Below are 72,089 nucleotides of genomic sequence, written 5' to 3'. Positions count from 1 at the left end.
TTTCCTGCCACATTTTGAATCTCTTTTCCTAGTAAAAAATCACTAGGTCCCATCACCTTATGTCGGCTCACTGTGTCTACATATCACCACAGCTACTTTCAAAATAGCTGCCTGATTATCTGTGGTTCATAAAGCCTTTAAATATGGCTTGAGCCAAATCAAAACCTTCAGATTCCCAGCATTTTCAAAGGAATCATGGTATGATAATAAAGGCTGAGATGGGTATGTGTGGGTGTGTGAGTGGGTAGTATGCCAGTGTGTCTATGATAATGGTATAGTTGAAAACTTTATTACACATAATATATAGATTATATAATTGTCTACTGTGTTTTCTTATGAGCTCAGCCCTTAACTGATTTGGATTTTAAAAAATTAGTTTTTCATCTCTACATATTCTTGAGTTAGCCTTGATAACTACTAGGCATTAGGCTCTGAGGCTTGCAGAGATACTCCTCTCTTTCTCTGGGGTTCTATAAACCATCTGGCATCATTGAACTAGAAAGCCAGGATCTCACAACTACTTTTAAGGGCACTTTGGGGTAGACGATGCAGTTGAGCTACTTGTAAGCCATGAAATGATCCCATCCTTCTTGACTTGGGACAGGTTTTATGAGCCTATTCCCATTTAGATTGTTGGTTGATAATGCCATTAAAGAACATGGGAAATTGGGGATTGAAGAAGTCTGGAAAACAACTTGCATATTTTTTACAATTTTCATAACCTAGTGATTGTTAATTCTGGCTTAGTAAGAAAGACTGACTAGCCATTTAACACTTAACGTTTTGAATATACAATACTTTTGCCACACACACAAAACAAAACAATAACAACACAAAAGTTATTTAAAAAGAACTCAGTACTTCTCACGCATTATTTCTGATTGTTTCTCACTTTTTGTCTCCTCTTACATATTATATATTTCTCTTGAAGGTCCCTGAATTTCTAGGTTACCCACTTCCTTCTGATAAATTCCATACCCTAGATTCTCCTTTTTCCCCCTCCCTGCTTGCTTTCTATCAGAAGGATTATTTTTCTCCATTCTTTAGTGCCAGTTTTGTTAAAGTCTAATAAAGTAATTTTCCTAATTTTATTAATTTCTTCATTTACGTAGTACATATTGAACTCCACTTTGGGTAGTGTATTTTTCTCAGTGATGGGAATACTCAGAGAATTGGGGCATTGTAAGAGTAACTGTGAGGAGAGGTCTACTTTACACAAAGTGGTCAGGAAAGGCCTTTTCTCTGGAATGATATTTGAGATGAGGAGACCTGACTGTTGAGAAGGATTCAGCCAAGTGGACATCTTGGGGCGAGAACTCCAGGGAGAGAAAATAGGTCAAAGCTGCTGAGGCAGGAACAAGTTTCTTTTATAAAAGAATAGCCATAAAGCCTGTGAGGTGCTAGGGAATAGTAAGTAGGTAGAGATAAGGGAGTAAAAGAGTTAAGGTTCAGGCTGCAGGTCAAGGTAAGTAATTTGGATGTTATTCTAAGTACTTGGGAGAACTGCAGAGGCTTTTCAGCTGGTGGCATGATTTGATTTAAAGGATCACTCTGTTTACTGGTGGAGGAAGATGGCAAAGGGGTAATTGAGGGAAAATGTGAGACCAGTTAGGAGCATAATGCAAAAATACAGGGAAGACACAGTGATGGCTTGGCTAGTTTGATGGCAGTGGAAATGAAAGGGGCCGGATTCAACACATATTTTGGTGACAGGTTTTCTAGGCCCTGCTGATGGGTTAGATGCACTACAACAAAACAAGTGAGTTATATCCCAGTGGAATTAGCCATTTAAAGGAAGGCTCTTTAAACCTGGATTGCCTTAACTCAGATGAATGCGTTGCTAATGCTGCAACTCTATTTAGAGGGGCATATGAGGGCAGGTGTCTTTTATAATCCCTCAAATAACACTCATAGGTGAATCAAGTGCACTATTTAATGCTCAGTAACTCACTTAACTAAATTCAGCCTTTCCTCATCTGCATGACAAAGGCTAATTATGCTTGCTAAATGACTGCAATTTACTGAGAAATAAATAACAAAACAAAAGCCAAGTTACAAAAAAAAGAAAGAAAAGAGAGAAAGAAAAGAAAGAAAAGAAAGAAAAGAAAGAAAGAAAGAAAGAAAGAAAGAAAGAAAGAAAGAAAGAAAGAAAAGATAGGAAAAAAGAAAGAAGAAAATAAAAGAACACCAGGTTGACACATCCTGATTTAGGCCTTATAGGTTTCAATTTCCTTGATCACCATGGTCTGCCCACCGCCTGTAGTCTGGAGGCAGCTTGCCCATGAAAGAAGCAAGCCCTGTTAACTTCGGTTGACCTTCCTATCACTTTGGAAACAACCACAGTAACAGCAGTTGCAGTAGCAGCAGCCATAAAATCCCCTGGCCTGACTCTCCCTCTCTTTTATTTTCCTCCCCTCCAATGGCAGTGAACACAAAGGACAAATCTGTCATTAACTATTTGCAAATGATCAGTTACCCACTGCAGCTGTTTGCTCACCAGATAGCCATGCCAAGCACAGCTGCTCAGATGTGCCAGCCCAGTTTGGCTGGGCCACTCACCACCCACCCCCAACTGTCCCCCAAACTGCCTCAAGGAACAATGGGGCAGGCTGAACCCTAAACTGGCAGAATGAACTGTGGTTTTCCACTCTCAGAGAATCCCAATGTTTCCACTTCCCTGGGCCTTCATGGACCACTTAGTGAAACTGGCTGAGAGGCGCTTGACTCTCACCTCCCATGGATGCTGCTGGTCTGAAGACTGAGAAGTGATAAAGTGGTAACTCTTTACTGACCACTTCTTAAGAATGGTAGCCTAACTGCTGCCTGGGTCCTTTTTTTTTTTTTTAAGAAGCAGCTTTGTGCTTTCACTTATTAATTTTCACCAGCTTCTAAAGGTCAACGACCTGGCAAGCAGAGATGCACAAATAACAGGTGCAGAGACTCTGCCGCCTGCCTCCATGGGACATCGTTCTGTCACTTTTATTTACTGAATCAATCCACCAGTGTCCAGCAGGAGAACAACAGCTAAATGGCCATTAATTGTGGGCTGATGTGCAGATGAAACAAATCTCCAAAGGGACTGTAAACCTTTGTTCCTTCACCTCCTCCTGCTCTTGCTATGGGATTAGCAGTAAATCATTCAGCAGCCTCATCTCCTTATTATAAATTTACCATTAGGGGCATCCCAGGTGAGCTAGTGCTAACCTCTCTCTATCTTCTTCCCCATCCTTAGCTCCCTCCCTCCTTCCTCCTCCTTCCTTCCCCCTTTTTCTTTCTTTGTCTTAATCTTTTTTATTTCTCCTTTTTCAGTCTTTCTGTCTCTATTTTTCTTTCTCTCACACACATATGCTCATCCGCAAACATAATGGCCTTTATTAAAGTTATTTCATTGCCCCAGGAAGCACCATTTTCTGCTCATGCCAACATCCATCTTTGCCCTCTTCCCACGTGTGTATAGGTAGGCACAGAGTATGAATACAGCTGGGATTCCTATATAATAATAATAATAATAATAATAATAATAATAAAAAGGCAGAAAAAGTTCTCTTCAAAGGGAGTTTTTCCTTTTCTCCTTGCTTCTGTCATTATTTCTTAGCAAAGCTCTTTAACTCCTCAGAGTCCAAAAGGAGCTTAATTAAAGTGTAAAAGAGAATCTGAAAGTAGGCAATAGACAAAGAATGAATGCAATGGATTTGAGCTCTGTTTAAGAGTCTGGGGAATGCACTGCAAGATTTTTTATTATCTCTAGGTCATGCATAGCACTGATGTGGCCTCTGGTGGTCAACCGTTGGTGCAGTTTGATTTGAGAGGCATTAGGGAGGCATCCTCAAACTCCAAAATGAATCCCTAAACTGGTCTCCATAATCACAAATCCATAGTTTATTTTAGTCCATTTTACATCTTTGTATTAAGCATGGTCTTTTTAATGTGTTCTTTGAAAATGTTTGTTTTATGTTAATCAGTCATCTACACCTTAACATGAATATTTCTTTCTACAGTCATCGTGGGGTTTAGAGAGCAGCAAAGTGCTTATGGAATGGATGGGAGTGGAGTGGTGTAGGGCCCAGAAAAGACCTGTCCTCAACAGAATAATAGTGTAGAAAAGCAGGGAGGGTAAGGAGGGCAAAAAGGGTAAAGTTTCCATACTTGATACTAGGGCTAAGTAAGAACTCTGGGAGTAAATTCCAAGAAAGCTAGTCTTCAGACTTGGAGTAGGGGATATAAATCACACTTGCTTAGTGATTGCTGCTACTAATAAAGTCCAGTTATTGATGGACAGAAGTGCATATCTGGTGAGTTATTCATGACACACATTTTTGTAAATGAATAGCATAGTACCTTGCCTGGGACACAGGAGAAAACAAAACTAAATTACATGAGTACATACTGAGGGCTGAAGATAATCACAGATGGATTCTCTGGTTATCCAAAATTCCAAAGTAACTGAAGAATAACCAGATTTTAAAAATTTACATTGAAACTATATATTTTATTGTTTCTCTCATAATATTTTAAAAATTTGGAGTAGAAGCAGCTTAGTTTTGAGGATATTGTCTCCAAATCTAGACATCCCAGATTCATATCGCACATTTTCTATATATTCATTGTAGGACCCTGGGTATTTTGACCTTTCATTAATTAATCAAGATATACTAAGAATATAGGGTTTCTAGAGCCAAAAGAGTGAATAGAAGTTGACAGTGGCTTTGCCTCCATGACACTAATAGCCTAAATGTAAAATCCTGATTCTATGAAGTACTGAGAGGTATGAGAATTCATGAGACAGTATAATTTGTCTTTGACCTAGTAGAAAGGAGTGAATGGTTAGCAGTGTTTCTCATTTCTGGGCTCTGGGCTGTGGGGAATAAATACGTTACAGATGTGACCAGAAATTTCATCCCTTTGCCTTCAGGGTGACCAGATAGGACTCGGGCTGAGTGAAAACCTAGAGAAAATTAGTCCTACTATGAGCAATCTCCTCATTTTGCTTTAATGTTTTTTAATGTTTGTTTGTTCTTATCATTTTTCTAGTTATACTATGGTGTGAAAGTGTTTGGAAACAATAGAGATCTAAGTAGTGACTAAGTATTGACTATATGAGGTGAGGCACTGAGGGTAGGTTCTAAGCAGAGCATGTTGCTGGTCTGGGAGTCAAGTGATTAGGGCTTCTCCAAGGACAATGGAAAGCCAGCATGACAGGAATGCAAAGTAAAGGGTAGCAAGGAGTGGAAGGAAGGTGCAAGAGGTGGAGGCTTAGAGATGCAATGTCTTGTGGAGGCCAAAATGGAGAAATTGGCCTCAGTGCCAAGGTAAGCATTTCATACAAGGGCATCTGGTAAAGACTCACTGAACTTTCCATAGCCTCATAACCACCGGACATTGTGGGACATTATCTGAGTTCCAGTGCCAGCTAAGCTAGAAGTAACTTTGTACACTTTGGTCAATTTGATAGTATCTCTGTTCCTCAGTTTTCACATCTCAAAAATCCAAAATTTTAAATCCCCTTCCTGTAAAACTAGGTCTACAATTCTTATTATCAAGGTTACTGATAGGGATTCTAAAGGTGCAGAAGATTTGTCTGATAGATAATCCCTGAATATATCACAAAATTTGCTTTTTAATTTTTTTTCATTTTTGTTTTCTACATACAATAAATGATTGTGTTACTTGACTTAATAAAACCAACAGTGAAGTAGAATCTTTCTGTAGCCATAAAATGTAATTATTGATGAGAATACACAAACGTCTGATTTTCAGTAGAGACTTTATCCCTAGATAAGCAAATCCTTACAATTTATCAAACTTCTTAAAATACAGAAATAAAGGGAGAAATTCCATATGGAGCATCCCTTTTAAAGTGTTTAAAAAAAAAAACACAAAAACTCAATGAAAGCAATCACAGAATTGTAATCAGACAAAGAAGCTGGGGCCACTCAAGGTCCTAGAAGGAGCATTCCAGCCTGGGTTTCATGAATACCAGCCAGCTGCTTGAGTTTTGTATGTCTGGAGTAGAGCTGGGTTCTGATCAGTGATGATTTATGTCTGATCCCCAGTTGGGTATGTATGAGTTGAAGATATTTCCAATGTTCAGAATTACAGGAAACTCTTGGCTAGATAAAACGATTGGGGATTTAAAAAATATTGTTTAATGTTTATTATTGAGAGAGTGAGAGAGAGACAGAGTGGGAGCAGGGAAGGGGCAGAGAGAGAAGGAGGTACAGAATCTGAAGCAGGCTTCAGGCTCCGAGCTGTCAGCCCAGAGCCTGACGTGGGGCTGAAACTCATGAACCGTGAGATCATGACCTGAGCTGAAGTTGAATGCTTACCTGACAATGCCAACCAGGCACTCCACCATTAGGAATTTTTAAAAATCAGATATGGGGAAGAGAGAACACACTTAAAACTTTCTGTAAATCATGTGGTCATTCTGCAATGAAGACGTCTCAGTTACTATGTAGCTTTTGTCCAAAGGCCCCCTTAATACTTTTGGTGGTAGTGCAATTTTATTTTCATGTTACAGAAAGAACAAAAAATAATGCTAGTGATTCTATTAGAAAAGAAAATTTGTTTGTTTCCCTCTTACTCCATGCTGGAAATAGCTATTGTTAACTGGAAAACCTACCTACATCATTAACTTGTTTAATACTTTATTTGTCAAACAAATTTGAGTGCTTCTCATATGCCATGTGTTTGATGCTGACAAAGTAGAAAGAGTTTCTCCCTCATGAAGTTTACAATCTGTCTGAGTACTTGGCTTGGATACTAGTACATGTCAGAGCACATAAAAGGGAATCCTACCTGCTCTCAGAAGCCAGGAAAAAACTCTGAGAAACAATATTTGACAGTAGATCTTAGTAAAAGTCCATGAACGATGCCTGAGAACTTAGAAAAAGTTTCAACTTCCTGGCAATTGTGGGAAGCCAATATCCATCTTGAACTTTCTTCTTCATTTCAAGAACATCATCCAATACGCAAGCTTTACCAAGCTTTGACAGTGAGAACTTTACTTGCAGCACTTTTTAAAAATCTCCTGGGTATCTCCACACATATTTCAGCCTCAGCACCATTAAGAGATTGGACATGAATATTCTTTAAACCTTTGATCATTTCAAGAGGGTAGAACAGGATAGGAGGAGTCTTTCATGCTGGAAATTCTTATGTCATTGTCCAATGTAATACATAACACACCTGTCATCTTCACAAGAAAAAGCTTGGTTGCCTTTTAAAAATTCAGCCCTAAGGGTCTATCCTGTGATATGTGACCTAGAAGACAGATAACTAGGAGGATTCTTTGAGTGAAGGAATCCTAGGTTTTATTGCTTTCGGATGTAACCACCTCCAGAGCTGTGGAAGAAGTTGCTATTTAATTAGAGAGATTAAACCAAGAATGTACTTTTCTCCTAAGAAAAGAAAAAGACAAGGGGCTCAGGGGACTTCTGGGTGTCTATACCTTGCCCAGAAGGCAGGATTTGCCTCTTTAAAATGACTTATCTATCTCTCTGGATCTGGGCTTTCTATATTCACCTTGTTTTATTCATACTTATGAATAACTGTCCAGTGTCCAGGAAACAGTGGGCACATTTACTTATCTGTCCTCAATGATGTGGTTCTGCTTATAACAGAAGGCCTTGAGATGGCTTAGATGGCTTAACAGAACAACCATGACAGAAGTACCTATTTATATAAACCAGGGTAGGAAAAAAAAAGACTATATTTGTGGGATTTGGGGAGTTTACAGAAGGATTTATATTTGAGAGATATATTTTCCCTTGATACCTGGTTTTTTTTTCATCATTGGAGAAAGAAGCAGTGTACAGATTTAAGATACATAGGGGGCCATTGGCGAGTATGAGACATAAAAGGTTTATTTAGGAGTAGCCATGTCAGGGGGTTTGTGATGTACTCAGAAGACCATAGAGGCCCCTTCACGGTTTTGAACAAGAGATTGCTGTATTCCAGCTTTTGTTTTCATAAAATAACAATGACAGGATTTGAGGCAAAATCCAATACAATGTATCTGAGCATACTTCCATATTGTTAGTATATAAATGAGATCCTTATGCTGATTGGAATTTCAGTGTAGCCCAGATGGCCTGGAGAGAACTCAAATGACAGCAAATATAGCTATAATGGCCACCATCTTGCTACATTAGACAGATTTAACCCCTGTTCACTGTGACCGCTGCAGCTCCAAATCATGTGCAAACAATTCTACACTGCATTTCAACTAAAAATCTAATTTGAACGTTATTCAAGCCCTCTCACCAGGTAACCTTGTCTTATTCCTTTAACCTCAGTTATGGTCCATGCCCTTACTGTATCGATGGTCCAGTTCTAATGAAATTTTTGCTGTCTTTTTAATTCACATCTACTTTCAAACTCCCATGCCTTTTCAAACAGTGTTCCTTTTCTCAGAATTCCTTTTTTTCCCCTTCTATTATCAAACTCCAACTTACCTTTAGGATTCAGTTCAAACGCTGCTTCCATTTTAAAGAATACCTCTGGCTCTTAATTAGGCTTACTACTGCTTCCACAAAACCATGTTTGTGCCTAATGTTAGCATTTCATTCACTTAACAAATATTTTTTGAGCAACCATTACATGTCAGGTACACTATTACCACCACTTGGGATACCTGGTGAGCGTATAATACTTAAGTGAATTTTTTTCATGTATTGCTTCCTGACTAGACTATGGATATCTTGATGATGGACCCTATTCAAATCATCTCTATGTCCCAAGGACATAGCATGTTACTGTTATTTAAAGTCCCCAGTAGTTACCTGATTTACGAATTGATTGAATAAGTACAGTAAAGCCTTGTATTGTGAGTAATTTCTGTGAGTGTTCCACAGGATGAACAAGCATTTCGAATAAATTTTAACTTGATAAACAAGCAAAGTCTTGCAGTACAAGTAGTATGTGATGCCAAATGTCATATGATTGCAAGTGAGCCAATGGTTCTCTCTCTCTCTCTCTGTCTGTCTGCAGGATTATAGGTGATCATCTCCCATGCTCAGATGCTCAGTGTCAGGCCTCGGTGTTTGGTAGAAATCAGTGATTTTTCAGAATGTTGGAAGGTGCCCACAAGTGACACTAGTTTATGTTTTGTCACTTCAAAGCACCTATGGGTGGTCCTTTTGCTTTTCCATACAAAAGTAAGCTTAGGAATGCTTTGCTTCATTGTAGGTCAGCTGCCTGCAGATATAGACTCTTTCCTCTGCTACCTTATTGCCAGTTATATTAAACAGAGTATATGACAGGAGTTTATTAATGCTGTACTGTAGTCAACATCCATGCAAGCATATACAATGGTCCCCATGCAGAAAAAGGTTGAAAAGAAAGGCAGTAAGAGTAAGGAGATGATTATGGTGGAAGAAGGAAATCATCAAGGGGCGCCTGGGTGGCTTAGTTGGTTAAGCATCTGACTTTGGCTTAAGTTATGATCTCGCTGTTCCCAGGTTTGAGCCCCACATCAAGCCCTGTGCTGACAGCTCTGAGCCTGGAGCCTGTTTCAGATTCTACCTCTCTCTCTGCTCCTCCCCTGCTTGCTCTCTCTCTCTCTCTCTCTCTCTCTCTCTCAAAAATAAATAAATATTTAAAAATATTTAAAAAAAAGAAGAAAGGCATAGAGAAGTACCAACAAGGTATGTGAGTGGCCAAAATTGCAAGATATTATAAGAAGTCTGTGTCAACCATTTGCACAATATTAAAGAAGAAGGAGGAAATAAGGGGGCTAGGTGCAACAAAAGGAGTCACAAGAATATCAAATCAATGGCCACATGTTCTAGAAGATGTAGTAGGTTGCTTCTGGTTTGGATAAATGAGAAGCAAACAGCAGCTGATACTGTGACCGAGAACTTTATCTGTGAGTTGCCTTGTACACCGACCTCTTAAGTAAACTGCCAGGTATGTCAACAGAAAGTGAAGAAGGCTTCAAGGCAAGAAGGGGATGGTTTGATAACTTTAAGAGGAGAAGTGTCAACCATAGTGTGGTGAGGCACAGAAAGGCTGTGGGTTCAGATGCTAAGGCAGCTGAGGTGTTCACTACCAAGTTCCAGAAGCTCATGGTTTCTGAGTGTTACCTGACAGAGCAAGTTTTTAACTGTGATTAAATAGGGCTTTTTGGAAAAAGATGCCAAAGAGGACCCACATTACAGAAGAAGAGAATGCAATACCCAGGCATAAGCCCTTGAAAGATTGTCTCACCCTCTTTTTTCATGCTAATGCAAGCAGGGATTTCAAAGTCAAGCCCCTGCTCCCGTATCATTCTGAGAATCCATGAGCCTTCCAGAAATGCAAGGTGTAGAACAGCCAGTTAAACATTGTGTGGAGGTCCAACAGCAAGGCTTGGGTCACTCGTATATTGTTCATTGAGTTGATCAACAAGGTCTTTCGTCCTGCAGTGATGAAATACCTTTTAGAAAAGAATCTGCCACTCAAAGCCTTGCTGGTTATGGATAATGCTCCTGTTCATCCTCCAGGTGTTGAGGCTGACTTACTGGAGAAGTTCAAGTTCATTAAGGTCAAGTTCCTTCCTCCCAACACCACTCCAATCCTCCAGCCCATGGATCACCAGGTCATTTCAAACTTTAAAAAGCTTTGCATCAAAGCACTATTTCATTGATGCTTCGAGGTGACTGAAGGAGAAACCTTATCCTCTGAGAATTTTGGAAAAATCATTTCCACATTGTGACCTGCCTCAGGATCATCAATAAAGCCTGGGATGGAGTCACCAAGACAACCCTCAATTCTGCTTGGAGAAAACTATAGCCTGATTGCATTCTTGGACATGCAGGAACATGGCCAGGAGCTAACCATCGACGAACTGATGGATCTGCATTGAGAGCAACAGCAAGAGGTTATGGAGGAGATCTGGGCTTCAGAAGAGGAGGAGAAAAAGGCAGAGGAATCCCTCACTTCAAATGAGATTAGAGAGATGTGTAAAATGTAGGAGACAGTGCAACATTTTGTAGAAAAGCACTGCCTGAGTAAGGCTGTAGCAGTGCAAGCAATGAATCTGTTTAACAACAACACAATGTCACATTTCCACAAAATCCTCAAAAAGAAGCAAAAACAAGTGTCATTGGATGGGTTCTTTGTTGAAGTTGCATGAAAAGAAAAATATTCCATGGAACCAATAGAGAGCAGTGATTCCGTTAGTGATAGTGAAAGTCATCCTACACAATAAGCCACCTCTCTCTTATCTTCCTCACACCAGCCACGAAGGCTTTCAAAGGCAAGTGAGGTTAATTTGTTTATTTTTCTTTATATTTCATATTTTCTTTATTATTTTTTGTTATATTCCAGTATTATAATCATTTTATATGAGCATTTTGGGGTTGTGGAATGAATCATCTGGGTTTGTGTTATTTCTTACGGGGAAATTCGCTTTGTATTACAAGTGCTTTGGATTACAAGCATGTTTCCACAACGGATTATGCTCACAAACCAAGGTTCTAGTGTGTATTTTTAGGGACTCCTGATTCTTAACACATTAATATCACCTGCATCTCTTGGTATCAAACTACTGTCCTCGTATTTACTTTATGTTTGTAAAATCATTTGTTCATTAAACAAGTTTTGAGTTCATAATCCAGATATTTCCATTTGTCTCTTATTTCTTCATAAAACCTTGCTTGTTCCTTGTTTTCTAGGCCATTTTATTAAGAGTAAGGAAATTAAGTAGAAATAAGAGGTGAAAGAACTTTTGAAGGTTACATATTTCCATTGTACTGGCTACAAGGAGTGGTGAATCATATCATAGGACATTCATATCTCAGGTTGGACTAGCTGGGGTTATAGAATTGGGGGATTTCATTTTGAAGAGATTTTGCAGGTTACTTAACTCCACATTATACCAGAGACTTCTATTCATCCCTAATAAGGCTTTCATGGTCTATTTGAATGCTTCCAATGAGGGAGATGTCTTAAGATACTTTAAGGCATTTTAATGTTTTTAAAGTTGTTTTTGTTGTTGTTATTGATTATAACTTCCTGGTGCTGGAAGTCATTAGAATAAGTAATAATTAATATGTAACAAGTTGCAGAATCTTATAGGAAAATCTGATCTCTCACATTAGAAAGAGATTATTGAGATAAACTTCAAAGTCAGTGTGTCAGTGTCCAAGCTGAGCACCTACCTTATTTTTGCTTCCATGTGACCCAAATTAAGGGGCAAAGGCTAACAGTCCTTAAAGCAATCAGGGACTCCCTTTGCAAGTTTCTGCTCTGTTGAACCACTGGAGGCTCTAGCTCACCCTCCTAGTAATTAACTTGCCTGTTTTATCTTGGTCATTGACAGATTTTACTTTCCTAGTTTGTGTGAGTTCATCAACACTTACAGAATGCCTGCTGTGACAGAACTGTGTTCTAGGCTCAATGGAAATAATAGCCAACAATGGCCATGGAGGTCACAGCTGTTTTTTTTTCCAGGGGCTTGCATTAAAGAGAAAGAAAGGAAGAATATAGAATACAACATTCAATTCTCATTCTTAGTCTTCTTTCAGTCTTTGTGTGGCATCCTATCGAGGTCAACAACATATTGTATCTTGAAATCTGTGGACCTTAGGTTATAGATAATTTATTTAAATATTCTTTAAGATACAATCATACTGTTATTTCCCATATACATGCGTATATGACTGAATGTTCTAACCCTAGAGAAAAAGCCAAGCATCTGACTATGTTGACCTCAGACCCTGAATTTGTCACTTAGCAGGGATCATATCTGGCTATATCAGAATCCTTAAGCCAGTGGCCATAGATCCATATTATACTCCAGTTGGTTTTGTGCTTTAGCCCTCCCCACAATTATAAGCAAATTAATGTGAATGCTAAAATTTTGAGAGTGAGGATGTTTATGGCTTTCATCAGAAAGTAAAAGCTTAAAGTAATAATTGCTGCACAGAGCTATGACAATGGAAGGGGAATATGAACAGCACCTTCTCTATTTCCAATAACTGCTTACTCAAGAAAGTCATTTTCTCCTTATTGTGGCTTTATCTTTTTGTTCTGTACCTAAAATGCAGAACAGCAAAATAAAACAAAATGAGTACATATCCTAACAACAACAGGAACAACAACAAACTTTTAGTAGAGTTATCTATTGAGATATCTATTGAGAATGTTGGGGGAAAAACAGAATTGTTAAAACAGGATTTATAAAACATAAACCAATATTCACATTTTTTAAATATAAATAAATATTCAGTTGAAGTTAAGTTCAGGATCACTTATATTCATTATTGATCAGATGGTGTCCTATCATTATTAATCAGATGAATATAAACATAGATCTTTAAATGAAACAAACATAGAAAAGAAAAATAATGTGAAGTTGTTGTTAAAGACAGTGACCAAATAGGTCAACTATCAAAGCTTTCTTGATAGATTATTTTTCCATGTTTCATTATTTCTGGGGCCTGTCAGTTGCTCTGGGGAGAGAAACAGTGTGTTGTTATGAGTTTTCCCGAGGAGAGGGAAAAAAAAGGCAGTTAAAAGGCTTTTGAGTTCAACAAATGTGTCCTGAGAGCCAAATGGAACAGGGGTGAAATCCTAGCTAAAACCCATGGGGAATAATTTGTTGTTAGCAGCATCTGGAAAGGAAGTGTGGCAGCGGGTGCAGAGTTTTGTTTAGAGAACAAATGGAAGAAAAGGGGCTTTAAAAAGGTAGATTTGATGACAGGAGGGGGGAGGGAGAAAGTGATGGAGGCCTCGAATGAGTTTGGGGATTTCGGAAGGAGATTTAATAGACTGAATAGCAGGTTACCACTAAAGAAGTGAAAACCTAAGCAAGAGATATCAGTAAGAACACACTGTGTTAGTGCACAGGCTTCGAACCTAAAAGCAAACTCAAATTAAATAGTTTATTATTCCTCTGGCTGCTCCTACCACTAGTAATGTGTTTTCCCTCAAGAACGGAGTATTTTGAAAATCTATATTAATCATGGAGACCAGTGTTTGTACTTCTCCGTGGGCAGCCTATTATCAAAGCCACCTCAATACTCCCTGCTTCTCTGGAGCAAACCGGAGACCGTGGCCAAGGCGCTGGACTCTGCAGCAGGGAGCCTGTGGACCTCCACCCTGCAGGGTCGCCTGGGCTCATGCTGGGATAAAGCCCGCTATTCTCTCCTACACTGCACATTCAGTTGGCAGAGCACCCTGCCCTGGACTCTTCATTGTAGGAACAATATTTCAGTTATAGGAATAGGGGAACATAAAAGCAACAAATACTTCAGCAGAGAATGTTCTATTCCAAATGGTCTGTGACCACCATCCTACTCTAGCCTTTTCTTCCCAAATCCCTCCACTTCTCTTCCACAAACTTTTAGAGTCTGGACAAGTGGAGAAGGCAAGAATCTGTGTCTATAGTGTGCTTCCACTGTCCCTAGGACCACATCTCAGGGGTGTAGTCAAGGCCAAGGCCTTCCTAGGCTGCTTGGGCCCTGATGCATGGCTTCTTAGTCCAGTTCTATAAGAAGAATAATTTTTTCCCAGTCTGAAAGGCTCTCACTTACTTCCCAACCTGTGGAGTAAGTAGTGGTAAAGAGTGAGGGAAATTAGAATAGAGTCAAAGTTAACTGTTGGGTTCTTATTACCGCCCCCCCCCCCCCATTTCATCTCTCCCTGACTCTGGAGCATTTGGGCAGCCCTCTACTTCAGGTCCATCTAATACTTACTGATAAGGGACTCTCTAGAATGCTTTACCCGAGGAACTAGGCTGGTGCTTGCCCTCCTGTGAATATTTGAATATTGCAGAAGATTCAGCCCAGTGACCACTATCATTTATTGGGAGAATAGTGTTCACTACCTGCATGGATTCTGGGGTCTAAGGACCTGGCTTTGAATGTGGATCCCCCACTTGCTGGCTGTGAAACTCAAGGCAAATCACTAAACCTCCCAGTACCTGAGTTCTTCTATCTGTAAAATGGGTTGTTGTGGAGGATAAATGAGCTAATATATGTACAGTGTTAAGAATAGAGTCAGAGTCATAAATCTCACTATGTGTGTTAAATATTACTGTTATTTATCACAGCATTGTTATTATTATATCGCTGATGTTGTACAAAGTGTTTACATATGCTGCTTATTTTATCTGAACAATGTTGTGTGGCATGTATTTCAATTATCATCCATTTTATACATTAGTAAGAGAGAGAGCCAGTATTTGAACTTGCGTCTGTTCCCATATACTGTGCTTCCCTCACTATGCAAGTATTTCAAAGTATTCAAATGTTAAATTATAATATTAAAATTTCTATTATGGCAGATGACAGAAGAGATTTTAGATATCTAATAAGATTGTAGATAACTAATAATATCTTTTACTTTTTATTTATTTCTTTTAATTATTTACTTTGGTGCCAAATGTTATACAAAACTATCAGTATTTCATTTTACTGTAAAAAAATCCTGTAGGGGCACCTGGGTGGCTCAGTCGGTTAAACATCCGACTTCGGTTCATGTCATGATCTTAACGGCTCATGAGTTTGAGCCCCACATTGAACTCTGTAAGGCATCTTTGATTATTAGTGTCTAAGATTTAATGAGGTGGTTTTTTTTAACTTACATATAGTTACATAGCCAAGTAAGTGATAAATGTAGAATTTACGGCCCTACTCAGAGCCCACATTCTTACCGAAGTGTGTCTGCTGTAGAAAATGACAACTTCTGCATGTTCAAAAGACAATGATCAAACAGGATGAAATATTTAAAAAAAATTAATGTTTATTCATTTTATAGAGAGAGAGAGATGCACAGAGCACCAACAGGGGAGTGGCAGAGACAGAGGGAGACACAGAATCTGAAGCAGGCTCCAGGCTCTGAGCTGTCAGCACAGAGCCCAACACAGGGCTCAAACCCAAAAACCACCATTAGATCATGACCTGAGCTAAAGTCGGACGCTAAACTGGCTGAACCACCCAGGCGCCCCAAACAGGATGAAATACTAAATGGTAGTTGAGTTTGCTTATAACTAAAGAAACCAGAAGTTCTTGGGCAATGGCATTCAATAAAACCATTTGAAGGAATTTTAGTGCTGAATAAAAATGTAGCATTAGAGGTTCAGATCCATGCTTTTTTCCTAATCTTCTGGAGCACCATTGTTATCATTACAGTCATAGTCATCTTAACAATAACCTAATGAGCATTGCTTCTTTATATTTTTAAAAAGCTTCGTGTATAATATCTAATTTCTCCTTCATTACATATCTTTGAAATTAGCATTATTCTCATTTGAGACTTCAGAAAACTGAGAAACAAAGTGCAAAGGACTTGTCAAAGCTAATGAAGATATGACCCAAATCTCTTGATATGTCACTCTAGCCTCTTAACATTTATGCTGGTCCACTTCTAAGAAATATACCAGAAAAAAAATAAGAGAAGAAAATGGACATTTTTCTACCTTACTCTTCCACTGGTAACTCCCAGTTAGTGGCTTAGATTAACAGTGTATGTATATGGGTGCAACAGACAAACCATGTGGCAGAAAAATAAAGTAATACAAGTCTCTTTTAATTATTCACATTTTTAATTTTTATGCTTTCATTTAGCAAATATAGTTTGGGCAGTTGCTCTGTACTAGCCAGAGTTTGGTTACAGAAATGAATAAATGTGATGGTCAAGGCCTCTGACCTCAAGGATTTGAAAGTCCATTAGTAAAATAAATACAAGTACAATAGATGCAGTGACATAATATCACAATAGAGGTGTCAAGCAAGACTATGAAACCACTAGGGATGAACAGTGGAATCTAGGGAGCCTTTAGAGAGGAGAGTGTTAGATCTAGGAATGGGCAATTTCTTATAATTCTTCAGGCAGAAAGGGAGGTAAGGAAATGTAGGTGTCATTAATAGCATGTGCAAAAAAGGCCCAGGTGCATGACCATTACCCAGATCATCTCTCCTGATCAGAAAGAGTTTGGTGATATTAGTATTTGGAATCATATGACCACAGCCAATCCTATCTGGTTACTCTAAATTTAATAAAATGACTTGAGAATAGTATGGTCCTGCATGTCAAGGTAATATCCAGTTCTGTATTCCTGACTTGCCAATAGGGCTGTGTGGCCTTAAGGTAGTCACATTATATCTTAAACCCTCTGTTTCCTCATCTGCAAAACAAGAGAGTCGGTTTATGTTCTGTAAATTCTTTTAACATCAGGATAAAATCCTCCAAATGATGAGAGAAGCATTTGTTCCCCCACCAGATTCTGTGGATGACTTATATGATCATTGGACCCAGGTGTTTTTATGATTATGATAAATTGAACAAATACTGACTGCTCAGTGGCCTTCAAAATTCAGCTTATCATCTGTGTGGTAGGCTGCCCTTCTAATAGTGGTGGAAGAAACCACCTACCCACTGACCCACTTCTGCCTTGGATATTTCAAACCCAGAATTTTGTGAAATTTTAATAAGCCAATAATTTTTCCAGAATAGAGAGAAAAAATACACACACACACATATATACATGCATACACATGTACATATATACACACATATATATGTATATATATATATATATCATATATAGAGACATATAAAGACAATTTATTGAGTTACACATCTTGATGTCCTATGGAGGAATGAGTTACTCTAGGGTAAAGAGGATCATGGCACAAAACTAACTTATGATTTGCAAAGTCCCTAAGGTAAGAGAGCCTACCATGCCAAGTAAAGAAGGGAAAGAGCCTCTGATGGTCAGGACAAATGAGAAACCAAGAAAAAGTGTATTAGAAGAATTGATAGTTGGAAATCAAGATACATTGACATCTTCCCAAAAGGAGACCACATCTAAAACAATAGATGTTTGGGGGGTAATTAGCTGAGTAAGTTAATGGTAATGCAGTGTCATTTTCCAGGTTCTATTTGCTTTTGTCCTAACCACAGTGAAAAATAAATGGGGAAGCTTGTTCATTTATTTGGCAATTAGTTATTGAAGATTTAATCTACACTGGTCATGTCTTTTCCCATTACCACATGCTTGCACTTGACGTTATCAAGAAATAACAACAGAACCTCTAGATAAATGCTGGGGATATTAGTTACTTTAGGATGATACTAAATTGCCGAAGGCCAAGAAGAGAAAAGAAGTTTACCTCGAACTGAATAACCTGACATCTCACTCCTATTCTTTTCTCTTCCCCTCCATACCATTGCCACCACTACTGTTATCACTGTCTTGCCAAGGACACTGGAAAAGATACATCCACAGAGAGAACAAGTATAACCAAACAAATATGCATTGCTCTCTGGGGATTTGGCCTCCACGTGTATTCAAGAGAACACCCTCTTTTTGGTTAAGCTAGGTATATCTAAATTTCAAAACCTAGCTCTAAATAAGGCTAAAAGTCTATACTTAATAATTCCAACCAAAACCGAGATCTGCATTTGAATTATACAACTGCAACTGATGTGAGGTACATGCAGTCCATGCTTTTGGGAGAAAAAAAATCCAGAAAAAAAAAGAAAAAAGACAAAGGACATTTACTACTGTGTTATTTACATTAGACTAGCCAAAGCTACCTAGAAGGTTTTTTAGAAGAAGAAGTACCCAGCTACTATTTCCCAATGAGTAGATATGGTAGACTTTCAGAGAGGGTGGCTCTTGAACAGGACCTTGAAGAATGAATAAGAATTGAGAAGTAGAGAGAAGAGGATAGAAAAATCTAAGAAGGTAAAACACCAAGAGAAAGGCACAGAATGGCCACAACCCTGGACCTAAAAAAGAGTTTAGTTTGGCTAGAGCAAAGGATATGTGGAGGGCAAGGTAAGCACAAAGATAATAGAAGCCCATAGGATTTTTGAGACAGAGGGAACAACACAGTTAAAGTTCCCTGTTGAGGAAGATTAATATGGGACAAAAAAATAAGATGAATACAACTGGACAGTGATTGGATGGACGTAGGTTTACCAGTCAGGAAACCACTAAAAGGACACAAGTAAAAAAGAGATAATGAATGTTACTTAGGCAGTTAGAATGGAAAACAAAATGAACGGGAGATGTTTTAGGATAGTTGAACATATTGAATTGGAAACAAAGTCCATGCTGTAGATAAGGAGAAAGAAAACATCAAAGTTATACAAAGATGAGAGTTTAAATCTGAGATCCTGGAAGGGGTATTGGGGCATTATATAGAAAGGGAATGTGCAAGCAAGAAAGAGTTTGCAGTTAAAATTATATATTCACTCTTAAAAGTATTGAATTGAAAAAGTCTGCAAAGTATCCTAGATAAAGAGTTCTTATGGAATATTAGAAATGTAGAAATGTAGTTCAAGAGATAACTTACAGTTGTAACATTTCTCAAGGAGGTGATTTCAAATTTATAAGAATGGGTTATATTTTTCGTATAGTCAGTGCAGAAGGACAAAAAATGCAACAGGGACAGATCTTTAGGAAATGTGTATATTAAAGCATAGGAAGAAACAGAGAAGGAAAGGGGGGATAGGAACAAGAAATAAATTTATCAGAGAAAGAAATTAAAAAAATATATAAAATGATAGGTGTTTAATGGCACAGGAAAATTGAAAATGATGGCTAATTGGAGAAAAGAGAAAAATAGATTTTATACCTAAGGGTATTGTAAGCTTCAAACAACAACAACAACAACAACAACAACAACAACAACAACAGTGTGTGTCTTGAATAGTGGGGGAGAAGGGAGCCAGACTGTAAGAGATTAAGAAATCTGTGGTCAGTAAGCAGCGTAATGCATGATTTGATGAGTCCTGTGTCTGCAGAGGGGCTAACAGTCTGGATGTGAGGAATCTCCCAGCATCAGTAATCTGTGTGTTTCTTCACTTTGTACAATTGATTTGAATTGAGTTCAGGTCCATACTCTTCTAAAGTGATGAAAAATAGCATTATAGAACTGATTCCTAAAATACTTCAAAAACTTACCAAAAATGGTATGGATTATAGAATAAAATATACCACAGGCTGTATCTGTAGGTTACCAACATAGAGGTCAATTACCCCCATTAGTCAAAACTCTGGGTCCTAAGTGTATAAAACAATGAATTTAGTAAGTATTATTGAGATAAAACAAGTTGATTTATTTAAGACTGTTTCTGTTTTAAAGAAAAATATTGCTCTTTTTCTTGCATACCTTATTGATTATTTCAACAGCTGGATTCAAACAAATTCCAGCATCAGTAGGACATTGATTGCAGAGCAAGGGTGATGAGGACACTGATGGTGATGGTGATAATTGCTACAATTTTAGGGGCACCTACCATGTTTCAGGTGGTTGATGACATTATTTATGCATGTTATTCTCATTTCCTACTTGGGGAGGAAGAAGGAGGCTATGCTTTTTCCAGAAAGCTTGTATTTGGTGGGACCATCTCCCTCTGAGCTCATTAGTCTTCAGCAAGCATGACATAGTAATACTATTTAGCACTTCCCATCTTCAAAGTACTTGGCAAATATTAGCTAATTAGTTCTTCAAACACTCATGAGAGTTTTCTAAGTATGTATTATTGTGCTTATTACTTTGTCACAAATGGAGGCCAGCCATCTACATGGCTTTTCCAAGGAAGTAGAAGGTGTCATTGGTAAAGCCAAGAATCTAACTTAGAAATATTTATTCTGACGCTTCCTTCTGACCCCAGGACTATGTGTCTCACTTTCTATGGAAAACATTTACTAATATTATGTAACTAGTCCTGTGAATTAAAAAAATATATATATCTGAAATATAAAAAAGTTTTAATTTATTTCGTAGCCATTTACAAGGCTCCCCTCTCTCTCTGTCCTCTGCATCTAACAAAGTGGAAATTATGTTATTTGATGTCTTTAGTTTCTAACTTTTGCTGATGGTTTAGGCATTACTAGGTTTTCCTACAGAAAAATAATCACATCTGAGACCATGAAGGCTCTCTTCTTACTTTCATCTCCTTACTGACTAGGTCTTCTCTCCAGCACTCTACTTCAGTTTTGATTCAGTGAAGGATTCGATGAAGGAAAAGTTTATACTGAAGGATACTGTGTCTCCCAATCAGGCTTACTAAGCCTGATTCACTTTTGACTGTAAGAGAACATATATATGTTTTATATAACTTTCAAGCTGCTTCTTTCACATATCTGATCAAAATTAACTTTCTTCATACTTTTTTTCTAAATTTTCTTTGAAATTTACATTCCCATTGTAATTTCTTAAGCTTCATTCCCAATTTATTTTTGTATCTCTCAGTTTGCTATCAACTTAAAATAGAATTGCCTATAGTCTTAACATGTTAGCTCTTCTCAGTTTTACTCTATCCATGTTGCTGGCTTTCTCCAAGTTGCTCAGGCCCAAGCCTTGAATTTACTACCTCTTGTATGTTTCTGTAAACACCCACAAAAAGAAAAACAATATCAAATATTCTCATTATACCATTGGGTATGTACTATGGCTACCCACCCAATACAAACCTATCATAATAGGTTCCTAGTTTGCAATCACAGTGTTTTACCATAGTTAAGTGATCAAATCTTATATGTAGCCTAACTGGAATAATATTGTGTTATTCTACCAGATACCAATAGAGGTAAATCAGAATAGTATAGGAACTGATTGACTTCCTTTGAAAGCTAAGAAAACCTTCATGGATTGTATCAACTGGCATCTGAAAGCTCCTCAGCTTCCAACATCAATTCCATGTTGGGAGTTCTAGCCTTTAACATTCTGGGGGTAGAATCCAGCCACACAGAATTCTGACAGCCAGGTATAAAATAAAAATTAAAAACGAGAACAACAAGCAACAGCAAACAAAACATAAACCAGACCATCTACCACTACCACCATCACCAACAAAATTATGGAGTCAGAAACACAGAAGGTTCTGTTCCAGAAAATTCCTTAGGGTATATTAGCAGGACCCAGCTCCCGAGAAAGAGAATTCTTCAGAGTTAGGGAGGGATCACAGGGAAGCATCCAGTTCTTGTATATATGAGTGAGTATCTGTTTCCACCCTATTTATTATTTTCAGTGTTTTTACTTGCTGGCTGCCCTTGTTTTATATATATATATATATATATATATATATATATATATATATATATATGTATTTTTTTTTTTATTTGTTTAGGGCTTGTGTTCTTTGTTTAAACTACTTCAACTATTGTTTTGTATATTTTTCCCTAAAGAATCTGACTTCATTGTGAGGCCTTGGTTGACCAGTCTGCCTAATGTAACTGAATCCTAGTTGACTAAAGACCCCTTTGAGATTGAGGATTAGTATTTGTAACATCCAGTTCACATCTCTGCAGAAATAGAGAAAGTGTCCAAGATTGGGCAATCTGTGTGCTCGCAGTAGAACATTATTTCCCTTTTCTTTTATTTCTGTATTTCTTTTCTTTTGTCAGCTTCTTTTTTATTGACATTTTGTGGAGAAACAATACCAAGCAGAAAGCGGCAGTTATCTGGGCAATCTGATTATATTGGTTGCTTTCTTGTTAATCAGGTGGTTGTGTGTGTTTTCATAAGCCTTCAGTCTATTGCCTGCTCTCTTATATAGTTCTTTTCTACTTTATTAGTCTGGTGTCAGCCATTGGAGTATATGTTCTTCAAGGAATGAGAAGCTAGTGCAGAATTTAACATAACATTCACGCTAAATGGACCCAGACAACATTATGGATTAGCAATAAATTCTTGTGAAATGAATATGTGATATTGTAGAGAAATATATTATGTAAGCCTCAATTTTCGTCTTCTCTTATCTCTAGGAATCATAATAAAGATAATTTATAGAACACGTTCTTGTGTTTAGGGAATGTTTTGGAAAAAGAGAATGCATATATAAACTAGAATATACTAATTAAACCTAGAAAATATATCAATTGTGTACAGTGGAATATATATCTAATCAGTTAATAATTTAAAGTTTAGGAAAGGTCAGTGTGAGTGTTTTAAAGAAAAAAGATATGAGAGGATGAAAATAAAACATATGATCTGGGAAATTTAAATAAAAATCTATTATTTCTTACTGCTTCCTGATTATTTCATTTCTCATAATATCCTGTATTAACTCATATTGATCAGTTCAATATTTTTACAGATATCCTATTGTATTGCTGTTGTATGTAGATATGTGTGTTTCTAAATAGGTTGTAAATTATATTCATTCCTTTAGTACTAACCTAGAAGCAAAAAAGGCTGCTGTTATTGTAGGTTATTATTCCTGCCCAAGAGATGACAGGAGAGGCAGAAACTATTTGGAGCTCCGTCTGAATTGCAGTTTTAAGCACATCTGATGTAGTACATGTCTGGAGGTGGCATTTCTAACCTTTTTATCAACTGGGTTCCATGGATCAGAATAAATGATAACAATAGCTCACCGCCTTCTGCTGGACAGATTTGCTACTTGAAAAACGATCTGGGCCCTATTAAGAGAAGCCACACCACCCTAATGGGGAGCAGATCACAGGCCAGGTCTCTCTGCAGCTGTATCTCTCTGTGTGAGAGGACATGACCTTGCCTGTCTTTTTCCCTGGAATCAGTTGAATGATAGACTTCTTTTCTTTCTCCGAATTGTTATAGCAAGAGGAGAGGAAGGATTGCAGATTTTTTTTCCTTTTTCTTCAGAAAAGAGACATGGCCCATTTTAACATCCCCATTATCTATGTGTCTGTCCACCAAAGCTCTATTTGAAAAGGCCCTATGGTTTCACAATGATGACAAGCCCTTTCTAATGCCACTCTCACTGTCCACAGTGTACCTGGGGCTCCATTTTCATACTTGGAATGGCAATACATTTAGTAACTGCCCCCGAACTTTCTTTACACTGACCCACCCCTCAGATTTTGCTCTGGTCTTCCCTTTCATGAATCATATCCTGTTCCTCCTTTTATGTCCACATATTGCAGTTCTCCTTCCAGACATAATTCAAATTCTGCATTCTCTCTCAAGCAATCCTTACCCATTCTGACTCACAACACTATCTCTTTCTTTCTTATTATTCTCAAGACCCAATAGAGATACTGAAACTTACTATACTATGTTCATTTATTTATGGTGTATGAATGCTAGAACATGATCTTGTTATATTTTGATTTTTTTTCATGTTTCTTCTATACCCTTTTTCATCTCCTCCATAATTACCCAAATTTTTCATTTCATCTATAATCAAAAAAATGTACACATCCATTAAATTTTTAGGGTGTTATTTGGGTTTTTTATAAAACATATCTATAAATGGTATTGTGCAATATTTCTTATATTATTTCTTACCTATTGATCTACATTAAATCAGGAATATAAAATAGTTAAAGATAGATGGGTGTGTATGGATAGGTAGATAAATAGATCAATATCAAGAGACAGCATGGGAGAGAAGAGAGATAAATAGATGGATGGATAGCAGACAGTCACAGACTCATTACAAAGCTCCAGTGAAACCAAGGTGGAAACAAAAAGCAATCAGAACCAAACTGTCATTAACTATCTAGTCCCCATTGTAAATTTCAAACAAACAAGCAAATGGAGAATCCTCGGCCAGGAAAGGCCAAGTGTTTCCAAGAAGGTTACATGATTCAAAAAAGAATGAATGAATTATGCTTTTGGTTTAACTTTTAGAGACAAGAACCATCAGACCATCTCAGGGAGAATTCTTACCTATGTTTCTGAAGAAGCTGGTGTGTGTTTCTGCCCTTGCTCCAGGTGTGAATGTAGAATTTTCACATCTGACTCTTCTCCATCCCAGGCTGAAAGAAATGTGCAATTCTGAGAGGTTCAGAAGTAAGAGTGCTCCAAATATGTAAATTATTTTCAAATAGAGTGAGGAGAGGTTTACCCTTTTATGTGCCCTAAGTACTTCTGCCTTTGTGGGCCTCTTCCTCCACTTTATAAAAAAAAAAACAAAAACAAAAATAAAAACAGTCAACCAACAATATACATTATATTTATTGACTCTGTTGGTGTAATATTAATATACTAATCTAGGATGGATTCATTTATTATTTAGTATTGTTATAATTACTTTTCTTCTGATTTAAAATAAATAGCAATTATACATTTTCCTGGCTCCTAAAAGTGTCATCTACCTTAGGCACTATGCCTACTATATCCAATGGATAAACCAGCCCTGAGTGAGGGGAGGGAGAGTATTAGCTATCACTCCAACAACGTCAACAATTCACAGTATCATTTTATAGTTTGTAAAATATTTAGTCATTATCTATTTGGTACTTCTGAAACTCTATGTAGTTGGTATTAATGGCATCAGTTTTAGAAATACTGACATTGAAGTTCTGCCTGTTGTAGTGCTGTCACAACTAGAAATCAGCAGCTTGATGGTACAAAAACTCATACCTGTCTTAGTTCTTAAGGGGCCAGCGCATTCTTTTTTATCGAAGGATCAATGTTAGATGAAGAGTTGCTTCTGTTTTATGCTTGACCATCTCATCCTGTTATATTATGGACAAATCAGTTCTCCTTTTTGATGTGAAACAAAGGCTTTTTCTCCTGTCTCATATATGCTTGATCAGACGTACAAAATGCATGTTTATTGAATATATGAAGATAAACAAAAAGAGTACTCTTAATGAGCCTAAGCTTTCATTTTTAACAACTGGCAACCACCTCTCCCCCTCCAAAAAAATGGGAGCAAAAATTGTAACTTTCCTTAAGGGAATTTTTTTTTTAATTGGATATACCTCAAAGCTTCAAATAGTTTTAGGATTGGCCTATTAATGTTAAAATACTTGTATTTTATGAATACAAAAAATATTTATATAATATCTGAACTCTGTGAGCTTTGTTCCTAAGAGAAATATTGGTAACACAAGTTTGAGTATTTTTAAGAGGGTGTAAAAGTGAAGCTCTCCCTTCTGTCTGGGGGTAGTTCCCTTATTTTTGCAGAGGGAACTACATGTAGTAGAGTCTCTCGCCTTCTGTAATGCACAACACCATTCATCTGTCAAGCTCTTTCATTTGAAAATAATGAGTAGCCAAGAGTTTGAAAAACTAAATCTATTAAGAATATTTATGCAGGAAAACTATCACTAAACACCTCCATTCACTCATGTAATGAGATTGGCATCACGATAAAATTCTTGTCTTGTAAGATAATGGTCTTATGGCTTTTTCTGGCTCTTAAACCAAAGATAATTGGGTTAATCTCTGCGGGAAGTCCATCTGTTTCCAGTAAACCATTTTAATTGTGGATGACTTTATTTCAGAAATGTGGAAAAGGTCTTGCCACCCGCTTCCTGATCTTGGGAAATACAAGAATGGATATCAAAATTCAAAATGTGGATGTATAAAATAGAACTGCCACAGTGGATTTGCCAGCCCGCAAATAGTGTGATACTGGCAATATCTTATATTTGTTGAGTGCATTTCATTACGGATTTAAAAATTAAGTTTTGGCATGAGTACTTGTGCAGCTTTACTGAGATAAGGACAGAGAAATGTATCCATGTTGCAGAGGTAACATGGTATTATACACAGGCAAAGTTTTAAAATTAAGAGTATACGTTGTGTTTGCAAACCTTCTATATATGGTGCCTTGCATGCAGCATTTGGTCATACATTACAGTATATTGTGGCATGTTCTAATTGTTTCATATGTGAGAATCCAATTTATCCAACTCTATTTTATAAGCTCACTGAAGTTAGAGACTACGTATATGCCTTTTTCCAATCCCACGGTTGCTAGGCACATATTAAATGCTTAATACATTTTTAAATATTTATTTCTGAACAATGGATTAATTCATAATTGAGTTAGATAAGTGATAATTCTTTTTTAAAATGCAATGGAATTACATGGTGAGTTAGAAAACATTCTCAAAACACATTTGCCTTATTTTATGTATTCTTTTCATATATGCCAAAACATTGTTGAATGGAAAGAGATATATAGATAAATGTTTTTCCCCCTCCAGACTTAGATCTAAGCTAGTGGATTTAAATCTCAACTCTGCTAATTACTAGTGGCAATAACGTGACAACATTGTCATGACGACTAAAAGAGTTCCTTGTAAGAAGTAAACAATATGTGTGTGTTATGCTTTGCTGTAGCCATTGTTAACACTTTACGATTATGGCTGTTGAGAGCACTGTGCCTTGTAAACAAACTTTTGGTTGTGGACAAGTTGCTGGGAATGCCCTTTCTTCTTTTCATAGCTTTTGCCTATGAGATCAAGAAGCACTCTGCCCCCAATAAAACAGTTCTATATCTCACTTTTTAGAGTTAGAAGAAAATTTTTGTTCTATATTCCTTCTTTTACATTTTGAAAAGTAAGATCCAGTAAAAGTGACCTGCTTGCTGTCATACCAACAAGAGCTAGATCTTCCACAGAGAGAAAAGGGAGCACATGATAAAATTTTTGGTTTCACTCATTTAGTATATATTTCATGACTTTCTACCGTATGACAGACACTACACTGTAAGCAATATCAGAGATGTTTCTGCCATTCTTTGACACTTGCAATCTAGGGGACAAACCAGTCAGTACCCATTGGTACTGGTACTGGTAACACACCAGTGAAAATACAATTACAGCTGTGACCAGGACTACAAAGGGAAATGACATGGTGCTCGAAGAGCACCCATCTAGGTACTCAGGAAAGACTTCTTTGAGGTAGTACTAATGGAACTGGGATTTGTGCTGGCTGTCATAGAGCCAGTGGTGTTCAAAGCAGAGCTGTTTGAAATGTTAAAGAAACAGGGAGAATTATGTGGGAAGCTTCTTTGATGGAAAGGAACAAGGCATATTTGACAGACCAGAAGCAATCCATAGAGTGTTTAGTATAAAGATGGAGGGTGACTGTAGAGATACGTAGAGCTCAGTCCATCCAGGGTTTGAGGCTAGAGCAAGGCTATGATCTTTATCCTAAAAGTTTTGTAAGACCTCTGAGGTTTTTGTTATTGTGGTCATTGTTAATGAATAAATTAATTAATAAACTTACATTGTTATAAAGTATATATAACATAAAAATTTCCATTTTAATTACTTTTAAGTGTGTATTCCAGTAGCATTAAGTGCATTCACAATGTTGTGCAATCAACACTATCCATTTCCAGAACTTTGTTCATCATGCCAAAAAGAAACTCTGTATCCATTAAATAGTAACTCTCCATTCCCTCTTTCCCTCATCCCTGATAGCCTCCATTCTACTTCTGTCTTTATGAAATTTCCTACCTTAAATTCCTCATATAAGTAGATGATACAATGTTTGCCCTTTTATGTCTGATTTATTTCACTCAGCATGTATTCAAGGTTCATTCATGTTTTCCATCAAGTGTTTTAAACAGAGAGGGAATAGACTCAAATTTGTTTCTGAATTTTCCTCAAGAGATAAGATGGAGAGAATATGGGAGACAGATAAAGGCAGACCTTCTGGCGTTATGGTTCTGGTAGGGTGTTATGATTCTCATAATGAGAGATGATGTAGTCTAGATGAAGGTAGAGCAGTGGAGGGAGAGAAAAACCAGTAAGATTGAGGAGACATTTAAGAAGGAACTATTGCCTTCAATGAGCTTATTATTTAGTTGGGGGGCATGAAATAAATATAAAGCATAATAATGCTAGTTTAGTATAACTATAGGGCTATGTACCAATGCACAAAAACAGATACTGATTTGATAGAATTGTGACTGACGATTGGCTAAGCAAAAAATAGTTCAGGTGGAAAACCGGGCATAAAGTATATGGCAGAAAACAAGGCAGCATGATCAAATGTTAAATCCTGGGATTCAGAGAAGCCTCATAATAACTATAGAAGTTGTGATAAAGTAAAAATGAGTGAAAGATGGAGTAGGCAGGGAAAGCTTCATGAAGGAGGTAGGACTGAGCTGATCTCATTTGACAGGTAGGATTTGGTTATAGGAAGGAAAAAGAAGAACTTACCCAGGAAAGACAAAGTCAGTACTAAGAAAATGCCAAATTAGTCCAACGCCATAACAAATCTTAAGAAATGGATGAGAATTTTTTTCAAAGAAAGAAAGGCAGTGTTTTCACACGTTAGCAAATAGTAAATAATGCAAAAGCAGAGTATCAATCTAGCAAAAGATAATCCTTCTTTTGACCTCTTCCCACTATGTCCTAAAATGTTTGAGTTAGATACGCTTTCATCTTGAAATGACTGCATGGGGATCAGCAGAACTCTTTTCATTTAGAGCAGCATCCCCACCTCAATATGAAGATAAGTTCCTATTTCCTAAGTTTAATAATGTATTTGAAATTCTAGAACAAATAGCCAGAAAAGAAGTGTTTTCTATAACATGCTGGAAAACTCAAATCTGACTGTCAAGGAGCTGAATATACTTTACACTGCCAGGAAAATTGCATTAAGTATCTGGAGCAACTAATATCAGTAGGTGAAGGAGATAAGTAATGAGGCAGAAAAAGAACAAGAAGAAGACTGGGTGTACAAAGCAATCTGTGGTGAGGCAAGATACTGATTTGAAATTACAGTTGATTACACTGGTAGGGGGCAAAGAAAGCAGTATTTTCTCAGATGTGAACAAGTGACATTTCAAAGCACTTTTTGTGTGTTTGAACTCAGACCTCTCATTGGGCCCAGTGTGGGGAGAGAGAGAGGAGACGTCATTGCATGAGGTCGGTTCCCTGTGTTTAGAAAAATGCGTTTCCTAGATAGATTCTCCATTTGGGGGTTGAATAATATCAGATATAAATTATCATACAGCCATAACATTTTCCTTTAGCTTTAACTAGAAGTTTCCCCAGAACTTCATTTGGCTTCACTTTTATAGTCTTTGCCAAATAATCAGTTAGAAATTATTTCCTCAGTATGTGTTAGTGTAAGCAAAACAGTGGATCAGGCAAATCACTAGGACCAAGTCCAGAAAACTGAACACAGAATACAGTATTATAAGCCATATAAATGGTAAGAAAACAAGTGTTATGGGACTTAAAAAGTCACTGTGGACAAATGGGTTCAGAGGTGTTATGGAGCAGGTGAACCATGACTAGAGCCTCGAAGGGTTAATAACACTCCTATCAGGCAGGCACAAGGGAAAGAATGTGCTTCAGGGGGCAAGCATGTGAACAAGGAAAGTGAACCTCAGTGTTTCCAATGGACAGTAGGAGTGAGGGTGTATTGGAACCACACAGTTCTTTCAGGAAAGTCTTGGTTGGAAGAACAGAATGAATCTCCATAAAAGGAGGATCAACTCTTAGGCTACAAAGAGAGTGTGACTTTAGCATATATACTTAAACAGGCCCTCAGTGATTTTTGAGAAAGCTGGAGATATAATAAAAGGCAGTATTTTAATAAGTTTGGCTAATGGAAAAGATGTAGGTTGGAAGAGAAGTCGAAGTAAAAGGGACAAGGTTAGAGATATTACTACTCGTTTAGGAGCAGAGGAGTGATGACCTCATTTATGGTAGGCCAAGAAAAGTTAGAGGAAGGAGCAGAGACAGGCCAGCCTTCCCTCCCCTGGTGGACTCAGATAAGATGGGCTCAGTAGCCTGTGGGACACCTGCTAAAGAGCTTAGAATTTCTAGGTAAAAGCTCGAAAGGACTAGTATAGGTTAAAAAAACCAACAAACAAGCAAACCAAAAATGCCCCCTGCCTGAGCAGAACTTCTAGCACTACATAATTTAATGGTCCTCCTGGATTTGTGCAAAGAAGAAGGCCTGGAGACAAAGGTAATAGAAAGTTGGAAGGCCAGGGGTGAAGTTAACAGGCCTAGGATCATTCAGTGGTGGCAGAAGACAGTAGAGTTGTGTTTAGTCAAGGACAACAGTCACAGTAGTTCCCCAGGGTTTAATTTGTGATAGTGAAGGCTGGTTTCTCGAGGCTACTTTCTCAAGGGGCCCCTGACACCTCACCAGCCCCTTTCCATGAAGTTGTCTTTCATTATTTAAGCACCTACCCAATTAAGTGTGTTAATTCCACAGAGACAGATGTTGCTGGGTTTTAGGCAACAAAATTCTTTCCAGAAAGATAGTGCTGGCTGTCAGTAGGCATGGACATTTAGGGAAACTATTCTCAACCTTCACTGCCTTTTAGAACCACCTTAGGTGCTTTTAAGAAGATGATAGGAGGGTGCTCCATGAGCTGATTAATTTGGAATCTTTGGGGTGGATAGTAGCATTATTATGATTTTTTTTTTAAATTGCCCAGGTGATTAGAGGGAATTATAAAGAGTCTAGATTGATGTTTGTTTTAGCGTGAATTACTCACATCAGACTCACCTTGGGCAGATTCTTTGTGGTCTCCTGCGATGGTGTCAGTCGTCTGCATTTCTATAAAGCACTGCAATTGTGAGAGCTAGTAGCTTAGATGGATGCCCTTAAACATCCCCAATTGATAGATTCTAAACAAGGTCTGGGGAGACGGGGGGCGGGGGCTTAAAATGAGATGTGTCTCTGAGTATTTACTTCAGAATTCTGAAACAGCAAAGACAGCTTTAAAATCCTTCTCTGAAAATGTATAATGATATCACTAGGTCCTGGAGTTACATCCTGAGTAGAGGCTGGTCACTTTAACTGCAGAAGAGCTTTCCCTAAATCTGCCACATCTTTTAAATAAATGATGAATGGAATCCTTACAGTCCTGAATATATCAGTAAATTTAATCCTAAAGTTGTACCTGACAGCATTGTCACCTGTAGACATTTACTGGACATCTCCATGTAGGCCCTGACAGTTCATGTGTATGAAACACAATCATGTGCTAAGGGATATTGGAGTCACGTTAGGTAGGACAGTGAAATGCAGAAAATGTAAAACTGAAATTTTTCTAGCTTTGTATTTCAGCATTTCAGATTTGGAAACTAAGAGCAAAGATTTGGTTTATTCAGTTACTCTTTTCCATTTTATATCAGTCACATTTTCCATATCACTTCATCTAATAACCTCTGCAAATGTTGCAGGATTTTTTACCACAACACCCAAGATCTGTTGTCTCACCATTTTGAAGAATCAAGAGGTGGACACAAAATGAGCAGCAGGCAAAAGTTTATTAGAGTATAAGATTAGAAAGGAAGAATAGTAAGAAAACTCTCTTTACGGAGAGGGGACATTCAATAGTTAATGCCCAAGGACTATGGGCAAAGGTCCTTGTTTTATAAGCTTCTGGTCAGCCCTCCCCCTTCCCTTCCTTTTTGTTCCTTCCCAAGTTCTACCCTTATTGGCTGGATAACTCTAGGTGCTAGGTTGTCCATTCCTGATTGGCTCACATGAGGGGTGGTCTATGGCCATACTTAGGTCTTTTATCAAATTCCTGAGGGGAAACCTGAGGGGGAGTAGCTGGGATCTGTTACATTCTTAAGAGGAACCTCACTCCTTAGGGGCTTTGCTATGGTCAGATACTCTCAGCATTGTTACAAAATAGGTGTTTTTCCCCACCCAGGGACCTCAGGCCCTAATCTTTCCCTGTCCGCCTACTGAATCATATCTTCTCCTATCATGCAAATATAACCTTGCCATAAGTAGGACAACATAACACATGACCTATCTGAATAATCATAGTTGTTTTTTTTTGATGTTTACTTATTTTTGAGAGAGAGAGTATGAGCAAGGGAGAGGCAGAGAGAGAGAGAGAGAGAGAGAGAGAGAGAGAGATACAGAATCCAAAGCAGTTTCCAGGCTCTGAGCTGTCAGCACAGAGCTGGACACGGGGCTCGAACTCATGAATGGCAAGATCATGACCTGAGCTGAAGTCAGATGCTTAACTAACTGAGGCACCCAGGTGCCCCTGAATAATCATAGTTTTAAAAATGTATAGTTTTCATTCTAAATAAAGAGACTATCATCTAGTGATTATGGCTGGTAGTTAGCAGTCTCTGGGTATTCCTGCCTTTATTATAGTCAAAACATTGACCCAAGAAGAGTTCTGTAATTTACTCCTTGCATTACTTTGAAATGTGTTGGCTTTATCATATTTAACATCATATATGTAATTTTCTTGCCAAGGAATCAAGGTTTTTATTCTTTCTTTCTGTTTTTTTATCCACTGTTTACATTCCAGGAATAAAAACGCACCGCTTTAGTGTTTTCTGTTGCCATTTTCTTTGCATATACTTTTTGGCACTGTTCAATCACCTTTGTCCTCCACAGAGTTAATAAACAGTCTCCTACACTCATGAAGCCACTTAACAATCAAAAATTTTATATTTACTGCCCACTGAAATCTAAGTCATTATCATTATCATTAACCAACTGCTCCTCCAAAGCATGAACCAGTCCAGTGCATACATTGAGCAGGGAAAATAGTTTCTAGCCATGGGCAGTAGATGGTGGCCAAAAGAGTTCAGTGTAAAGGAGGACAAGACAGTTGGATACCAGACTAAGCCAAGAAAGAGTTGGTATCTACCTTTTGATTTGTGCCCCCAAAGAGGTGATATAAATCTAAGGATAATGTTTATCCAGAACTTGGTTTACCTGATTACCAGAAAACACTGCAATCATTTCAAGTTGATTTGTATAATCTGGGATGATTGTACAGCCCTGTCAGCAAATTTACCAATCAGGTAAACTTCCTATCATGGGAATTAATGGGATGTAACTCCCTTTGCTCATTGTGAAATTTATTTATATTAAGTTATTAAGTGACCCAGATCAAAAAGACATGTGTGTTTTGTTGTTTGTTATTTTTTGTTTCTGTGTTTGATTTAGTATTACTTCAGTCACTAATATTAATCTCTTTCACATAGATAACTGACAGGAAGACATTTACATAAGTATTAGGCAAGACAAAAAAGTCCTACAAACTTTCCCATTCTTCTCCATTCCCTCTACTCTCCTTCTCCATCTCCCTCTCTTTCTCGCTCTCTTCTGTGTGTGCCCCTCTCTCTCTCTTCCTCTCCCTCTCCTCATCTTCTCTCCCTTTAATTCCATAGCTTCCTGAAGAAGCAAAACACACACACACTTTTTGTTTTTTACAGGAAGGAACTTACCTCTAATATAAATCTTTGTATAGGGCTTTGTTTTTGTTTTTGCAGAAGACATCCTCATCCAGTTCAACAAGGGCCTATGGAGACTCATGCTAAGCACTTAGCCAAGTGACGAGAGTACTCATATCAACAGGAACTGAATGCCATAGAAAAAATAAGTAGCTTTATGACTTACCTTTAACATAAAACTTACATATCCGACACCTCATGCACATCTGTTACCATACTTTTCATATTGGCATTGGTTCTGAGAAAATAGTGCTGTGTAATGGAAAGATTATTGCTTAGGAATCAAAGACCGGAAAATTACCAATTTGGTTTAGGGCAAGTCATGATTTCTGTGGTTCTCAGCAGCCATGTATGTCAAGTTCAGCTGACTTGTCTATCTCATGGGGTTGTGAGTGAAGACCCAAAAACAAAAAGTAATAGAGACACTTCAAATTATTTTCAAAATAGATAAGTTATAAATAAGTAAACACACAAATGTATTTTTAAATAATAAAAGGTATAAAGGATGACTATTAATAAAGATACATTTTTGCAGTGAACAGATGAACAATCTCAATCTGACTCTGGCAGTGCTGACTGAAAGAGTCAGATACCAAGTGTAAGCTTATGTGGAAGGTGTCCTATGAGGTGGGTGAGGGGCATCAAGAAGTGTTGACCATGTGCCTGGTCCAAGGCACAAGCAATGCAATTAGTATCACAATGAGAAGCCCACATTTTGAATATTTGCCCTAGTTTTTCTTTTCTTTTCCATTATATAATCCCTTTCAAAGAGAATACCAAAAGGCTATTTTGATGATCTGGTTAGCAGTTGGGTAACCTGAGGAATGGGCTGAATAGCTGGCTAATACCCCCTAATCACAACCCAGGTTCCAGCTTGCTAAAGAGAAGTGAAGGGGACGCAAGTCACGCAGCTGGGCACTAAACGTGTAAGTATTGAACTCTCTCTGTATGCATAGTCTTCAGACTGGATGCAAGGGAAGGTATCGTAACCACTCTACATAGGGAGGATAAATTCAACCCATATATATTCCAGATATCTTCAGACACACACTACAAGAGTAGGAAAATGTTTATAACTTACAAAATGAGGCTCCCTGAGTAGAGAAGAACAGACTGCCCAAGCTGGTATGAAATAGCTTGAGTGGGCAAGGAAGTGACACTGGCTTGGGGTTTGTATGAGGATGAAGTGGTGGGGTCCAAGTGATAGGTCCTGGGTATGAACAGGACTTTAATAATTTGAGTTTTTCTGCTGGCACAAAAGGAGGGATCACCTGGCTTTTCTTAGCAGTGTGTTCTGATGTGGGGTAGAATAAGGACAAAATAAGAGTGAGGTTTAAAAGCTGCCAGGAATCAAAGATAAATAAATTCAGTCAAACTTTATGACAGAAGTTTAAATCATGACCAAAAAGCTTTAAAATGTAATTGTCACTGTTAGCCACAGTCAAAAATTTTAAATAACAAAGGTAAAAAGTGCAGTTAATATGGGGCGCCTAGGTGGCTCAGTCAGTTAGGTTAGGTGTCGGGCTTCGGGTCATGTCATGATCTTATGGTTTGTGGGTTCGAGCCTCGCGTGGGGCTCTGTGCTGACAGCTCAGAGCCTGGAGCCTGCTTCAGATTCTGTGTTGCCCTCTCTCTCTTCCCCTCCCCCACTCATCCTCTCTCTCTCTCTCTCTCTCTCTCTCTCTCTCTCTCAAAAACAAATAAACATTTTAAAAAAATGTTTAATAATAAAAAGTGCAGTTACCATTAACTGGTCATAACTTGATTAATTATCAAAATACGTTTCGGATAATAGGCAATATAGGGACTTTAAAGATGGCCAAGGTATGAACTAGAGCAGTCAGGATATGTTCTAGAAAGTAAGCAAATTAGACTGGGTTTGAAACACAGTTAGAATTTGAGTTGGCTAAGAGGATAGGGGAAGATTGTTAAAGTAAAAACCTTCTCTGTCTCTACTAGAACATCCATTTTGTACCATATGTTTTGTTTTTTTTTAATCTAAGTGTATACACAGAAAAATAATCATCTTTGGACAAAATTTATGACAGAATATATGGCCTACTATGCATGGAATGCTCAGACAGAGACAAAGAAAAATATATTTTAACTTTTGAATTCAGTCATTATTATTTATATGATTGCTTCCCTTTCTTCTTCATTTATTTTCCCTTTGCACGTTTGTTTGGTGATTCTTGCAGATAGGTGGGAAGGTGGGTAGGCATAGATGTCCAAACCATAAAGCAGCTTTCCCTGGGGTCAAAGCAAATCACTGCATAAATCAACATACATGAGAATTTCACAGTCTCTGAGCCTCAGGAGGATTTTTGAAAACTGACATGCTGTAGCTTTTCAAGTCGCCTTTGTATAATTTGCAGGGTATTCTCAGCATTACTCCCTCACTACTTCCTACAGAAATGTTAGAAAACTTCAGACAGCAGCTTTTGCCTTTGAAACTTTTGGATATTTTTCCACCCACAGCTTTGTTTTTTGAACCTTGACTGGCACAAGCAGCCTTATAAACTGGATTGCCAGAGCCCAGGGATAGTGCACCCCCAGTCGGACAAATATGAAGGAGATTCTGCTGAAGAAATCTCCTGGTAGGCTCCCCCTACCCTAAAATGAGGATTTGGAAAGACTCAAAAGTCTTCTCTCTTCTCTCAAAAACTGGGCCCACAGGGCCTTGAACAATTTGTAAAACACAACAAAAGGAATCAAGATAAAAAAAATCTATATACCCTCCGGCAGGGTTTTATGCATTCATACACGATTTCAGTGGGCATTCTAGAACTCCATGGAGGGAGTTGAGCTGTGAGGAGATGCTTTCCTTGTTGTTTTGTTTTGTTTTTGAGAGAGAAGCAGTTTCATTATTTAGGTGTTAAGTTGAAAAATAAAAGTGTATTTTAAAAAATCCTAGTTTAGTTTTATTTTACATTAGATCATCAGCGGGACAGTGAGGCAAAAGTGGTAATGGTATTCAGAGAGCTAATAGGATTCAATGAGATAATTAGCTTAGTACTCTATTGATGGCAAAGTGCTTCATTTCCCAAGTGAGAGTTTTTTACTCTCGGACATCAACAGCACATCCACTTTTCTTCCCCTTACCTGGAAGATTGGCTCCAAGCCTATTAAAGGTCATTCAACACATATTATTGGCACTTACTATTTGCTATTGTATTTTCTAAGAATATAAATTGAATTTTAAAAAGAATTTTTGTTTGTTTGTTTGTTTTTGTCTTCAGGAAGCTCCCAATCTGGAGTGGAAAATGGCTATAGGAGCAAATAATTGTAAATAGTTTGATGAATACAATAAGAAATCTGGGTTGGTGTGCATGTGGGAAAATGAAAGGGAGTCTACTAAGGAAGAAAATTTACAAAAACAATATGTCGTGCACATAGGCCAGGCGGAGAGATTATTGCTGAAGAACTCACAAGCAATGGATGCTATTGCTCCATATGCTTTTTTGTCAAGGGCCAAATACACATACACACACACAACTTTAAAGGAATGGACAAATAATTATGAAAGTAATCATGTTAGAAAATAATATACTTCTACAGCATTTTTACTATTTTAAATTCTCTCTCAAAAACCTAATGTGACATTGTAGTTATTGATATTTTTGATTCATAAGGAAATAACTTAATTGGACACAATCACAACTTATGTTAAGAATAGAGCATTCTGATTTCTAGCTTTCTAACTTTTAGTAGATATTGTTTGTAACAACTTTTGCTTCAGTGGGGAAAAGATTTTGTTAGAGTAGAGACAATATAATGGCCAAGATAGAAAGCAAGGGTCTGCTTAAAGAGGTGTAAGTTTGGGTAATTTGATTAATTGGGGAGTTTAGAACAAACAATGGCCTAATCTTGGCATCCTAGTGATAAGAACATCAAATAGTTTCTGATCACATGACAAAATATACAAAGCATAATTAAACAATGAAATAATAGAACATAAAATAATAATATGCTGTAAATAAAGCAAATTACAGAATCATAAGTCTAAGGCATACTTAAGGAGATCCAGTAGAGATGGAGAGACTTAAAATGAATCAGAAATGGGGAAGATTTTATTTTTTTTATTTTTATTTAAAAAAATTTTTTTAATGTTTATTTATTTTTGAGAGAGACAGAGACAGAATGTGAGTGGATTAGAAGCAGAGAGGGATCCGAAGCAGAATCCAAAGCAGGCTCCAGGCTCTGAGCCGCCAGCACAGAGCCCAACGTGGGGCTTGAACTCACAAGCTGTGAGATCATGACCTGAGCCAAAGTCAGATGCTTAACTGACTGAGCCACCCAGGCGCCCCAGAAATGGGGAAAATTTTAAAGGAAGAAGAAATGAGCGAAGGGATTAATTGTATGAAGTAGGAATACTATTTTTTTTTTTTTTTTTCAGAAGTAGCAGGAATGGAAAGGGGCAATATATGCTGAGATTTCTAAGTGGACAAGATAGAGATAAAGGAAGCTCATTTTTGGTGGTATAAATAGCCTTAGCAAGTTTAGAAGTTCAGACATGTTTTAAAAGTAAATGTGTAAAAGATGAGGTTTAAACCTGAGAAGATTGGAGAAGGTTTGGAATATGTAATATGAGGAATGGGACAAAAAGAGATGAATAAAATGATTGAGGAGTGGATGAAGATCTAACTCAGATTAGATGGCAAGGATGAATAATGGAACCGGTTAGTGTACTGAATATCTACAATTATACCAAACCAGGGGCAGAATATATGAGAACAGGAGATAAATGTCCTGGTTTGGAACATCGTTTCAGACGAATGTGAAAAATATTGGGTGGTGGTGAAAAGGATGATAGTGAAATGAATGGACTTCTGAGACAGCAAATCTCAGCTTTAACATGAAATAAATTAAGTAGTTATGATGGGGATAAAATTAAGAGATTTTTTTTCAAGAGTAAAGACACTAGAAGTTTAGGGGCACCTGGGTGGCTCAGTCAGTTCAGCATCAGATTCTTGATTTTGGCTCAGGTCATGATCTCACAGTTTTGTAAGTTCAAGCCCCGTCTCAGATTCTGTGCTAACAGTGCAGAGCCTGCTTGGGATTCTCTCTTTCTCCCTCTCTCTGCCCCTCCTGCACTCTTACTCTCTCTCAAAATAAATAAAGTTAAAAAAAAATGAATTTAAAAAAGACAATAGAAATTTAGGGATGGAAGTAATGAATGTATATTATAATAATCTCAATATTTACAAAAAAGACAGTAAATAATATAGCCTACACAAAATGTCAGCAAAAAATAGAGGGAAAAGTACTTATAAATGTGAGAAAAATTAATAGAATCATAATCATAGTGAAAAGTTTAATTTGTAATAACAGTTTAAAAGACCAAAGAGACAACGTAAGTATAGAAATATAGAATTTTAATTGCATATGCACTCATTTATTAGATGTTACCACTTGGTAGTCAACAAATAAATAGAAATGCATTATTCTGTCCATATGAAAGGTTTAAAATCATGTACGTGGTCAAATTGGGAATTTCAATATGTTCTTGAAAGTGGAGAACTGACAGTCTAAATTCTCCGATTATGATGTTGCCCAGATAGAAATGAACAAGATAGTAATCACCAAATGACTTTAACCACTTCTTTCTTCAAAACAACCTGGCGATTTTAAATCAAAACAAGGAAATGTATAAACTTTTAATAAAAAAAAAATTAGAAAATCAAGATATGTAGCATTCAACATAAGCTGTTATAATAGAATAACAATATTAACCAAAATAAAAGAATATTAATGACAATATTGAAAATTAATTGATCAAAAAAATAAAAAGTATATTTGGTTAATAAAACTATTTTGTCAAAAATAAGCAGATATCTGAATATGTAGTGTGTATGTGTATCCATCTACCTATCTTAACCACAACTTCATTTGAATTGCAAAATATTACATGTGAATTTATATTAATAAATTTGAAATGTAGGTTATTTTTCTATAAAAAGTAGAAATCAACTGCCTCAAGAAGAGGTAAAAATCCTAAATGGATTTTTAAGAATATAAAAAGTTTTATTAAATAATTGGCATTTTAATGATATCTAACCCAGAAAGATTTAGAAGCAGTTCTAATTTTCTAACATATTTTATAAAACATTCAAATTATTCCAGGGCACAGAAAAAATTACAAAGATCTCATCAATTCATTTCAGATAGCTTAAAGTTAATTAATATATGTTTATATAAATATTAATATATAATCTATTATCACATAATTATGCATCTTATTACATATATCATTATATAATTATATAACATACATAATATATATAATGTTTTTAATATACACTTAATACCTTGGAAATATTGTGGATTTAGATCCGGCCACAAGAAAAGCAAATATTACAGTAAAGTGAGTCAAATGAATTTTTGGTTTGCCAGTCCATAGAAAAGTTATGTTTGTACTGTATTGTAGTCTATGAAGTTTGTAATAACATTATGTCTAAAAAAAATGTACATACCTTAACTTTAAAAATACTTCATTGCTGGGGCTCCTGGGTTGCTCAATTGGTTAAGTATCTCACTCTTGATTTCAGCTCAGATCATGACCTGGTAATCATGACCATGTTGGGCTCTGTGCTGACAGCACGGGGAATGCTTGGGATTCTCTCTTTCCCTCTCTCTCAGCCCCTCCCCTGCTCATTCTCCCTCTCTCTCTCTCTCTCTCGAAAAATAAATAAACAAAAAAATACTTTATTGCTAGAAAATGCTAACCATCATCAGAGCTTTCACCACGTTGTAATCCTTTTGCTGGTGAAGGGTTTTGCCTCAGTGTTGATGGCTGCTGACTGATCAGGTGATTGCTAAAGGTTGGGTGGTTGTAGTAATTTCTTAAAATAAGGCAACAATGAAGTTTCCTGCATCAATTCACTCTTTCTTTCGCAAATGATTTCTCTGTAGCATTTGATGCTGTTTGATAACCACAGTACAACTTCCTTCAGAATTGGAGCCAGTCCTCTCAAACTCTGCTGCTGCTTTATCAGCTGAGTTTATGTAATATTCTAAATCCTTTGTACTCATTTCAACAATCTTTAAGGCATCTTCATCAGGAATAGTTTCCATCTCAAGAAATCACTTTCATTGTTCATCCATAAGAAGCAATTCCTTATCCATTCAAATTTTTCCATGAGGTTGCAGCAATTCAGTCACATCCTCAGGCTCTACTTCTAATTCTAGCTCTCTTGCTATTCCCACTCTACCTGCAGTTACTTCCTCCACTGAAGTCTTGAACCCCTCAAAGTTATTTATGGGGACTGGAATCAACTTCTTCCAAACTCCTATTCATGTTTATAGTTTTACCTCTTCCTATGAATCATGAATATTTTTAATGCCATCTAGAAAGGTTTTTAATTTACTTTATTTTTCCTAGGTCCATCAGAGGAATCACTGTCTATGTCAGCTGTAACCTTATGAAATATATTTCTTAAATAGTAAGACTTGAAAGTCAAAATTACCCTTTGATCCATGGGCTGAAGAATGGATGCTGTGTTAGCAGGCATGAAAACATTAGTTTTGTTGTACATCTCCATCAGGACTCTTGTGTGACCAGATGCATTGTAAAGAAAAGTAGGACTTTGAAGGGAATCTTTTTTTCTGAGCAGTAGGTCTCAATAGTGGGCTTAAAACATTCCCATTATAACATGGTTTCATGTTATAAACAGATGTGTTGTCATCCAGGCTTTGTTGTTCCATTTGTAGATTGTAGAATGAGTATATATATATTTTAATGTTTATTTATTTTTGCAAGAGAGAGAGAGAGAGAGAGAGAGCAAGCAAGGGAGGGGCAGAGAGAGAGGGAGACACAGAATCCGAAGCAGGCTCCAGGCTCTGAGCTGTCAGCACAGAGCCTTATGAGGGGCTCAAACCCATGAATGAGTATATTTAGAATAATTCTTAAGGGCCCAAGGTTTTTTAAAATGATAAATGAACATTGGCTTCAACTTAAAACTCACCACTGCATTAGCCTGTAACAAAAGAGTCATCCTGTCCTTTGAAGTTTGGAAGCCAGGCATTGACTTCTACTGTTTTCACCTTTGAAAATCCTAGATGGCATCTTCTTCCAGTATAAAGCTGTTTAATTTACATTAAAAATCTATTGCTTAGTATAGCCACTTTCATCAATTGTCATTTTTCTAAACTTTTTGAGTGTGGTTGAAAACAATGGTACATTATTTCATTAATTACTTTAACTAGATCTTTTATTTAACTTGCTGTGACTTCTACATCAGCACTTCCTGCTTCACCCTACACCTTTTTGTTATGGAGGTTTCTTTTCTTAAACCTAAGGAACCAACATTTGCTAGCTTCAAACTTTTCTTCTGCATCTTCTTCACCTCTCTTAGCCTTCATAGAATTGGAGAGAGTTATGGTCTTGCTTTGGATTAGGCTTTGGCTTAAGGGAATGTTGTGGTTGGTCTGATCTTCTGTCCAAACCACTAAAACTTTCTCCATGTAAACAATAAGGATATTTTACACTCTTATCAACTGTGTGCTCAGTGAAATAACGCTTTATTTTTTTCTTAACTTAAATCCAAGTTAGTTAACATATAGTGTGATAATGATTTCAGGATTAGAATTTAGTGATTCATCACTTACATATAACACCCAGTGCTCATTCCAACAAGCGCCCTTCTTAATGCCCATTACTCAGTAGCCCCTCCCCTCACCTAACACCCTTCTAGCAACCATCAGTTTTTTTCTCTGTATTGAAGAGTCTCTTACAGTTTGCTTCCCTCTCTGTATCTTATTTTTCCTTCCCTTCCCCTATGTTCATCTGTTTCTTAAATTCCACATGAGTGAAATCATATGATATTTATCTTTCTCTGACTGAGTTATTTCGCTTAGCTTAATATACTCTATTTCCTTCCACGTTGTTGCAAATGGCAAGATTTCATGCTTTTTGAATGCCACATGCGAGTAATATTCATATATGTAACAGTCATACACACACACACACACACACACACACACACACATCTTCTTTATCCACTTAGCAGTTGATGGACATTTGGGCTCTTTCCATAATTTGGCTACTGTTGATAGTGCTGCTATAAACATTGGAGTGCATGTGCCCCTTCAAATCATCATTTTTGTATCCTTTGGATAAATGCCTAGTAGTGTGATCACTGGGTTGTAGGGTAGTTCTATTTTTAACTTTTTGAGGAACCTCCATACTGTTTTCCAGAGTGGCTGTACCAATCTGCATTCCCACCAGTAGTACAAAAGTGTTCCCCTTTCTCCACATCCTCGCCAATGTTTATTTTTTCCTGAACTGTTAATTTTAGCCCTTCTGACAGGTGTGAGGTGGTATCACATTGTGATTTTGATTTGTATTTCCCTGATGATGAGTGAGGTTGAGCATTTTTTTCATGTGTCTGTTAGCCATCTGGATGTCTTCTTTGGAAAAATGTCTATTTATGTCTTTTGCACATTTCTTCATTGGGTTATTTGTTTTTTGGGTGTTGAGTTTGATAAGTTCTTTATAGATTTTGGATACCAACCCTTTATCTGATATGTCATTTGCAATTATCTTCTCCCATTCTGTCGGTTGCCTTTTAGTTTTGCTGATTGCTTCCTTCAATGTGCAGAAGCATTTTATTTTAATGAGGTCCCAATAGTTCATTTTTTCTTGTTTCCCTTGCCTCCAGAGACATATCAAGTAAGAAGCTGCTGTGGCCGAGGTCAGAGGTTGTTGCCTGTTTTCTCCTTTAGGATTTTGATTATTTTCTGTCTTACATTTAGGTTTTTCATCCATATTGAGTTTATTTTTATGTATGGTGTCAGAAACTGGTCCATGTTCATTCTTCTGCATGTAGGTGTCCAGTTTTCCCAATACCATTTGATGAAGAGACTTTTTTCCACTGGGTAGTCTTCCCTGCTTTGTCAAAGATTAGTTGACCATACATTTATGGGTCCATTTCTGGGTTCTCTATTCTGTTCCATTGATCTTATGTGTCTGTTTGTTGTGACAGTAGCATACTGTCTTGATCACAGCTTTGTAATACAGCTTTAAGTTCTAATTGCTATGCCTCCAGCTTTAGTTTTCTTTTTCAATATTAATTTGGCTATTCGGGGTATTTTGTGGTTCCGTACAAATTTTAGAATTGTTCATTCTAGTTATGTGAGGAATGCTGGTGTTATTTTGATGGAGATTGCATCGAATATGTAGATTGCTTGGTAGTATTGACATTTTAACAATATTTGTTCTTCCAATTCATGAGCATGGAAGGTTTTTCCATTTCTTTGTGTCTTCTTCAATTTCTTTCATAAGCTTTCTATAGTTTTCAGCATACAGATCTTTTACCTCTTTGATTAGGTTTATTCCTAGGTATTCTGTGGTTTTCAGTGACTTGTAAATGGTATCGATTCCTTGCTTTCTCTTCCTACCACTTCATTATTGGTGTATACAAATACAAACATTTCTGTATGTTGGTTTTATATCCTGCAACTTTGATGGATTCATGGACCAGTTCTAGCAAGGATTTTTTGGTGGAATCTTTTGAGTATTCCACGTAAAATATCATGTCATCTGTGAAGAGTGAAAGTTTGGAGTAGCACTTTTAATTTCCTTCAAGAACTTTCCCTCTGCATTCACAACTTGAATAACTGGTACAAGAGGCCTAGCTTTCAGCCTGTCTTGGCTTTGACATGCCTTCTTCACCGAGTTTAATTATTTCTAACTTTGGATTTAAAGTGAGAGATATGCAACTCTTCCTTTCACTTGAAATCTTAGAGGCCATTGTGGAGTTATTAATTGACCTAATTTCAATATTTTTTTTAATTTTTTTTAACGTTTATTTATTTTTGAGACAGAGAGAGACAGAGCATGAACGGGGGAGGGGCAGAGAGAGAGGGAGACACAGAATCGGAAGCAGGCTCCAGGCTCTGAGCCATCAGCCCAGAGCCCGACGCGGGGCTCGAACTCACGGACTGTGAGATCGTGACCTGAGCTGAAGTCGGACGCTTAACCGACTGAGCCACCCAGGCGCCCCCTAATTTCAATATTTTTGTGTCTTAGTGAATAGGGAGGCCTGAGGAGAGGATGAGATGGAAAACAGTCTGCCAGTGGAACACTGAGAACTAACTCATTTGTCAGTTAAGTTCTCGGTCTTATATGTGTGTGGTTTGTGGTGCTTCCAAATAATTACAATAGTAACATCAAGTTCCTTGATCAAAGATCATTATAACAAATGTAGTAACAATAGAAAAGTTTGCAATGTTGTGAGAATTAACAAAATGTGACACAGGGACACAAAGTGAGCAAATACTGTTGGAAATGGCACCAAAAGACTTGCTGGATGCAGGGTTGCCACAAACCTCAGACTATTAAAAAACAGTATCTGTGAATCACAATAAAGCAAAACACAATAAAACAAGGTATGCCTATATATACGAATACAAACACACACATCACAGAAATTTAACTGTACACCATTCTCATATATGAGAAGGAAAATATCTAAATAATAAGTAATAACTTTGCGTTTATATATCACATTATGTATCATTTTATATATATATTAATATAATTTTTCAAATAACCATGAGTTTAGAGGTATAGCCATTATCATCATCATTTTATAAGTGAGGAACTAATTCAGAGACTTAGAGTGATATTTCCCATCACTTTCAGTAGGTAAAGTTTGGAACTGGAGCCTCAATAATGTGGTTTAGAATCTGCTTTTGTTTCCAGGATGCTCAGTCCTATCATGGGCAGGGGGTGAAGGCTGCAGGCTTTATTCTTCCACAGTTGTCATGATTGGCTCAGCTGGAAATTTTCCTCCTACTGATGATATCAGTCATAACGTTGCCCAACAGACATCAGCACATTTACACTGATACACGCTAGTCTGTTTCTGATCCTAGCTGATCTGAGGAAGTATCAAAAGCAAAGTGTATAGTACAAGTTTCAAGGAGACCTATGTCAGAGTAAGAGGGAAGAACGTTGGCTAGTGGTCATTTTACCACTGTGGTCCCATGGTATCCAGAGATTTCATAAATGGGGGAGGGTGTGGAAACAGACTGTGGGTACAGTGTGTTACTCCTTAGATGAGAATATAGTGGGGTGGCCCAATAAAATTTTGGATCAGGAATTAGAAACTTTCATTGGTGGGGCACCTGGGTGGCTCAGTCAGTTAAGCATCTGACTCTTGATTTTGGCTCAGGTCATGATCTTACAGTTTGTAAGTTCGAGCCCTTCACTGGACTCTGTGCTGACAGTGGAGAACCTGCATGGGATTCTCTCTCCCTCTCTCTCTGCTTCTTCCCCTGCTTGCACTTTCTCTCAAAATAAATAAATAAATAAGCATTTAAAAAAGAGAAACTTTTATTGGTTCATTCAAAATATATTTATTAAACAGCCAGTATACCTTTAATTTTTTGCTGTTAATTCATGAACTATACATGTTTCTTGCCCTTGTGGAGTTGAAAACTGATAAAGGGAAATAGACTGTAAGCAAACAATTAAAACAATACCTAATAAAATTTTGTTCTATTATTGGCTACTGTGCTGAAGGTCGGCTAATACTTGGACACTTTAAGTCATGAGATTCCTGGGAGGTCCTTCAAATTTTTCAACCTTATATTTTCTTCTACAGAATGAAAATAATAAATTTAGCTGTGTGATCTTATTATGGTCCTGATAAGATAATATGTATGAAAGCATATTTAGAGCAAGTAGCACCTCTGTTGATGAAAGTGATTATTATTAGTGGTATTATTTTGCAGATAATCAAGATAAATGAACCTGAAGTTTATAAATCATTATTTCAAGGTCTTGTGGTGATATTATTTTTACTTTATTTTGTTGTTTAGGGAATAAACTAATTACTATTAACTTTGTAATATCACTATGGAATCATTAAAAGATAATTATGAGGATAAAGTAATCTTTGTTGAGCAAGCTGTATATATATATAATATATATATATATATATTATATATATATATATTATATATATATATATATTTAACAAATATTAAAAGAAATATATGTTTTTATTTTGGTTCACTAGCAATTTTTGTAATTACTATTTTTATTTCTTTTGCTTTAAATTTTGGCCATTCAACAGGTAATTAATTGTTCCATGAAGAGAAGATGTGATTAGGGGCTAGAGGATGAAGGTAGAATTCAGACTAATTGCCATCTAATGTGTCCATGTAGTTCTAAAAGAATTGAAAACAGTTTTAAGAAACCCTTATTCATGTCATCTAGCACTAATTGGTAGTAAAACAATCCACATATGGAAATGAAATTAGAAACCCAGGGGAAAAAAATCAAAGCTAAAATGAAAGCAAATTGCATAGCAAACATTACTTACATTATGATATCAAATAAAGGAAAACAGTACAAGAAATGAAGCCACATGAGCAAAAAGAAATTTGATTTCTATTTGCATGTCTAAACTCCTTTTACTTAGATATGAATCTGAAGGCCTAACATTTGACCCTGCTGAATTTGCTCAGTTCCCCTTCCCCATTAGTTTAATTGAATATATCTTAAAAGCAAACATACTTTTTTTGCAAATAGTTTGATGAAAATAATTGTCTCATTATACAATTCTTTGAATATCTTAATTGCATTCTCAGATGAGAAAATGGATGTTATAATGAGGCCAAAAGGCAGAACAAGGAAGATGTAGTGTTTGTTGTTATATGGGATATTTAAGACAGATGTTGGGGCAAATTTTAAGCTGTGACATTCTAGAATTTGAAGAAACTGTAAAACTGTACCATTAGAAACTGACTCATTTTTGTCTCTACACAGTATAATAAATCTTGCCTGGTGACAAAGTGGGATGTGCACTTCTTTTACCTCACCACCTGAGGATAAGGGCATGTTTCTGAAACTTTTGAGATAATAACATCTCACATGTACATACTATTTTGTGGAACAGAACTCCCTTTCATGCATTTTTTTAAAAAATGTTTTAAATCTTAAAACTGTGAAATGCACAAATTTCCATAAACAAAACCAGAAAAATATCAGACACTACACTAACATTATTGCTTTCCCTGCACTTGAAATTTTGTCCATAAACTGATTTACTCTTTCAGCTATTTTTTCCCTGATTCTTTTATAATCTTCACTGTTTTCCAGAAAATGTTTTTTATTAATCCCAGTTAAAGACATTTTTTGTTAATATTTCCAAATTCTATTTTGAAATAAATATATTTTTCCTCTTTTGCAAAGGAAAATATGCAGATTATTAAAACCTTAGAAACATGGAAAGAATGTAATGGAGAAAAAAAAATCCTACCTCTCCCATCCACAGCTTACCACAGGGGAAGAATTACTTTTCAAAGCCTTTTTTTCTTTTAAGTTTATTGTGTGCATGGGGCGGGGGGAGGGAAGACTAGAGAAGCAGAGAGAGAGAGAATCCCAAGCAGGATCCGCACTGTGAGGGCAGAAACCAATGTGAGGCTCAAACTCATGAACCACAAGATCATGACCTGAGCCAAAATCTGACACTTTGTTAACCAAGCCACCAGGCGCCCCAAGAGAATTACATTTTAAAGTACTGGTGCATTTACTCTTGGAATTTTTCTGTGCATGTTTGAACACTGCTATAAGTAATGTTGGGCATATGAAGTACTTAAAAAAATAATGTCTATTTATCTTATGGAAGTTTTCCAATTTTTTAGATTTACGAGTACAGCATGAAAAAAAGGCTGAAAGAAGCTGTTAAACATTTTTCTTTCCCACCAAAATTTTACTTCTATACTGAAGAATATAAGCCCAGATCTAATGGGACATTTGAAAATGATGTCCAAATTGTATAAGGGGCACCCTATGTTTCTTTACAACATGACTTTCTATGTATTTGAGTCCATAATATTTATTCCTCTAAAGTGTTGGTTGAAAAACTATGTACTGTGCTGCCTAGATTGCTGCAGTTAGCTCACAGGGACACTTCAGTTATTTTAAATTTTTGAGGGAAATATAACAACATCTATTAAACCCTATCAGGTTAAGGTAGTTCACAGCTTCAGGTCAAGGTAGTTCACAGCTTCAACATTAGATCACATACATATCTTTATAAAACTGGATTTTTCAGGAGATGCTGTGATAAAAAGTAAACATTGCATTATAATTATGATTACACTGTATATAAGAATGGTGATATGTCAAATCTAATTCCAATGTTTGAAAAGTTGCACAGTACCCAACAGGTGAAAATATCCCATTAATAAATGATGGTGGTTATTTAATAGTGAAATGAAAATATCATTATTATTTTTTAAAATTTCTTCATATTATTTTTCAGACATGTTTTAAAACACAAATACTTAAGTTATTTTAATCTAACCTCTTAATAAACAGAGCTATTAGGTATTTATTTTGATAGGGGTATTGTAAGAAATTACTGAGATAATAGTGTGTCATTTCTGGAAAAGGTTGGAAATTCTGGCTTAAAGCTTATATTCTAGGAATGCTTTTCAAAAAGAGTTTTTAACGTTTACTTATTTTTGAGACAGAGAGAGAGAGCATGAGTGGGGGAGCAACAGGGAGAGAGGGAGACACAGAATCTGAAGCAAGCTCCAGGCTCTGAGCTATCAGCACAGAGCCTAATGTGGGGTTAGAACTCACTAGCTATGAAACCATGACCTAAACTGAAGTTGGATGTTTAACTCACTGAGCCACCCAGGTTACCCTACTCTTCAAAATTATTAATGAATGATAATTATTTAAATATTTACACGTTTAATATTTATTTTTAATCCCTTTACTTATGCAAGATAATTCAGCTGGGTATAAAATTTTTGAATTGTAAACTTTCCCTCTCATAGCACTCTAAATTAATTTTCTCTATTTTAAAACACTGAGTCAAGGGGTACATTCATAACTCAAAAGAATATTTAATTAAAAATATTGTTTAATGTTAGTGAAATAAATGTTGAACAAATTTGAATAAAAAATTATTGAGAGGATAGAGACTATAAACTATCTCGATTAATTTCAAAATTAATAAAGATTTCTTTACAAGAGCAGGATTTATAAACATTTAATCTATGAATCCTCTTAAATAGTGTATAATTTTGTATGATATACATTTTTTTCTTCAAAGGAGCCACAGTGTTCATTAGTTTTCATTAGATCCATCATTAATTCTGCTTTCTACTACCAATTTTATTTTTCCCCCCACAAGTTGTATAGTTTTACAGCTGCTAAATCAACAGGTATACATTTTATTTTATTTTTAAACTCATTATATTTTGAATAAGCTCTATTTTATTTTTTCATTTCATTTATTACAAACATGTAACTGCTCATTGATTTTCTTCCTGACAGTAAATATGGAGGAAGAAACATCACAAGATAATTTTTCTGTTAATTTAAACATTATTTCTCTTCTTGTGTTGCAAGGTAAGCAGCAGTCCTGGACAATGAATGATTTTGACACAACTATTCAGTAGATATGACCATAAACAAGAAGCTTGAAGTAAAATCACAGGGAGAAGGAATCCTGTAGGCATAGGTTGTTATAGAAAAACAATTTGCTATTCTCCGCCTTGATCTTTAAAACCAGTTTCCATCCTGAATAAGTTCTGGACACTTTGTGGTTCTGGCATTGCCTATGCTGCTGAAACTCAGCATGCTGGATTCATTGATATTCATTTAAATTACTCATTTGGGCTCCCAAGGGCCTGTACTTCAGTTTCATTTTGACTTTCAAGCATCAGTGAACCAAAAATAAAAAGCAAAGAACAGCCAAAACCATAGCATCTCATTTCATTTTGAGATTGAATTTGGGAATTTGCAAGAGAAATCATCTTGACACAGAAGAATGCCCAGTATTGTCAGGAATTCCTGTAAAAGCCAAGAACCTTTTCAGGAATTGAGCCTGATGATTTGGTTGATAACATAGTAAAGAAACCAGGTAAATATCAGGTGATTATCACCTGGTTTGGGGTTTTGCTGCAAACATTTTGCAGAGCTCTAACTGTGATGTGCATTAGTCACGCTACTGGAGCAGAAAATCAATAAAATGAGGTTCCAAAAATAAAATATTCTTTTGGAATGTTGCTCTGAACTAATTAGCAATGAGTCATTTAAAAGGACTTACCTGTCATTAGGTGGCAGGGTTTGGAGGGAGGTATTTACCAAAACCAGTTTCCTGACAAAACACTTTTTGGGATTGAGGGGAAAAAAAAAAGATTAAAAACTTTGATTCACAAAGTGACTTTTATTTTGACAATAAATAACACAGAAGTCACATTGCGAAATGAGAAACTTAATCATTTTTCTGTCATGTTATTTGTCAAAATATAGAGAGGAAAAAATGATAACTCATAAATGAAAGGTAACTTTATTTCTTTTTGCTACTTGAAAGTTGTAAGAAATAAAAAAAGCTTCATCTGTTGATGATTTGGGATCACATACAGACAGGATGAAAACAGATCATAGTTGCTTCTGCTTGAATTTTGTTTGAAGTTAAACTTTTTAATATGCTAAGCTCTCCGAGTAGATAAAAATCATTTTTTAATCAAACAATTCTTGTATACTGCATTTTAAAAGTAAAATTTAGCATTATAAATATATAATCTTTACATAGAGTAAGATTTCTCCCCCCACTATGTAAATTATATTATATATAAATATAAAATGAATGTTAATATATTATATAATAAGTATGAAATATTTATATATAAATATAAAATTATGTTAAATAAATTATATTAAATTTATATACAGTTAATGGATTTAACATTAAACATGGCTTTAAATAATTTTTAGATCAGTTAGGCTTGCTTCACTTGCTTTTTTCCATGTCAGGAAACTGTCTTTCAAATGTAGAATTTGTATAAGTCTTAGAACTAATTTAAAGGGTTCCAATATATTCACTTCTAAACATTACCACTGGTAAAAGGTACAATGGTCCAGATACACAAAAATTCAGATTATTTTATTTAAACGGACTTGAAGTTGAAATGTACTTTTTAATTGTATTCAAATAATATTTGTGCTTCTAATATTTTGAGAATGTACAGCTTCTCAAAGTGAAAATGACAACAACCAGCAAGCAAACCAAGAAATGGCAATTACTCAAGAGAGTATATATCTACCTGTTGTCTCCTTCTAATCACGGTTGTTCTATCCCTCTTTATTCCCCTCCAGGTCACCTTTCAAATTGATGAAAATATAAACAGCTTAACATGAATCCCTCTGTCCACTTACTCTTCTGCCATTTCCTCTCTCATTTTCCCCTGTTCCATTGATGAGACGTTCCTATATTTCTCCAGAGAGAGGCTTCTGTTCTGATTCTTTATTCCAGACACTTGGAGCCTGAACTTGTTGACCATAACACCACCACATCTCCATCATCAGACTCAGTATCATGCATCCATACCCTACGTGTGTGTATGCACTTCTGCTGAATCATGTCTGCATTCAGAATCACTCATCCCCTGACTCAGCTGAAGAGAGGCAAAGGAAGGAATGGAGCAAATCCAGGAAAGTCATCCATAGAAAGGCCTGGGCAGAGGGAAATTTAGAGGACATTGAAAGAGGAAAATTGCATTTAAGGAGAAGAGTTGGGGGCAGGTGGGCAATGAAGCACAGTATGATGGGGTTGGGGGTAGACAGTAGAGAAAACCATAAAATCTAAAGATATTTTAAAAAAATTAATGTTTATTCATTTTTGAAAGACAGAGAGTAAGCAGGGGAGGGGCAGAGAGACATGGAGACACAGAATCTGAAGCAGGCTCCAGGCTCTGAGCTGCCAGCACAGAGCCCAATGTGGGGCTTGAACTCATGAACCGTGAGATCATGACCTGAGCTGAAGTCAGACACTTAACGACTGAGCCACCCAGACACCCCAATCCTAAAGATATTTTGATAAAACAGCTGTGGCTTCAAACTTAGAAATCATCAGGGGCACTTATCAGGCCTGAACATCAGAGCAAGCATTTTTATTATCTTCTTCAGAATATCTAATTCGGAGAATAAGTAGGACAATAGACCATATTAAAGTCACCTGCTTGTTAGTTTACAACTAAAAAAAAGTGCTATTAAAAGATTTATGGGCCAACAGGAGAATGGTCAACTTTGGATCCATATATTTTTAAAAATACTTCTTACATACCAAAACCCCGCAATAAAAAGGGCCACCAACCTGTTTGGATGCATTTAGTGGAATCAGTTTTGCAAATCAGCTTCTATCAGCTTCTATTTCTCTCTATGAAAGACAATTTTTAGAAATTTATTTTTAAAAAGTAATTGTAAAAGAATTCCAAACATGAGAACTGACAAATTAAGAAGTTATTATCCAATTTAATTTAACAAAATGTAGCAAAGAATCATAGAGTATGGGAGGGAAAGCAGAAAATAATGTTGTTATAAGCAAAGGGGAGACTGAATATATGAAGCATAAATTCTATCAGATAAAGGGTCCCAAAATGAACTGATGAAAAAGAGAAACTACATGGAATGTATTTTATTTTTAATTCATCATTTGATATAGGATTTTATAAAAGTTTGCTTGCAAATTAGTTTAAAGCTATTCGGGATTTAAAAAAAAAAAAATCACTTCAACCAAGAATAGACTGAGAAAGAAAAGAGGGACTAATGCCAAATGGTAATATATGCATTTGGGAAAGGTGTGAATGTTAAATCCTGCCTTGTTTAATATTTTCGTGAATTAGAAATACATGAGATTGTGGATCATATTAAATTGAGGTGATTCTAATACCACAGAGACTAGATAAATCTTCTCTGCTTGCAAATCTAAGCTTTTCTTTCAGCTTTCCTTCTTGGTATCTCTGATTTCAGTCTAACTGGCAATGCTTTGAATAGAGGACAGTCAATGCTATGTGGAAGAAGGAACTCAGGAAACTATGGCCAGCACACATGAACTCCTTTGGGGACTCATTTCCTTATTAGTTGATAATCTAATCAATCTCTTAGGTTATCAGTATCAGTATTTTCTTGTATAAGATGGAATGAGCAATATCTTTCTTATAAAGATATTTTGTTTTAATGGTAAAATAAAAGGAATACCCAGGCTTATTTTTTAAATTGTATCCAAAAAATAGTGAGTAGTGGTATTCAACAAATATTACCTTCTCTCTCCCCCACCCCTTTTTAAAGTATGTGGCCCAACATGATCATTTTTCAGGTAGGGAAACCACAGCTCAGAGAAATGAAGACAACTATTTGAATAAGTGTGCATAGTTGGTTACAGAGGCAAGTATACAGGACAGACAATACCCTAATTCACAGGTCAGCAGTCTTTTCACCTTACTATTCAATCTTCTGATTTTGTTTCTTGACTCTTTCCCTAAAGTTTAATCCCCCCAAAAGCTCATGATGGTAAAAACAGTGTGCTTTTTTTCAACTTAGTCACTTTTAAGATCCACAGGCAGAAGGCTTTACACTCTAGATTTTTACTTCACCTGCCCATAAGGCTTATCTATCTGAATGTCCTAACTTAGGTCAAAATCACTGTTAGAAAATCTATAAAATATTTTTCCTCCAAAGTCTTGATTGTTTCCCAAAAGCTTCCATCATTGTGAATATTAACTTTATTTTGCATTGCCTAGAAGCAAATCCTTAGAGTTATTTGTGAAATCCTCTCCTTTTTCAACTCATTTTTATGAAAAATTCCAGTCTATTGTTTTAATATATTTTTCCATTCATTACATTTCCATAACCACCACTGAATTCTAATCTCATCGCATATTCACTTGTGTAGTAGAAATATTTTGATACATTTTAATGGGTATGGTTTTCAATGTCGATAATTTCTTTTCATATACAGTTTTCTCTCCTAATACCTCCATCTTTTAAAACAAATGTTATTATCCATGACTGTGAGAAAGAAGGCCACCACAGAACATCACACAAATAAATGACCAAGAAAGTTAATTTCTGTCTGTTGAGCTTTAAAACCCAAATTTCAAAGACAAATAATAAATTTTAAAGAATATTTGCAAAGCAAGTTTATTTTATTTTGTTTTCTGCCCCTGAGGAAATACACTTACTTTGCTGGAATAGATCAGAAGGCATGATTCAAATGTAAGAGAAATAGGGTTCTGTTTTCAGCATGCTGGTGTCAGCTTTTAACAGACCACAGATGACAACTATAAACTAAATAACATACAAAAAGAATTACCCGAAGGCCCTGAAAAATGAGCAAAAACAGACTAATTTTGGTGATAATCTAAAGTTAGCAGAAGAGGACAGCACAGAATGAATTTTTCATTGCCACAACTTTAGTGTTGAGGGCAGACCTCAGACGTGGAGTAATATGGCCCAGGGTGGCTAAAATTCTCAGAGAAAACCTGCTGTCTTTATGGTCTGAAGAAACAAGACAGGTTCAGGGCCAGGGTTAACACAACTATCAGAATATTAGGGTTGGGGACTATCTTGAAGGAAGTAAACAGAAAAGCAGAGCTCCAAAGTGTATGAAAAAAACTTTTCAAATATCTGACTAATCCCTATATCATGAATGAGCTATGAAAATTCAAAGAAACTTTTAGCTAATAGAATTTAACTAATATTTGAGTTGCCCACTCTAGGTGAGGCAGATATTGCTATTTTAGTTAACAAAGTTAATTGACTGAAAAAAAAATGTTTAAATACTGTCTGTTTTTGAAAGATTAGAGCAGAATACAGAGTCTCTACAACTAAGTAGTCATAATATCCATAATATAATCTAAAATTACTCAAAATATAAGGAATAGGAAAATATAACTCCTTCTCAAGGTTGTAAATAATTAACAGGGGGCAGTTGTGAAATGATGATAGGATTATCAGACAAGGAAGCAGCTATGATAAAAATGCTAAGTAAGATAAAGGAAAATACATTTGTAATAAATGAAATGTAGAAAAAATATGTCAAACAGATACAAACATTTTTTAAAAGAAAAAAATATGAAATTAAATGATCACCTAGATAGGCTCAATAATAACAGTGGAGATGGGAAAGAGTCAGTAATCCTGAAGCTAAAAAAAATTATCACATTTGAATAAAATCATTGAAGAAAAGCTGAAAGCAAATGAAGAAGACCCTCAGAGTCCTGTGAGACAATATAAAAATACCTCACATAATTTAAGCTATAGTTGCAGAAACAAAGGAAAGGAAATAGGGCAGAAAAAGTATTTGAAGAAATAATTGCTGAAAAAATGTACAGTCTTGGTAGATGTACATTTATAGATTTAAAAAGATCAGTGAAAGCTAGACCAGATAAATAAGAATAAAGCCATGCCTAGGTACAACATAGTCAAATGGTTGTATACCTATGATAAACATAAAATATTGAAATAACCTGGGAAGAAAATGACATATTACATACAAGGAACAAGAATTAAAATGACTATATAGTTTCTCATAAGAAACTGGAAACTAGGGGGACCAGGAAGACAGTTTAACATTAATTTTAGGGGCGCCTAGGTGGCTCAGTCAGTTAAGCGTCCGACTTCAGTCCAGGTCATGATCTCACGGTTTGTGAGTTAGAGCCCCGCATCAGGCTCTGTGCTGACAGCTCTGAGCCTGGAGCCTGCTTCCGATTCTGTGTCTCCCTCTTTCTCTGCCCCTCCCTAGCTCACATTCGCGCTCTCTCTCTCTCTCTCTCTCTCTCTGTCAAAAATAAATAAACTTAAAAAATGAAATAAAATAAATAACATCAATTTTAAAGTTCTGAAAGAAAAATAAAAACCTGTTACCCATGAATTCTATATTCAGAGATGTAGATTAGAAACAAACTGAAGATTTTTCAGGTAAAATAAAACAGACAATTTGGTAATAGCAGACTGACCCAGAAGAAGTGCTAAAAAACAAAACAAAACAAAATTCCTTAGGGTAAAAAGGAAATGATGTTGAGTGAAACTTGGATCTTCAGGACAAAATAAGAAACATTTTCTATATATAATAAATGAATATATAAAAATTCATATATATGAATATGCAAATGAAATAATATTAGTTTCTATAAAATGCAAATGACTAAAGAAAAAATACTGTCTAATCCTGTTTATGGTGATATATAAATAATGCATGTGACAAAAAATAGCATACACAATGCTAAATGGGTATTAAATCAATCTATATGGATAAAAGTTTCTGTTTTAATTAAGTAAAGTAGTAAAATACTAACTCTTAGTTTTCAAAATGTTGAGGATGTATATTTTATCACTAGAATAACCACTAAAAATATACTGAAAACAGGAGAACTGAAAAGACAAACCTAAAAAGTTGCAATAAGATGGAATTCTTTTTTTTCTCTTTTTTTAATGTGAAATTTATTGTCAAATTGGTTTCCATACAATACCCAGTGCTCATCCCAACAGGTGCCCTCTTCAATACTCATCACCCACCCTCCCCTCCCTCCCACCCCCCATCAACCCTCAGTTTGTTCTCAGTTTTTAAGAGTCTCTTATGGTTTGGCTCCCTCCTTCTCTGTTTTTTATTTTTTTCTAAAAAGCTATTCAAACAATAAAAAGGCAGGAATGAACAAAGCCAACAAACAGAAAACAAACAAAAAAACATAGACTTCAATCCAATCATAGTAATAATTACAGTAAATGTTGTGGACTAAACAGTCCAATTAAAAGGCAGGATTTCTCAATATGGAGGAAAAAAGGCAACACCTAGCTGTAAAGGTTCAATTAGGAGAGATGAAATGGGGTTGGTGAGGGAGTGATTGTTGCATAGAGAATGGGCAAGGCCTGTCACAAAGAAAGACTGAATACTCTGGCATTGCTCAGGTGGGTAAATTCACTGAAGATCACTCTACCCATTGGTTAGCTTTAACTCATTATATTTCTCTTGTATTTTGAAATCTAATATAAAGAAATGCAGTCCCGTGTGAGTAGTCAGTTGAGATAAATGTCTACAAATACAGAATAGTACAGTAATTAAGAATTGAACTCTGAAATTTGACATTTTAACTTTCCCCAATTTTGCTTTTCTATACAAAATTAGAAAATAGCAATATATTTTAGAAAGCTGTTATAAAAGTTTAAGTAAATAAAACCTTTCTAAATACTTTCAAAAGTGCCAGTAAATTAAAACTTTCAATAAATATTTATTATCATCATCATCATCACTATCATTGTCATCACATTCATCAGTACCATCAACAGTATCCTTTGGGACCATGATCAATGTCACAGGAAGTTTCTGTCTACTTTGAAAGTTGCAAGTTCAGTGTTCATTAGCATGAGTTTTTCTTCTTGGTCTCTGTAAGAATATCCTCTTCTTTTTCAAGAAAACCCCATTTTGTGGAGCAAATTTGAATGGACTTTGTTTTCTTGAGATCATATGACGCCTATATAAAAATCCCATTTGCTGTTCAATATGTATCCCTAAGTAAAATTAGCACATAGTTTACTTTTATTTTCTGCACATGTTATAGTCATTCTCTTGTAATCCTGTGCTGACTCCCTCCTTCTAATGAACTACTGCTTCTTCACTTTCTGTCAGTTCAGATTCTACCTTGTGCTTGCTTCAAAGGCTACCTGAAATAAGTTTGTTAATCTCCATATAACATGATGTTCTATGATAAATCAACCCATTTTCTGAAATAGTTTGCAACTAAATATACCTACACCATAATCTAGTCATTACACATGTTCTTCCTTTTAGTGTTTTTTTGTTTGTTTGTTTGTTTAGCTGTTGTCTCTTTGTCATGCCATATACCTCAATAATAATGAAAGTCCTTTGAAGGTCATAATTACATCTTTGAATTCTCTCTCATCATTTACGCTGCATGAAATAGGTCCTGACAAATACAGTTTGTAGTTACCCAAAAATTATTAACAAGTTACGTAGACACTGTCTCTTACTTCTGAAAGGTCTCAATACAATATAAGATGCATTAATCAACCGGATGGAGCAGAAACAGAGGGGGAAGAAACAGTCAGGGATGTACAAACTTCAAAGGGAATGACTATCCTGTTATCTATTCCCTTGCCTTTGTAAAGATAATTACTTAAATATCTCCAAAAGATGATTAAAATCAGTACTTTTCCCATAGGTGTCTGTACCTATTCTTCTTGCTTATATTTTTGTTGTTTTTTTAATGGATAAAAATGTAAGATATTTGTTGGAAAGGAATCTTTGGGATTTATTTGCTTGTTTATTTATTAATGTGAAGCATAAATTTAAAAGATCACTTTAGTTGGACTCAAAAGTCCAGGATTTAACATAATCCTACTTGGCCACTGAATTATTATGTAAACTTAAACAATTCAATTAACTGGACAGGGCCTCAGTTTCTACATCTGGGAAGAAACAGAAATTTTAAAATCCAGCTGGACACATACTGTGCATTTGTAATATATGCTCTGGAAAATGAAGTTAGATTCTGAGATAAGTTCCTTTCCAGTTATATACAGATACCTAACACTTTCTTATCATTTGGTAAAGGAAGCATGATACTTCTACTATCAAATATTTTAAATAACTTTAGTGTCTTAATTAAGAAACTTATTCTCTGTATCTAAGAGAGCTCAAATTCAGTTCATTTGCAAAAAATATAAATAAATGTTTGCACTTACATGACACAATCTGAGAAGTGTACATTATTTTGTGAGCTAATTAAGGAAGACAACAAATGACACTTATTTAAAACAGGAAATGAAAAATAAGAAATTGATTCCAGAATTGACAAATTACATTTTTTCATTCCACCATTAAAAGCCATTGACTTTTAAAATACTGCCTTTAAATACCATGATTATCCTACCATCAGCGAAATCCAGGGACTCCTCTTTCAGGAATTTCACAGAGAAGGCTTACCTGAGGTCATCCATGTCTTGCCATTGTGGACTGAGATTTTAGAAATAACATATCTTTGTGACGGCTGATATATATAAGGTCTATAGACGAGTTTTCAGGTACATAAGAAGGTTAAATGATCCACACAAAATTTTCAAACTCCATGAAATTAGCCTTCTGGCACAACACTTTAATCAAGGCAAAATAAGCCATAGGCACTGTAGAATTTATATATGTATGATGCTATTACATAGATGTAGATATGCATCTACGTGAGTATACATAACTGTCCTGTCTATGCATATTAGAGATGGCTTTTTGAAGAGAAACACTATCCTAATAGATCACCAAATGCAAAGCATTACTCTGCTTCCTATACACATCAATTCATTGAAAAAGGAGAGTTGGCATATACAAAAAAGGTAATGTATCAATTTTACTTAAGAGCAAGATTTTAATTAAATTATTCTATGTCTACCCAACATATCTCAAATAATCAAACATATGTAACATTCACCAAAATAGGTAAGACATTCAATATACTTTAATATCCTTGCAAATTAGAGACCGATGGTTATTACACACCAGGGCTTCATTTTGTTATTGTTTATTTGTTTGTTTTTATTTTCTTCCCCTACTGTTACAGTTAAGTGTTGGGTATTCAGTGGCTTACCTAATGGCCATTCATAATGCTGTAATTTGTCATTGATTCAAACGTTCTAGAATTAATTTTTCTTGAGTGTGCCAGCGAAAAATGTTAGGTATTTCCTTAACTATTTTTTCTCTTAAAGAACACTTCTAAACATCAACAGATGCTTTCAGCTATATCTTGTTAACTTCACCACCATCTTTTTACCTCTACTTCTAACACCCTTTGTTTAAGATATCAATAGTATTCTTTGGAATTCGATAATATTTTGGTCTTCTTTGTTGTAATCAGTCTCCTCCTTCACATTTTTCCTCATGCCTCAGTCAGAGCTATCCTTTAAAAAATATATTAGATATGCCATTTCCCTGTTGATAACCTCTAATGGCTTCCCATCACCATAGAATAAAATCCAAAATCCTCCCTGCAGGCATCATGATCTAGTTAGTTCATGGCTAGTGTTTCCTACTACTTTCTCCTTTTTTCATTCCTATCCTATAAGGACAATGTCCTTACCTATCCAAGTGTAAGCATATCCCTAATTTTGGGCCTTTGCATTCTTTGTTGTCTATTTCTCTCTCCTATTCTTACTATATTTTATTCAGGTCTTTGTTCATCTATTACCTTATCAGGAAGGCCTTATGTCACATCATATTAAACAGTTTCTCCATTTCTCACCATCTGTTTTACTTGCTTTTTTTTTTTTCCTTCATAACAATGTTCACATCCTGAAATAATATTTGATTTTTCATTTGGTCATTTATTTTATTGCCAGTAAGCTCTATAAGGTCAGGGAATGTTCTGTTTTATTTATCCCTGTATACTCAGCTCCTAATCAGTAGGTATGTGATACCTACAAATAGGCAATGTCTATACCTATATAGTTAACGAACTGACTGAGCCACCCAGGACCCCTTATTTACTTTTATATGAGCTTTCTCAAACTCTTATCAATCTTGAATACATTACAGTCATAACTGTATCCATTTTCTCAAATATGTTTTATTTTAATTAAAGGGAAGAGGAGCACCTGGGTGGCTTAGTTGGTTGAGTGTCCAACTTTGGCTCAGGTTATGATCTCACAATTCATGGGTTTGAGCCCCATGTCAGGCTCTGTGCTGACAGCTCAGAGCTTGGATCCCGGTTTGGATCTGTGTCTCCCTGTCTCTCTGCCCCTCCGCCACTTATGCTTTGTCTCTCTCTCTCTCTCTCAAAAATAAATAAACATTAGAAAATTTAAGGGAAGAAAAATGTTCTATGTTTTGGGGTTTTTTTGGTAGTCCTTTATTGAAGATTTTTACATGTGCTTGAGTTTTGCAATTAATCATATACATGTTTTTTATGTTCCTAGGATGTAACCTCTATGTCAGAGAATTTTCATTTTTGCATACTCTTTTTTCACATTCAATCTGATAAAGATGATGTGGTATTTCTCTTTATTAGAAAGTTCTCCTGAAAAAAAAAAAAAAAGAAAGTTCTCCTGAACAACTATCTTCACTGTGAAAACAACTATCTTCATGTGAAATATAATGTCCCTCTGCCTGATCTGGGTATGAGCCCTTTCATTTATAAATATGATGACATTTAAATCACTCTTTCCTTATCAACATTCCATGATATTTTCTTGTATCAGCAATTATTTAAATTAAAAATGGCATTTAGTTAATTGTGCCTGGTGCAGCTGCTCCTAACTTCTTAAAACAAAATAAAACAAAAACTGTAAAATCCAGTTAGGGGAAAAAATGTAAAAGTTTATGGTAGACAGGTGGATAAGGAATATGTGACAGACACACACACACATAGACACACACACAGGAATATTAAGCAGCCATTTAAAAGGATGAGATTGTACCATTTGAAATAACATGGATGGACCTAGAGGTCCATCCCATACCCATACCCAAAGAGGGTATTTTGCTAAGTGAAGTAAGTCACTTATTACAAATACTGTATGTTTTAACTCATATGTATAATCTAAAAAAATACAAATATCATATGTTTAATTCACATGTGTAATCAAAAAAAAAAATGATGAAACAAATGAAAAGCAGAATCAGTCCTATATATACAGAGAACAAACTTGTAGTTGCCAGAGGGGAAGAGGGTGGTGGGATGGACAAAATTGGTGAAGAGGAGTGGTAGATACAGGTTTCCAGGTATGAAATGAACAAATCATGGGAATAAAAGACACAACATAGAGGCTATAGTCAATGATAATATAATAGCATTGTATGGTGACAGATGGTATCTACACTTGTGGTAAGCATAGCATAATGTAATAGAGAGAAGTCAAAATACTGTGTTGTACACGTGAAACTAATGTGACATTTTATGTCAACTATACTCAAATTATTTTTTTAATGTAAAAGTTTGCATTACAGATAAACACATAGAATAGGAAATTGCTAAAGATTGAAAAACTGGATTAAGAATAATAGTTAGGGGCTACCTATGATATGTTTCTTAAATGAAGTATCTATGTCTGCCAGTAAGAAGATATGAAGTAAATTAATATTTCACAAACTCATTGTCCCTAGTCCAGAAAGGCAAGGTTTGTGCCAAACAGAAAAATTGGCAGGTGTTATTTCTGGTACTTGCTTTTCTGAGTGCCCATTGTGCTCTTCCCCTGCCGTCACCTTTTACTCTCCATTCAGAGGAAATAAGTTGAAAACCATCACAGGTAGCAGTGTGGGAAAAGAGGATAAAATATATCATCCCAGGAAATATGTAGTCCCATAAATAGATTGTTAAAGGAAATGGAGGGATATGAAAAGCCTGTTAATACTGCATGTAGGAGATACCATTTTTTGCATAATTTATTGATTCAGATTGCAACAAAACATGGAAGTTAGATTAGAATATGATCCTCTGTCATTTCAGTACAACCACAGTAGATGAGTATTTGTTAGTATTTGAGAGTCTAGTAAGCAATCGTACACATCAAGAATTGTGCCAGGCAGGAATTTAAAAAGACACCAAACTAGAATCAAATTATCAATAATTCATCAGAAGCTGAGGAGGGAAACTTTACTTCTGCTTTTCCTGTCAGAAATGAGACAATGACCCCATGCTTCTATGAGAGCAGTGTCAGAGATTTTCACCTAAAACCAGAGTCTTTAGACATTATACAAAAATGTCCAGATTTCAACCAAAAAATCATTACTCATCATACAAAGAAAAAGGGAAATCTCAAACTGATGGGGAATTAAAAAAAAAAGAAAAACAATCAATAGATTCCAACAAAAAGATAACAGAGATTTTAGCATATCAGAAAAAGATCTTAAAGTGGTCATGATAAAAATACTTAAAAAAGCAATTATGAACATGCTTGAAAAAAATGAAAAAAAAATAAAAGCCTCAGCAAAGAAATAGAAGATGTATATAAAAAAATGGGAATTTTAAACTGAAAATATAATAGTTTAAATAAAAAACTCAGTGTATGATCTCAACAGGATAATGGAGGCAACAGAAAGGAAAGAAAGAATGAAAGAAGTAGAAAATAAAACAACAGAAATTACCCAGTCTAAATAAGAGAAATAAAATACACTGAATAAAAATATAGATTGAGTCTCATGGACTTGTGGGATTATTAAAAAATATATAATATTCATGTTATCAGAGTTTCATAAAATGAGAAGAGAGTAAGGCTGGAATGGAAACTGCATTGAAAAAATAAGGGCTGAAGCTTCCCATATTTGGCAAAAGATATAAATCTATAAGTTTCTAAATTTTCTTCAAATTTTGTTCTAAGAATTGTTCAAGTTACTCACAGGAAGACAGGAAAAATAAAACAGAAAAAAAACAGAGGGGGGAAAATAACAGAAAATAAAACAAATCAAAATGGCAAAATTAAGTCCCAAAATACAAATAATTATATTAAATGCAAATGGTGTAAATACACCAATTAAAAGAGAGATTGGCAGAGTGGATTAATAAGCAAGACTTGATTATATGTGAGTTAGAGGAAACTCACTTCAAATATAAGAATATATGCAGATTGAGAGTAAAGAAATGAGAAAAGATTTGTTATGCAAACATTAATCAAAAAAAGTAAGAGTGGCTTTATTATCATCTAATAAGGTAGATAAATTTACCAAAGAGGGAAACATTGTATAATGATAATAGTGTCAGTCTACAAAGAAGATAGAGCAATCCTAAATGCATATGTTACCAGAGAACTGATTCTGAACTTGGATTTGGCTGCTTGCTGCTGGAAAATAAGTACTCGAAAGATAAGGAAAGGTTGCTTTATTCAGGAAGATGGCAACCTGGGTAGATGATAGACTAATGTCCCAAAGACCATCCTCCCAGCCCAGGCAAAGCCAGAGTGTTTAACAGGGGAGAGTGGGAAATTATGGGGGCTAGAAGAAGCTGGTACTGAGGCCATTAATCCTATGTCCACATGACCCTGAAAAGACTTACTGGCATCAGTGACAGCTGTTTTCAAAAGGTTCAGGATTTATCTTCTGGGAGAGTCTGGTGCTTCACACTTTAAAGCTAGTGGTCTGCAAAATCTCAAGGAAAGGAAGTTCTGCTACAAACCAAGTGGCTGAGGTCAGCAAACAAGGAGTTTGGAGGAATTTAACCCTTAAGACTGGTTGGAATGCTGTTACATATACACCACAAAGAAGAAATAGCAATTCTGAATGTGTACACACCAATCAACATAGCTGCAATATATGTAAAACTAAAACTGGTAGAATTAAAAGGAAAAATAGAAGAGTTCGTAATTATATACACATACACATATATGCAATATTACATTTATATCAGAATATATATGTGTGTATATATATATATATATATATATATATATATATATATATATAATATCAACATCTCTCAACAATTCAACAACAGCTCTAGAAGATCAGCAAAAATATAGGACAAAACAATATCAATTCATAATAGTATATTGGCATTTGTAGACCATCCCACCAAATTCAGAATATAAATTATTTTGAGGTGCCCACACAACATAGATCATGATAGACCATATCATAGACCACAAAGTAAAGCTCAACAAATTTTAAAAGTCAATTTTGAATATATTTAAAGAGAAAAAATGAGTAAATGGATAAGTCCATCATGTTTTTAAGTGGAACAGTTAAATTGTATAAAGAGCAGAATTCTTCCCAGTTATTTAAAAGTGAATGGAAATTTTCACCAAAGTCAAAATACTGTTTGCTTATTTTGCTTTTTAAGAACATGAATATACAACTCCACATTTCATCTGGAAAATAAGTATGGTAGTCATTCATAGTATTTGTAAAAAAAAAAAAACATGAAAGGAGTTAGATTCTAAATCTGACATTGCAACTTATTTCTGGTAATTTTAGAGACATTAAACATTTCTGGATTTATTCAATATAATTTAAGTAATTGAATTGTCATGTATATTTTATAGTGCAATTGTGATAGTTAAAATGTAAAGAAAGCATTTAGCACAATATCTGGCATATAGTTTATGCTCAATAAATGGTACAGTTTGTTTAAGATTTTTTTTCCAAGCTGGATAACAGCAACTGGATTTTCAAAGGTTATTTTTTACAATAAATTCTTGCCCTTAGGATGAATACTGAAATTTATATTTATCTCAGACACACTCCTAATTTTTGGAAGTTCATGTTATGGGCTTAATTCATGACTGTATCATCTAATTCTGCCTTCTACATATATTAATAAGACCTTTATTCTTATATAAATACTTCAAAATATAATTTTTATGCTGAAATTATAACACATATGAAATAACATATTAAACAAATTGGGGAAGCGTAGATATAGTTAGTTATGGGCAGCATGAGCTGGAACTTAGGGGTCTCTATTCTTAGTCTGATGTTTTCTGAAAATTTTTACTGTTCCTCAAATGAAAGTAAGATATATATATATATAATATATATGTGTGTATGTTATATATATATATGTTATATATATATATATATATACACACACAAACACACACACATATATATATACACACAGACATATATATATACATATATACACACACATATATATATTAAAAATAATGAAAATAAAAACATAATATTATTTCTCATTTTCTTCAAAGAAAAATGTATATATGTAGGTTTATCTCCTTCTAGGCCTATTCATTCATTCTTGGAGTAGTCGACTCCTTCCACTCCTGCCTGGTTGCTAATGTAGAAATGGGTATAAGCAGGGGCACCTGGGTGGCTCAGTCATTTCAGCATCTGACTCTTGATTTCCTCTTGGGTCATCATCTCAGGGTTGTGGGATCGAGCCCCACATCGGGCTCCACTCTAGGTGTGGAGCCTGCTTGGGATTCTCTCTCTCCTTCCCTTCCCCTCCCTGGCTCTTGCTATCTCTATCAAAAGAAAAAAAAATTGGTACAAACAAAGATTTAGGTGATAGTTCTGAACACAACACTTCTATTTGTTCATTAAGGAGACATCAATTCATGTACAAGTAATTGCCACCTCTGTCACAGTTAGAAAGAAAGTTATTTGTATTTCCTGTAAAATCAAACATCTCATTTAAGAGAGTGTGTCTTAAAATACATAAAAGATTCTAAGGAAAACTTCTAAAAGTCTTAAGAACTGATAAGATACTACCAACAGAAAAGATTAACTACAGAGATGCCAAATGGTATAGTTCAGTAACAGGAGTACGAAAATGAAGAAAAAGAGAACAAGAGAATTCCTCCACCCCCACCCCATCCCCATCACCAAATCCTTATTTTCTGATGAAATGAATTAAAATATTAAAAACATATCTGGCTATATTCAATACAATAATCAGGATTCGTGAAGCATAGGGACTGTTGGTGGTTATAGAAAAGCTGTTTTATAATGTGCCTTGTAATGGGCTTTAATTTTGTTCTTTTTACTTTCTTTTTGTTGTTTCTCTATGATCCTGCCACACAGTAGGATACATTTGACTGAGGGTGCCCAGAGAAGACTCAGCTCAGTTGCTGCATCCTTGGGTTTGTGAGTCTTGCTGTGGCTTCTTTCTGTGACACATTTAATATTTCTGTCCCTTTCCTCATTTTCCTTATCATGGACCCAATTAGGGAATTTTTTTTTACTTAAGACAAAAGGATTAGGCGTATTCTGTAGCCTGGATTCTGTCCAAATGCTGGTGGAATTTCTGTAGCATGTCTAACCAGTACAAAAAATAGAACTTTTTTCCTCACATAGGTGCTAGGAGAACTAGTTAATGTTTATGAAGCACCTCAGATCCTTGGATGAAAGGGCCCTGAAGAATTCTCTCACTTGAATGTGATATTATTGCATCATCTAATCCTGTGGTGAAACAGGGAGATCAAAATAGTCCTTTCACTGGTATCATAACCAGCTTTAACTCTGTGAGCGAAGTGTAGTCTGATCAGTGTCTGGAAAAAGGCATTTACTAGGTATTTTCAAGGAAAAATTGACTGCATGCAAAAGTTGGATTGTACGATTTTCTTTCACAAGAGAATTTCCCATTTCTGTGTGCTTCCTTTCATTGGTGGATACTGTTTCTTCTCTAAATATAAATACCAAGGACATACTCTTTTTTATTTTTCTTTCAAAATTTGATACCAGAAAATTTTAATCATTCACATATTAGTATAAAAACTGGTAAAGTTTAAACTGACACTCTTAGATACTATACTCTTAGTAGTAATTCATACCATAAAACTCCATACCCCAAAGGAAATATGCAGGTGAATGGGGGAATTCTCAAATAAGGAAGATTTTGGTTGGTTTAGGTAGTCTTGCTGCCCTCTCTAAATTCAGAATACATCATCTCCCATTACAGAAAAACCAGGTAAGACAGATTTAGTGGCAGAAAAAGCTAATTGGAACTTATATCTTTTCTCTCACTAAAACAAGTTTTGACTGGTCTTTATTTCAAATTGTAATAGATATAGATTGGGCTACTATATTTATTCATAGGAATTTGTAAAGGTAAACATAATAGACATAAATTTATCAATAATAATAAAAATCAAACTAGGATTTATAAGCTAATTTTATCTCAGGAATGGTTCTAAGCTCTTCATCAATTCTTTCTTGTTTAATTCTCATACTTACCTGAGAGGTAAGTGCTATTATTTTTGTTGCTTTACAGATGAAGAAATTAAGGCACAGAAAATGGAATGACTTGCCAGAGATGAGAGACTGGAATAATAGAAGTTAGATTTAAATTCAGGCCATTGATTTCAGAGTCCCTAGAAGTGCCTATAAGATGCTTACTGTGAAGCATCATGAAGGTCCATTTGATAACTAAGCTCTGAATATGAAGAATCATATCCACTTTGTAAAGAGATGACTCTTGAGGAGCACATAGTTAAACAAAATATGGAAAAAGGAAATGTATTATTTTGCTCCCTATAGTCAGTAGTATACATCTCTGCATTTGAAAAATAGTGGTCCCATGAAGTAGGAGCGTGGCTTCCTGCCAAATGAGAACTTTAGGGCTAACAGCAGGACAGACTGTGAGCCTGCAGACAAAAGAGGACTGTTCATGCTTGTTCTGTATTTGGGCCTGTTCCATCTTAGCCAGACACAATTGTGTCCTTGGACACAAATAGAGATTTGAAGAACTCGCAGTTGGCATTTTGTTATTGAGTGTCTAGAGAAGTTTGGTTATCTCTCCACAAGGAATCCTAGGGCTGGACCTGTGACCTTGTCACAAAGACTAAGCCTTGTGCTTCCACTGAAAGAAAATAAACAGATGTGTCTCCCCTGGTTAAATGGGGTGTAAAACAGCACTTAGGCTTGTCACTGTTCTTCCCAGTGTTCATCAGAATCTCACCACTAAATAGTGTGCTCCCAACATAAGCAGCTGCTGTCAAGGTAGGAGGTGACAGGCTCTTGGATGGCAAGACGTGTTTTTAGACGTGGAGTAGTCAAGGCACTGACATGAGTAACGTGTGGGGGAATTTAGCCATGGCAATTTTATTTTCGGGGTAATGAGTCAAAGGGAAGGGCCCACCTATGTCAGCTGGCATCCAAGAAGGAGAGACTCACAGACACATTATGCAAAAAATAAATATGTGCTTAAAGGATCTGGGAAATTTGCTTGTCTTCCTCATATACCTAATCATAGCTTGTTTGAGAATCACTGGGTACATAGATAGCAAGACCACCAATGTGATTATCAGCAGAATGGGATATTTGACTTCATATAGTCTCACCCTTTTGGCTGTATTCCCATATGTTTCAGAATAGATTGGGGAAGGTTAAACACTAACCCTGCTTTGGACAGAAGCCTCTCTGTGCCTATATACCTTAAAGGCATTATCAGACTCAGAGAAGAGAGATAATGCTTTCATTTCAGTCTCATGAGTTTTGGGTTTTGTGGGCCAACACAAAATAAAGTCCAAAATATATCAGTGACAGCAAATTCTTTTCAAAATTCTTTGGTTTCCATTCTTTGAATTAAATATTCTGAACATTTCTAGTGATTGAATTTGCCAGAAAATTTGGATTTCTGTTGCAGTATGTGCTGCATAGTGATAGGAGTAAAATGCTAACTAATGATAGCATTTGTCTAGTAGTTAAAATGTCAAAGTTGAAATTTTAGATTTTCTGTAGATATCCCACCCATGTTCAAAGTTTTGCCAATAACAGAGCAATCATTCAAAATCTCTGTTCCCAGTCATGGTAGAAGTATAGAAGAGAAAAGATATATAATATGGCACTGAAATGCAGGAATTTAGATTGTAGCTATGGAGAAGTTAACTCGATTACATGAAAAAATAAGAAAGAAAGGAAAAGAAAAGGAAACAATATAAATAATACTGATTTTAGGCCATTGAGCTTAGCAGTTCAGAATTTGGACCCTAAAGCAGTATTAACCACATAATAATAAAGACTTTCCACTTACTAGTCATATGTCCTTGTATAAATTACTTTGAGCCCTGGGTTTTTCATCTCAACTATAGAGTGAAGAAAACAGCATCAAAATCATGGGGTTATTGTGAATATTAAATGGAACAATGTAGGAAAGTGTTTAACCAAGCACCTGGTACGTAGAACATATTCAAATGTATTAGATGTTATTGGCATTAATAGTATTATTATTTGTTAACACAAAATGTGTTATAGATATTGTGGTGCTATAATACTAAGGACAAAAACATGCTTCTAAATCCTACTTATTTTATCTATATTGTTTAAAAAAAAATTAATGTTTATTTTTCAGAGGGTGAGACAGAAACAGAGACAGAGCACGAGTAGGGGAGGGGCAGAGACAGAGCAGGCTCCAGGCTCTGAGTTGTCAGCCCAGAGCCCGAGATGGGACTGGGACTCACAAACTGTGAGATCATGACCTGAGCTAAAGTACGATGCTTAATTGACTGACTGAGCCATCTTAATCTCATCAGATTGAGATGATAATAACAAATAATCTTGATAATTCTTTCTACCTCAATCTGTGTATCTAATTCTAAGTTTATAAATTCCTGTTCATATATATTTATATTTTAGACACTGATTCTAAAATAGATACATATAGACATACCACACACCAGGTGGTGAAATGTGGAAATTCCCCCTTGTTAGGGCTTACGTATAACATCTACTTTTTCTACAATGAACATATGTTAACATGTATTGTTTCTACTATGGGAAAACAAAACAAAATACTCTTGAAATGTTTTCCTCCTCCTCCAAATTATTACTAATGCCTTTGATCATGGTTTTTTGTTTCTTTGTTTGTTTATCATTTTTCAGCCACATTATTGGAGTAGCTCCTTTGATGACTCTCTTCCATGTAGTGATTTCCTTGAGAACTTCTAGTGGCAACTCTGTAACTGTATAATTCTGGAGAACATAGGCCTTGAACTACTCTCTATATGTAGGCCATGAACTACTCTCTTTGTATAACCTTTTGCATAACTCTAGCACAGGATATTGTATCTGTTTCTGTTTCTATGTTTGTCTCTTCTCTCCCACTGAAATAAATGAAAGAGTGGAAAGAATTTTCTCATCAAATTACACTCTTTTCCCCAAAGACTATAGATATTAGGGCATATGTAAATGCAAGGCTTTATGTGTAAATTTAATTTCCTTTTTGAAGTACACATTTTTTTTTTAAGTTGAAAATCCCCACCCAATAGAAGCTGGGTGGTAATAATTTACTTTTTCTATGTTTAAATTCATTTGAAAATAAAATGAAATGAAATAATTCAAAAGAAATATATCCTTTTAATGTTGAAGAAGGAAATAACCAAGATTTAACTACTTTTTCCTTATATAAACTGCCTGTTGTACTGCAGAATGTCAGTGCCTGGCATGCCTTCCTGCCAAAATGCAGAACAGATGTAGGAGGGCACCTTGGGAACCATACATTATAAAGTGTGGCTGAAGAACTATTTTCACACCTCTCCCAGCCCTGTCTTCACCTGTTTATGCAGGAAACAGACCTGTGGATTTTAGTTCCTCTGGTTCCATGCCAGTGGATTCCCAGCGGCTCCAGACAACTGCTTTCTCATTTGAAGTTCTGTTCTTTTTCTCCCAGTTTTTGGCTGACAGTTGCTCAGTTTTGGCTGCTGGCAGGATGTCAGAGGCCGCTTTGCTACAGGTTGCTTCAGTTTAAGAAGTTGGAAAAAAAACAGATTTCTAGGAATGAGAACCAGAAATAAGGATGGCATTATTTTAAAGAAGGAGACTTCTACATAGGCACGTTTGGGAAGACAAGCAGACTTTAGGTTTTCCTTCATTCTCACATTTTACCATGAGCCTATGAACATGGGGAGGGGAAGCTTAGACCTGTAAACTGTAGGCATATGTCCATACCCATCAATTAACAAAACCATACCGTGTAACAACATCTAAACAATGCCCTGTAACTAATGATTTTTCTGTTATGC

This window comes from Panthera tigris, chromosome D3 (assembly GCF_018350195.1).
Source record: "Panthera tigris isolate Pti1 chromosome D3, P.tigris_Pti1_mat1.1, whole genome shotgun sequence".
Lineage (NCBI taxonomy): Eukaryota > Metazoa > Chordata > Mammalia > Carnivora > Felidae > Panthera > Panthera tigris.
The sequence above is the reverse complement of the archived record's forward strand: the minus strand, read 5'-3'. Positions refer to the sequence as shown.